Genomic DNA, 72089 nt, shown 5'->3' on the forward strand with positions numbered 1-72089 from the left:
CACGGCCCCATGGACTGCAGCCTACCAGGCTCCTCCGTCCATGGGATTTTCCAGGCAAGAGTACTGGAGTGGGGTGAGCACCAAGGAATTGATGCTTTCAAGTTGTGGTGCTGGAGAAGACTCTTGAGAGTCCCTTGGACTGCAAGGAGCTCAAACCGGTGCATCCTACAGGAAATCAACCCCGAATATTCATCAGAAGAACTGATGCTGAAGCTGAAGCTCTAATACTCTGGCCATCTGATTCAAAGAACGGATTCATTGGAAAAGACCCTGATGCTGGGAAAGATTGAAGCAGGGAGGAGAAGGGGGCAGCAGAGGATGAGATGGTTAGACAGCATCACCAACTCGAAAGACATGAATTTGAGCCAACTCTATAGTGGAGGAAGTGGAAGATAGTGGAGGACAGAGATGGCACCCCACTCCAGTGCTGTTGCCCGGAAAATCCCATGGATGGAGGAGCCTGGTAGGCTGCAGTCCATGGGGTCGTACAGAGTCGTACACGACTGAGCAACTTCACTTTCACTTTCCACTTTCATGCACTGGAGAAGGAAATGGCAACCCACTCCAATGTTCTTGCCTGGAGAATCCCATGGACGGAGAAGCCTGGTGGGCTGCAGTCCATGGGGTCGCACAGAGTCGGACACGGCTGAAGCGACTTAGCAGCAGTAGCAGCAGCAGAGGAGCTTGGCCTTCTGCAGCGCATGGGGTCACAAGGAGTCCGACTCAACTTAGAGACTGAACAACAACATAGCTCTTGGTAAGACTGTCCTGGTCTGTGAAGCCTTCATTTAGCTGAGGGGTGGGATGTTTGTTTAGAAAAGGCCTTGAGAAGCGCAAAATGCTCCTGGACTCAGATCTATGGAACCTTTCTCAGTTGTCTTCTCTTCTCCCCGGCAGCAGTTTTCTTACTTTGCGTAGTGATTGAGAGCTGGTCGAGCCGCCAGTGCGACTTCCAGCCTCCAGGGGGCGCACCAGCCGCGGCGGAGTGAGGCCTCTCTGGCCAGCTAGGGCCAGCTCGTCTTAGTGGCCAGTCCGTTCCTCCTCTCGGTCCGCTGCCGTCGCCTCTGCCGCGGTCGCCGGGAGGAAGGTGGTGCCGCTGCCACCATTCCTCGACTGACTGGAAGGTACTTGGGTCTCGGCCCGCGGGCAGCCCCGGGATGAAAGCCACTGACACCTCCCCCCGATGGCCCCGAAACACCGGAGGGCCCAGCTTGGGGCCTGGTCTAGGGACCTGAGAGGCTAGGCCGCCCGCGGGGAACCAGACCCGTGGTGACCGGTCTCGGGTCTGTGCTGCCCGGGGGAGCTGGGAGGGCCGGCGCGGGCTCTGGGGGCTGGTTTGAGGGTAACGGCCGCGCGGCGGGCGTGCCGGGGCGGGCGGCCTGGCGGGGCCTCGCGAGGTCGACGGTCCGAGCCGGAGCCCCCACGGCCGGCGTCTCGTCACTCCGCCAGAAAAGGTGCACTGTCTCGGCCTCGGCACGGACAGCATGCGGCCAGTTGCTCGGAACCCGCAGTTCAGGCGTGAAGAGAAGCTGCGGAGATGTGAGCGAACTGTCCCGATATTACATGGCCCCGGGTACCCGGGTTCAAAGACAGGACTGCTCCGTATTAAATGTGCAATGCAGGAGGCAGATCATCTTGCAGTACAGGGCTCTGCCTCGAGAAAATGACATTTATTCTTTAAAACGGCCCACGGTGTTTGGAGTTGGCTACCTAATATAACGAAAGGGGAAAAAAAATACGTCATTTAATAGTATCACTTCTCATTCTAAAGAATGGTACCTAGGAGCTTAAAGAGCTCTGCTAGTGGGGCGGGAATTATAGTAAGAGCAGTCTTCAGTGCTTACTATATGTCATTGTGCTGGATGCTTTAAATCGTATTGTGTCTGTATTTAATCCTTGTAGCAACAGCAGGGGGTACCATTTCCATTTTACAGATAAGGAAACCGAGGCACAGAGTCTAAATTAACTTGTCCAAGGTCAAACAGTTAGTAAAGGATTTAAACCTCATCTCCTTATTACAGTGTCCCTGCTTGTTACCTGTACAAACCTATTCCATAAGACTTTTGTTTACTTATCAATTTGACTCGTATTAGGTTGGTACAAGAGTAATTGCGATTTTGGCCCGTGAATTTTCAATCATTGTAACTAGGCGCCAACACATGGTTATTAATCAAAATAGAAACCATTACAATCAACATGTTTTTATCAATGAGAAATAAGTTTGTTTATTCCTATAGTGTAAAAATAACGTACTTTGGGATTCCACAAACTCTTGGGAAGCATTTTCTACCTTCTGCTGGTCGTGGAAGCGTTTGCCTGCAACACGTTGTCAAGATGCTTAAAGAAGGGGTAGTCAGTTGGTGAGAGGTCAGGTGAATATGGCAGATGAGGCAAAACGTAGCCCATTTCGTTCAGCTTTTGAAGTGCTGGTTGTGTGGCGTGCGGTGGGGTGTTGTCATGGAGAATGGGGCCCTTTCTGTTGACCGGTGCCAGCCGCGGGTGTTGCAGGTTTCCGTGCATCTCATCGGTTTGTTGAGCATACTTCTGAAGTGTAATGGTTTCACCGGGATTCAGAAAGCTGTATGAATCAGACGTGCAGCAGAACACCAGACAGTGACTATGACCTTTTTTGGTGCAAGTTTGGTTTTGGGAAGTGCTTTGGAGCTTCTTCTCAGTCCATCCACAGAGCTGGTTGTCACTGGTTGTCGTACACAGTCGACTTTTCCTTGCATGTCACAGTCCAATGGAGAAATAGTTCATTGTTGTTGAATAAGGGCAAATGACACTTCAGAACAATGATTTTTTTGATTTGTGGTCAGCTTGTGAGGCACCCACTAACGGAGCTTTTTCACCTTTCCAGTTTGCATCAAATGCCACACAACTGTAAAATGGTCAACGTTGAGTCCTTTGACAACTTCTCGTGTGGTTGTAAGATCAGCTTTGATAGTGACTCTCAGTTGGTCTTTGCCCACTTCCGATGGCCAACCAGTATGCTCCTCATCTTCAAGGCTCTCATTTCCTTTGCAGAACTTCTTGAACAACCACTGCACGTTTGTAGTTAGAAGTTCCAGGTCTAAATGCCTTGTTGATGTTGCGACTTGTCTCCCTGCCTCTTTACAACCCATTTTGAACTTGAATAAAAAAAAAAAATCGCTCAAATTTGCATATTGTCTAATGTCATTTACATAGTCTAAAATAAATACAAACAACAAGTAATAAGTCATTAGCAAAAAACATAAAGCAATAAGTGCACGTTAAAATGATGTATAACATAACCACATTTATTTAAGAATGTATTCCAGTGTCATATGGCCAATTTCTAGTGTAAAATTGCAATTACTTTCACACCAACCTAATAGCTTGAACTGATTTCCCTGAGGTTTAATTTTCATGGGTAAATGCAAGTATCCTGTATCAACTCCTTTTTAGCTAAAAAGGGAATTTAATTAGAAAAATGTTTGCTTATTAAGGAGTATAGTGATAATAAAGTTAAGCATAGACTAGGGCCCTCACACTCTGATACGTGTGATTTGATTTGAAGTACGGTTGGGTTTATTTGGTTGTTAATGAGCTTCATTACTTTTCATCATTATTTGCATTTTGATAGCATTTTTAGTGAATTCACTTTGGCTTTGCAATATTATGACAGTAATGCTAAAGGGGAATGAAAGATTTGTCCATGTGATGAAGAACCCACTTGTCAGTGCAGGAGACATAAGAGACACGAGTTCAATCCCTGGGTCGGGAAGATCCTCTGGAGTAGGACATGGCAACCCACTCCAGTAATTTTGCCAGAAGAATCCCATGGACAAAGGAGCGTGGCAGGTTCCATAGGGCCCATAGGGTTGCAAAGAGTCAGACATGACTGAAGCAACTTAGCACGCAAGTTAATATTTTAGAGGATGTACATCGGAAAGACATTTGAAAGACTGTAGAAAAGAGGAATTAAGAAATTTGGGGCGTGCTATTTAGAGCAAATTGTATTACTATATGGAAGAGAAAGGCATTTCCAGTTCCTGTAAAGTGGTATTTCCCATTGTGGAGAGAAGTTGGATACTATAGTGTGCTAAATCCCTTAGCCTTATCAGCATTTAAGAGTTTGCATATTCAGCACTCCTGTAGCAAACGTATACGGAGTGCCTCCCAGAGCCAAGCATGGTTCTCATCCCTGGAGATGCAAGAGGAACGAAACAAAACAGAATTTTTGTCCTCCTGGAGCTAACATTCCACTGGGAAAAGGTGGGGATGGGGATGATAAATAAAATACTTTTTTAAAATTAAAAATTAAAATCTATCCAGTCAGGTGGTAATAATTGCTTAGAAGAAAAATGAAGCAGTGAAGGGGGATAGGGAGATCCAGGGAAGGAGCAGAAGCAGTTTTGAAATAAGGAACAGCTTCATAGAGAAGGCTCCTGAGTACAACCTGAAGGGGTCAGAGACAGCCCTGCAGCTGTGTAGGGGTTGGGTGCACCAGGCAAGGGCCCAGGCCCAGAGGCCGCCAGGCTTTTTGGCCAGCAAGGAGGCCAGTGGGTTTGAGCAGAGGCAGGAAGAGTGAGGTAAGCTCTAGAGCTCATCTGTCCTGGTGAAGACCATGGCGTTTCCCCTGAGTGAGGAGGGAGGTGGTTGAGAGGGGAGTGGGGGGACCTGACTTAACAGGTGTAAAAGATCACTCTGACTCCTGTATTCAGAATGGACAGTAGGAGCAAGGATGGAAGCAGGGAGCCCAGTTAGGTTGGGTCAGTATTCGAATGAGAGATGAAGGAGTTTAGACCAAGTGGTAGCAATAATGTAGTAAGAAGCTGCTGTTTTCTAGGTATGGCTGACAGGATTTGCTAATGGATTGGGTGTGGAGTATGAGAGTAAAAGAAGGAAGGATGATGCGAGGCCTTTGGCCTAAGCTAGTGGAGGGATAGAGTTGTCCTTACTGACATGGGGAAGACTTGAGGATGAGAGAGATGGGGAGGTTGGTGGAGCAGCAATCAAGAGTTCAGCTTTAGACGAGTCAGGTTTGAGATGCCTGTTGAGGTGATGTTGTATCAGACTGGAGTTGAGTGGAAAGGTCCCAACTCAAAATAGAAATTTAGGAATCATTAGCAAATAGGTAGTATTTCACGCCTTGAGATTATATGAGATCTGGTCTAAAGAAGTAAGGATTGAGCTCTGGGATTTTCTTTCCGTGTTCAGAGGTTGGAACCACAGAGGAGACTGAGAAGGAGAAGTCTTTGATTCGACACATTGTAAGATGAGGACTTTGAAATGAATGTGGTACTTAGCAATGTAGCGGTCACTGGTGTTGATGCAAGAGGACTCTAAGAAGAGTGGGAAGAAAATCTGGTGTGGTTTGAAGAGAGAATCAAGGGAAAGGGATTGGAGTCACCAAGTATGGACAGCTTTTTAGAGGAGGTTAGCTGTAAACTCTTATTTGAAAGCACTGCAGTTGCCCTCACAGTAAATAATTTTATTTCTAGCTCCACCTATTTAGCAGTCAGACTTGGATCACTTTATCAATGATTGGTGGAAGTAAAATAACTGTACTACTATACTGAAAATGATAATGTGTTGTTAACCTCCAAAACCCATACACAGAAAAGCTTGTCCTTTTTTACATAATTCATTTCAGGGCTCAAAAAAGCCCTTTGGTGGAAGATGTTCCTTTGTCACTTATTTTTGTTCTTACCTCAGATTAAAATTAACTTAGAGGTGCTACAAACTGTGCATTTAAAACAAAATACATACTCAAGAAAGTTGAAAACCAGGATTTATTTTGAAATATGTTGTCTTTTTATCTCAACATGAGTTTAGGTCCTTGTTTCTGCCCTCAGTAAATTAATGCCCAAATATAAAATAATCTACAAGGTATATACTGTATACTAGATTTATACCATCTTTACTGTGGATATAAACTCTTTCCATGGTCTTGTTTTGTGCCTTTTCCATAACAAGTTCAGCTCACAGTTGGATTGTAAAGGTTAAAGGTGCTTAAATAAATTATTTTGAAGTTTAGGATTGTATCTACTGATTGTTTTAATCCATTAGTTTTATCTGGAAGATGATGTGTCCTTCAGTCTACAGATGGAAATCTTTTTAATTTGAGGGAGGTACTTTCTTAAGTTTGTCTTTTGTTGTTTTCTCATTTTTCCCCCTTTGGCAGTTTTTCATGGGTTGGCTCTGTTCTTTAGTTGTCATAATCATTTCACACGTCCTTGTTAACTTTTCTTTTGCAGAGTTTCTTAAGTTAGGCCTTTCCATCACCGATTTGTTTTTTGTAACATTTGTTATGTTCTTTACTGCTTACAGGGACATCCCTGGTGGCTCAAACAGTAAAGAATCTGCCTGCAATGTGGGAGACCAGGGTTCAGTCCCTGGCTTGGGAAGTTTCCCCTGGAGAAGGGAATGGCAGCCCACTCCTATATTCTTGCCTGGAGAATCCCACGGACGGAGGAGCCTGGCAGACTGCAGTCCATGGGGTTGCAAAGAGTCATACACAACTGAGTGACTAACACTTTCTCTGCTTACAATTTGAATTTTAAATTTTCTTTAATGTTTTTATCTAATTCATAGTCTTTTTTATAATCCCAGTTTCCATATGGTACTTTTTTTTCCCCATAACCTGAGTTCTTAATTTTTTTTTTTTTTGGTATATTCCTAAGCCAGACTTTTTCTTTTTTTTTTTTCATTTCTTGTACACAATTTTCAGTGGTATATTTTTCTATGTAGAACTAATGAACCTCTTCTCTTATGCTGCAGGGTTTTTCATTAACTCTATTCATCCTTTAAAAATGGAAGAACTTTTGAGATTGTCACTATAGAAATATCGTACCAAATTTGTTCCATACCATTCTACTAAAGACTTTTTCTAGATTTCTTACAAGGAAAATTAATGAGAATTATATTTTATAAAGGATTGTATTGTGGTGTTTGAAAAAGATTTACCTATTTAAAATTATTTTCGGTATTATTAGAACTTAAATTTATGGTTTATATCTTTGTAATGAAATCCCATTTTCCAAACCAGCATACAGACATAAGAATGATCAACTTATATCTTATGCATAAAGTATATGTAATATATAAATAAAATCAGTGACAAAGGAATAGCTAATTTCCAAATATGGATGCTTGTTCCTTTTTCCTTTTTTCCAGCTTCAGTTCAGTTCAGTCACTCAGTCATGCCGACTCTTTGCAGCCCCATGAACCGCAGCACGCCAGGCCTCTCTGTCCATCACCAGCTCTTGGAGTCTACCCAAACCCATGTCCATTGAGTTGGTGATGCCGTCCAGCCATCTCATCCTCTATCATCCTCTTCTCCTTCTGCCCTCAATCTTTCCCAGCATCAGGGTCTTTTCAAATGAGTCAGCTCTTCACATCAGGTGGCCAAAGTATTGGAGTTTCAGCTTCAACATCAGTCCTTCCAGTGAACACCCAGGACTGATCTCCTTTAGGATGGAGTGGTTGGACCTCCTTGTAGTCCAAGGGACTCTCAAGAGTCTTCTCTAACAACACAGTTCAAAAGCATCAATTCTTCAGTGCTCAACTTTCTTTATGGTCCAACTCTTACATCCATACATGACCACTGGAAAAACCATAGCCTTGACTAGACAGACCTCTGTTGACAAAATAATGTCTCTGCTTTTGAATATGCTGTCTAGGTTGGTCATAACTTTCCTTCCAAGGAGTAAGCGTCTTTTAATTTCATGGCTGCAGTCACCATCTGCAGTGATTTTGGAGCCCCAAAAATGAAGTCTGACACTGTTTCCCCATCTATTTGCCGTGAAGTGATGGGCCCAGATGCCATGATCTTCGTTTTCTGAATGTTGAGCTTTAAACCAACTTTTTCACTCTCCTCTTTCACTTTCATCAAGAGGCTCTTGAGTTCTTCTTCACCTTCTGCCATAAGGGTGGTGTCATCTGCATATCTGAGGATATTGATATTTCTCCCGGCAATCTTGATTCCAGCTTGTGCTTCATCCAGCCCAGCATTTCTCATGATGTACTCTACATATAAGTTAAATAAGCAGGGTGACAATATACAGCCTTGACGTACTCCTTTTTCTATTTGGAACCAGTCTGTTGTTCTATGTCCAGTTCTAACTGTTGCTTCCTGACCTGCATACAGGTTTCTCAAGAGGCAGGTCAGGTGGTCTGGTATTCCCATCTCTTTCAGAATTTTCCACAGTTTATTGTGATCCACACAGTCAAAGGCTTTGGCATAGACAGTAAAGCAGAAATAGATGTTTTTCTGGAACTCTCTTGCTTTTTCCATGATCCAGCGGACGTTGGCAATTTGATCTCTGGTTCCTCTGCCTTCTCTAAAACCAGCTTGAACATTTGGAAGTTCACGGTTCACGTATTGCTGAAGCCTGGCTTGGAGAATTTTGAGCATTATTTTACTGGCATGTGAGATGAGTGCAATTGTGCGGTAGTTTGAGCATTCTGTGGCATTGCCTTTCTTTGGGATTGGAATGAAAACTGACCTTTTCCAGTCCTGTGGCCACTGCTGAGCTTTCCAAATGTGCTGGCTTATTGAGTGCAGCACTTTCACAGTGTCATCTTTCAGGATCTTTCCAGATTCATTGAAATATTATTGACAAATAAAAATTGGACATAATGTTTGTGCAGTCTGATTTTTTAAAAGGCATACAGTGTGATGATTTAATATTTTCATAAATTTGAAATGATTGCCCCCAGGCAAGTTACAGTTAATACATCCATCACCTCACATAAGTACCTTTGTGTGCATATGTAATGAGAACACAAGATCTGCTCAGCAAATTTCAAGTACACAATACATACTATTACCTGTAATCAACCTGCTGAACATTAGCTCCATGTCATGAGTGATAGTTTGTACCCTTTGACCAACGCCTTCCCATTTCCCTGTCCCTCAGCCCCTGGCAACTACCCTTCTGCTCTCTGGTTCTGTGAGTTTGACTTTTTAGATTCCATATCACATGTAAGTGAGATCATTCCATATTTGTCTTTCTGTGTCTAACTTCTCTTTGTGTGGTATCATCCAGGTTCATTCGTGTTGTCACAAACGGCAGAATTTCCTCCTTTTTATGGCTGAATAATGTTCGTCGTGTATATTCAGCATCTTTCTTACCCACTCTAATCCACTCACTCAACCTCAGCATCAGTGGACGCTTAGGTTGTTTCCATACCTTGGTTATTGTGAATAATGCTGCAGTGAACATGCAGGTGTCTCTTGGAGATAAGATTTCACTTCCTTTGTTTATATACCCAGAATTCTAGAACTTGAAGAAGTGTAGAACTTGAAGAAGAACTTGTTAGTGCTGTTCAGTTTTTCTAGACCTCTTTGTTCACTGCAGTATTTATAAACCTTATATAATTTAAATTTTGATTTGCCAGTAGTTATTAGAGAAACAAAACAATTCTAGACTAAACTATGTTCAATAAAGATAGGCATACACCCATCTGATTAAAAAAAGTTTGATGATTTTTTTGTTCCCAGCTCTTGGTCACGTGGCCATAAACACACATATGCCAAAGAAATACTGATGCTTCTGTGTATTCACGGAACTATCCAATAAGAAGTAGTACTTTTGACAGATTTATCCAATTGAATACAATCAATTAAAAGATATGTGCACATTGTTATTTAGGGATGGTGCCAAGTCATACAGAAGCAAATGCAAGAACACACATGGTTTATTTAGCTATTTTTTCGACATTGGTTCTTCATGAAATTCCTCTGTTGTATTTTACTTTAAAAAAAAAAGTCTTACTTGTGGTATGCAAGATCTTTAGTTGTGACATGTAAGCTCTAGCTCCCCAAGCAGGGATCGAACCTAGGCCTCCTGCATTGGGAGCACAGAGGCCTAACCTCTGGACCACTTGGGGAGTCTCTGTTTTACTTTGTAACCTAAGTATATTAAAACTAGCTAAGAAACCTGTATTTTCTCTTATGGTGTCTTTTTTTCTTTAGTCTAAGTTAAAAATTTTTTAATGTCCTGGGTGTGACATTGTCAGAACGGTTTAGGCATTCTAACTTTGGTGGCATTTTTAGCCCAAATATGTCTTTTTCCAAGAGCCAGATGGCACTGATTCTTTCATTTAAATCTCTTTCTGCCGCTTCCCCATTTGGGGTTGTGTTTGCCTCTTGGTTGTTTTTCTTAAAAATAGAACAAAAACTGGTATTGTCTGTGTTTTCCCCACAGTGAGCTTATTTTTATCTCATCTATTCAGATGATCTGTTCAACTTGTACTTCAAGTTATCTCCTTGGTGAGCGCTTAGAATTTACCCAGCTTTCAGTCTGCTTCCTGCCTGCTGTGCTATTTATTCCATTTTCAAATGAGATTTCTTGGACCTTAGTTAATTCAGCTTCTTGAAGAGAGTTAGATATCATTGCTCCCACCCTTCATTTGATCTTTGTCTTTCGCTGAAACATGTAACACAAGCAGTATTTTTTCCTTCGTAGAAAGCAGTGGCAGAAGCACACAGCAGTAGGAATCAAGTGGTAATGACTACTTTAGATTCAAGGACAGTGTAAAGGAAGTGTTAGTCATTCAGTTGTGTCTGACTCTTTGTGATCCCCTGGACTGTAGCCTCTGTCCATGGAATTCTCCAGGCAAGAATACTGGAGTGGGTTGCCATTCCCTTCTCCAGGAATCTTCCCAACCCAGGGATTGAACCCCAGTCTCCTGCATTGCAGGTGGATTCTTCTCCCTCTGATCCACCAAGGAAGTAAGACTTTAGGTTCTGTATCATTTAAATATTTGGTTGTAACAGAAAACCTAATTCAAACTGTCAGTAAAAAAAGGAATTTATTGATGCCTGTATTTGAAAAGTCCGTAGTTAGTATGAGCTTCATGTGAGGTTTAATCAAGGTCTGGCTCTGTTTCCCTGTGTGCTTCTCATCTCCAGCACCCCTACCTTTCTCTTTATCTGTTTCTCTCTCTCCCTCTGTCCCTTCTGAAATACATGTCAAAATGACTAAAGCAATTTTAGATATTCTGTTTACACATTATTATCAGAAAAAAAAGAATATATCACTTTATATGGTTTTTCCAGTGGTCATGTATGAATGTGAGAGTTGGACTGTGAAGAAAGCTGAGCACCGAAGAATTGATGCTTTGGAACTGTGGTGTCAGAGAAGACTCTTGAGAGTCCCTTGGACTGCAAGGAGATCCAACCAGTCCATTCTGAAGGAGATTAGTCCTGTGTGTTCATTGGAAGGATTGATGCTAAAGCTGAAACTCCAGTACTTTGGCCACCTCATATGAAGGGTTGACTCATTGGAAAAGACCCTGATGCTGGGAGGGATTGGGGGTGGGAAGAGAAGGGGACAACAGAGGATAAGATGGCTGGATGGCATCACTGACTCGATGCACATGAGTTTGAGTAAATTCCGGGAGTTGGTGATGGACAGGGAGGCCTGGCGTGCTACTATTCATGGGGTCGCAAAGAGTCAGACACAAATGAACGACTGAACTGAACTGAATATATATCACAGTAAGTAAAGGGTCTTATTGGACTGAAGTATGTCTGCTGCTGCTGCTAAGTCACTTCAGTCGTGTCCAACTCTGTGTTACCCCATAGACGGCAGCCCACCAGGCTCCCCCATCCCTGGGATTCTCCAGGCAAGAACACTGGAATGGGTTGCCATTTCCTTCTCCAACGCATGAAAGTGAAAAGTGAAAGTGAAGTCGCTCAGTCATGTCCGACTCTTAGTGACCCCATGGACTGCAGCCTACCAGGCTCCCCCGTTCATGGGATTTTCCAGGCAAGAGTACTGGAGTTGGTTGCCATTGCCTTACTTCTAAATAAAACCACTGCATAAGAACCTACTGTAGAGGACAGGGAACTCTACTTAACACTCTGTAATGACCTATATGGGAAAAGAGTCTAAAAAAGAGTGGATATATGTATAACTGATTAACTTTGCTGTACAGCAGAAACTAAGATAACAGTGTATTAATAAATCAACTGCGCTTCAATAAAAATTAATTAAAAAACAATAAACCACTGCAGCTAGAAGAATGTACTATGTTACATGTTACATGGCTTGGAATTAGAGCTTATTTCCTCAAAACATACTTAGGGACAGCCAGGAGTGATAGTGCTGGTACCATGGGACAGGAAAAGGCATGAATGGTAGGCAGCCAGTTGTGTCCACTGCGGTGGCACTGGGCCTCCAAGGGAATGAAAAGCACGGTTAGTTTTGGCCAGTATATAAGATCTTCAGCTTTTATAAGACCTGGTTCTGAACTCATTGTCAGGTGGCAAGTCGGAGGCAACCATGTGGAGGAATAAGCATGTGGTAGGAGGAATGGAGAACAAAAACAAACCCTTCTCCCAAAATAAGCTTACAGCAGAGATTCCAAAATGAATGAAAAAGATCCAGTGTCAAGAAAAATCCATCCAGCAATGTTGCATTGGAACACAAACTCAGTCCTAGTGTAAGTAATTTTAGGAAACTATCCAACAAAGTTTTTTTTCCCCTTTTTTTATTGAAGTGTGGTTGCTTTAAATGTTTTAAGGGGTACAGCATAGCAATTCAGTATTTTTACAAAGTATATTCCATTATAGGTTGTTATAATGGCTATAGTTCCCTCTTCATACAGTATATACTTGTTGCTCCAACAAAGACTTTCAATGTCCTATGCTCAAGTAGAGAAAGCACTTGCATTTATTCAAAGTGGTAAATTATGAAACAAAAAGTAACAAGAGCAGATGGAGATGAAGACAAAATTAGAACTCTCAGAAGTGAAAAAGTACAGTAGTTGAGGGTTGTTTTTTTTTTGGATGTGTGATAAACTTAGACTCAATCCAGCCAGCGATAATAAATCAATTAGAAGATAGTGCTGAGAACTGTACCTAGAAGCTACAGTGTAGAAAAGTTTTTTTTTTTTTTAAGAAAAGCATAAATTGAGTTTCCAACATATATCTAATAGGAAGATATGATTGAAAAGCAGTAGTTGGAAGAGGTAAGTGAGAATTCCCCAGAATTCAAGAGGCTATGGTCCTTAGATTATAAATTATAAAAACTCAGAATTCCAAGCAGGATATATAAATCCTCCTAAATAGATCCCAGCAAAACTGTTAACATTAAGGATAAAGTGAAAATTTTTAAACCAAAGAAAAGACTTATGCAACAATTAGAATAAAGCAGATGTCTTCTAGCAATAATAGAGCCAAGAAGCAGTGGAACGATAGCCTCAGAATGCTAAGGGAAAGTAACTGGCAGCTACAGCCTTGTAATCACATGGACTATTATTCAAGAATAAAGTAAAAATAAAGCCACTGTCAGAAGACTGGAAGACTGTACTGCTTACAGATCCTCACTAAAAGAATTGAAGGATGAACTTCAACCAGAAGAGTGAGGCATGGAATTTTTTTTAAAAAGAGTGGTCTGATTGATAAAATGTTGATAATTGAGTTAACCATTCTTTAAAAAAAATTTTTAAAGATAAAATCTATAGACAACAATCATGAAATGGAATGGTCTTGAGACCTTAGTCACTGACCACTCTTTCCCCTGTTGGTCACAATGGCCTGGTAGGTCTTTGGGCAGTCTATAAAAATAGTTCCACAGGAAAGTGATACAGAGTTTTGCCAGCCTCTATTCCTGTTTCTGAAAGATACCATAGACTCTGAGTACACAGATGTAAACTGAGCCAACTCACAGATCTGCCATTTTACTAGGAGAGGCTGCATGGGGGCCAGGTCTCAGGCAGAAAGGGGATTGCTATGATTCATTGTCCATTTGGAATTACTGTCCCACTAAAGAAGCTACCAGGACTGCTGACTCCATCCTGCTTTATAGTATTGGCATTTCCTACTTCTTGGCCCACATCTTAGATTCCTAAGTGGCAGCACAAAGAAAGCTCCAGCTGAAAAATAAAACTTCTGCTTGAAATCCTATACTTATTTTTATCCTCCTAACTGGGGTTAAAAAAAAAAAAAAAGTGGGCAAAAATCCATATTTCTCTTTCTTGAACCTAGAGCCATTTCTAAGCATGTAATTCACTACTTTCTTTGGGTATCAAAGATGCTTCCCCAAAATAGGTTACCCACAGTCCAAAGGAGAGACAGCAGGAAAGGAATCAAAGGCTCCCTTTAAAGCCTTACACACTCAACTCTCAGTTACTAAAACTCTGCACTTTCTTCCTACCAAAGATTTCACCCTTAACTGTTTCCAGTGGGCAGAAATACCTGTTACCCCATGTGGTTTCTATGTATAAGCATGCCGCTTTTATTTTTTTAATATTTATTGATTTATTGGTCGTACTCTGCAGCATGTAGGATCTTAATTCCCCCACTAGGGATCACACCCACGGCCCCTTCATTCCAAGAGTGGAATCTTAGCCACTAGACCAAAATATAAAAAAAAAGTCCAAACATGCCATTTTTAAAGATTTGGCTAAGTTAGCCCCTTCAACCTGTTGTCAGTCATTTTCTTCATGGCGTATGCTTATTTACCAAGGTCCCTAAAGGTTGGAACAAGTAGGGTAAGAGGTAGGTCTAATAATGATATGTGAGGAGTTCCTGAATTTTAAGGGTCTACCTGGGCCATAAGTGTAAACATCCTGGCACTCTAAATGTGATTTAGACTGGAGTGGTTCACGTGGCCTCACTGTTACCGAAGCACAAGTCTGTGTGCCCAATGCACAGTGAGGCCAGTCAGTACTAAAACAGAGTTTGGAACAGAGAAAGGTTTGTTACAGGTTCATACAAGGAGATGGGTGGCTCGTGCCCTAAGAACTCCAAAGGTACCGAAAGCTTTCAGCAAGCCCCTTTAAAAGCAAAAGGTGACGGATGGGTGTGGTGAGTTGTTGCATATTTCACAGTGTCAGCTCCTTGGTTCTTAAGGTCTGGTAATAGTCAGGTAATGATGATGCTGTAAATCTCTACTAGATGAATGTTATTCTCTGTCCTGATCAAAAAGGGCAAGATCCCAAAGCACAACTCACCCTCCAAGGTCCCAGTCCTGGCTAAGAGGAGGCGGATCTCAGTTGGCAGCTCCTTCAGGGCCAGGTTCCCACATTATTCCCAGCTCATCCCTGAGGGAGCCAGACATCCAGCCCAACTGGTCCTCAGTCTCCTCAGGTCGCCCAAACGAGGAGACCAGGCCTCATAGGTCAGGCAGACGGCACTGCTATCAGGTCACAGAGTAGGGATGGGGGAGAGGTTCACTGCTGCTCGAGGCCTGGGCCATGGCTAGTGGGGGGCCTTACTGAGGGCTCTGGAGCCCTCAGAATGTAGTTCCCGGTCTGTTCCCTGGGCCCTCCAGTTCACCTGCAGGCCCAAGCCTGGGTGAGCTGGAGGGTCTCCAGGAGAAGGCTTGAATCTGCCTCGTACTCACTCTACCTGACGACCACCACACCATTGACCCTTGGCTGAATTGCTTCCCTAATGGTCCCTCTTTGACAGTTACTTGTGAGCAGGGTCCACTGTGGTGCTGACCAGTCCTCTCGAGTTGTGTAGACTAGGGAGTGTCCTATTCCACCCTTTGTCACTAGAATGGGTGTTTTATATTAAGGGTGCCACACACACTAGCTTCCATCTAGCACGTAATTCAGAGCATGAATGGGAGCAGGTTATAGAATTGTGAAAACCTGTTACGTTGAAGATGATGTACCTTGTATTTCTACCATAGATCATGAATAAGGCTAGAACCCTGGAGGTGAGGGTTGACATGAAAAGTTACAGCCTCTCTGGTTCTCAGTATCGTCTATAAGCCTAGGAGCTTGGGTTAGATAATCTGTTAGGTGATCCTAGATCACCCTTCAGCTGTAAAAATTTCATAGAAATACTCCTAAGAACAGTCTTTTGCTTTCAGATGATTTGAGGTGAAGTCTGGTTAAATTTTGTGTCCTATTTAGAAAATAAGGACTAATTTACAAAAGATTGTAATTCCTATATTTTAAAATAACACTGAATAAATGAATAAGTGAGAAGGTCATTTTTGTAGCACTTTAACAATTCTGTGTATATGAAGTCTGATATCAAAGGTGGGCTTAATGAGGTTTAGATTTAAAAGGCCTGGAATCATATTTATGCTATTTATTTGCCTAGTAAGCTCTTCTCCCCTCTCCTACCCTGGCTGCTTTGCCTGGTTTATGGGATTTTAGTTCCTCCACCAGACCAGGGACTGAACCCAGGCCCTTGGCAGTGAAAACACCAAGACCGAACCACTGGACCGCCAGGGAATTCCCCTTCCTTCCTCCCTCCTCCCTTTCCTTTCTTTTCTTCCTTCCCTTTCTTTCTTTTCTTTCTTCTTTGAGGTATAATTGACACACATTATATTAGGTAAGCTTTTCTTTTCTAAGGAAAATTGAAGTTCAGACCAGTTCTGAATAATTTCAAAATTAGTAAGAATGACAAGTGACTGAAATGAGACAAAGGAAAACTTCAGAGGCCCTCGTTTTGGCTTTATACCAGTACTGCTGCTGCTACTGCTGCTAAGTTGCTTCAGTCGTATCCGACTCTGTGCGACCCCATAGACGGCAGCCCACCAGGCTCCTCCGTCCCTGGGATTCTCCGGGCAGAAACACTGGAGTGGGTTGCCATTTCCTTCTCCAACGCTAGATGCTCACATTGCTCTTAAAGTCCAGGTGGGCCACAAGGTGGCACCATTAGGTCACGTAAGTGAAATACTGAGGTAGCTAGGAAAAAACTTTTTAAAAAATCAAATAACTTTATTGCAAAAGTAATATGCTTCACATTGACCTCCCAGTACTAATTTGATGTCTATATTTTATTATTACAGATTAAAAATTGGAAATTTCAGTGGGAAGAAGTCCCTTGCTAAGAATTTTTAACATGGTGAACACAGTAAAAATTTATAGAAAATACTAAAAGGCATCAGAATAAAATATCTAAGATAATATTCCCTTTGTAAAAAATTAATTTTTATCTATCTTAAGCCAATATTTTTCTGAAATTTGAATTGTAACTAAAAAAATTTTTTTTTGGCTGCACCAGGCAGCATGTGAGCTCTCAGTTCTGGAGCCAGGGATTAAACCTGTGTCCCCTGCACTGGAAGCACCGAGTCTTAACCACTGAGATGCCAGGAAAGTCCCACTAAAGTTTAATAATTTTAAAATAATGGTTAAGTAATATAAATACTTCAGGATATATATTTTAGAAATTCTTGTTTGGTTTGTTGTGATTTCCTGATGGAGAAATAAAATTTTAGGCAAGTATTTTCTCACTATCCCAACAAGTAAGAAATGCTTGGGAATACTGAGTCCAGGAACATGGTCACTTCCTGTAAGTGGAAAACACTTCCAAATACTTTATTTTTATTTTTCTTACTCTTAAAAAAGTCTAATTTGTGTGAAATGATTGCATAGAGTTTATCAGAATGATATGTGCTAGATTGACACTTCTTGTAAAGTAAGAAACATTTCCAGATGTTTATTGTTTTGCCACAGTTTAAATAAAGTTTACTTTTAGTGAAATGATTCTAAGAGTTAATTCAAAGTGTGTAGGCTAGACTAATGTTTCCCTTTATATAACCTTTGATGAAAAGATTTGCTAAAAACTAATTCATTATATTAAAAAGAATCTTACGAAAACAAACTTAGGGACATAGTTTTTTCACCTATAAAAGTGAGAATAATGATATCAATAGTACTCACAGTATAGGTCTTTTTCATGAGGACTCGGTTATTACTAGAAAAATACTTAAACAGTGCCTGGCGTATAATAACTTGATAAATGTTACACATGTTGCTAAGCAGTTGTTTGCAGAGTAATAGCAAACATGCAAATCATTTTGCCCTTTCCATCATAAATAATAATCATAACATAATAAATATTTATAAACATAAATTCTTTGTTCCCTAAGAATATCACCTAAGTAATACTCGATTAGCCCACTTTTAATTAATATCAATATATGAGCTTAAGCACAATGTACTGGCCTTTCTTAAAGTAGCATTCTCTAATTCACACATTTGAAATTAACCTCCCCTTTACTGCAATAAAAGATTTTTAATAATGAAGTAATTGATAACTTGGTGTTGAAATCACACAATTAAAAAATTTTAGTTAAATTCGACTTGGGAATACCATAAAATGTGTATGCTTCACAAATTTAAATATAAACTAAAATTATATCTTGTGAGTCCAGCTCTATCTAAAACATACTCTTTTGAACTTCTGTTAATTGTTTTTGAGCCTTGGAAGTAAAATTCAGAAGGTTCTACTTTTAAACTTCCTACTTTAAGTATTCTTCATGGTACTGAAATAGCCTGAAATGATGTGTGTATGTTAAGTTGCTTCATTCTGACTCTTTGTGACGCTATGGACTGTAGCCTACCAGGCTCCTCTGTCTGTGGGATTCTCCAGGCAAGAATACTGGAGTTGGTTGCCATGCCCTCTTCCAGGGGATCTTTCCAACCCAAGAAAGGGATCAAACCCGAGTCTCCTGCATTGCAGGCAGACTAAAAAGCAGAGACATCACTTTGCCAACAAAGGTCTGCATAGTCAAAGCTATGGTTTTTCCAGTAGTCCTGTACAGGTGTGAGAGTTGGACCATAAAGAAGGCTGTGCACCGAAGAATTGATGTTTTTGATTTGTGGTGCTGGAGAGGACTCTTGAGAGTCCCTTGGACTGCAAGGAGATTAAACCAGTCAATCCTAAACGAAATAAACCTTGAATATTCATTGGAAGGACTGATGCTGAGGCTGAAGCTCCAGTACTGTGGCCACCTGATGGGAAGAGCTGACTTATTGGAAAAGACCCTGATGCTAGGAAAGACTGAGGGCAGGAGAAGTAGGCAGCATAGGATGAGATGGTTAGAGCATCACTGACTCAATGGACATGAATTTGAGTAGACTCCAAGAGAGAGTAAAGGATGGGGGGCCTGGCAGGCTATAGCCCATGTGGTCACAAAGAATCGTACCTGACTTAGCGACTGAACAACAACAGCAAAAGGATCCTAAATCTAACTTAGTTTAAGATGAACCGTAAATAAGAATCTTGGAAGTTTTATAGTGAGCAAAGCAAGCATTGCATTAAGATTGCTATCACAGTAACACCGTTTGCCAGTAAGAAATGAAGCTGGTTCAACAGCCTTTCATTATAGTCAGGTTCATCTGTGTCACATTTTAAATACATTGCCTAAAAGCTTACTGTGGTAGTCAAATTTTGTCCAAAAATATTATTTAAAAATTCTCTTAGACTATCTTCAGTGTCAGTGAATTTGAATCTGGGTAATAATTGGAAGACTATAGGGCGGATTCTTTTTTAATATGCTAGGAAATTCAATAATAAAATTATGGTACATGCAAACAATAGAATATAACCACTAAAAATAATTTAGAAGACTGATAACTTGGAAGCATGTTCACAATATAATAAAAAAGTTTAACATTAGTATGTATAGTATGAATTAAACATTCATATAGAGAAAAAAGCTGTGAGACTGTAACGTCAAAATATTAATGATAGTTACTTCTAGTTGTTAGGATTATGATAACGTACTTTCTTCTCTTTGTTCATGTTTATTTTCATAAGAATTTTACAATGAACTATAGAACTAGTCATAAGAAAAATGTTACTTCAAAATCCTGTTATAGTGAACTTAATTGAGTGTACATTCAGCAAAGAATTATTGGAACCCCCCATGTCTAGGTTTTAAGAAACAATGTGCCAGGCACTGTGTAATCTGCCAGGATACACAGACAGGTCAGACCCGTTTTTTGTCTTCTTAGAGGCATGGTCTGTCAGGAATTTAAAAAACAGTTATAAACAAGCAACAAAGCTTTGTATAAACCATTTTCTCCTGATCATCTTGTTAATTGTATAGAAGCTGCATGGCATTTTGGAAATCTTATAGACTAAATTTGAAATCCACTCTGACAATAATAAACTTAGACCCATTAAATTTTCTAAGTCTTGAAAATTATCAAGACCACTCTATTACAGAAATACAGAGCTTCCAGGGAGGACTCAGTGATAAAGGATCCCCCTGCAATGCAGGAGATGCAGGTTTAATCCCTGAGTCAGGAAGAGCCCCTGGAGAAGGAAATGGCAACCCACTCCAGTATTCTTGCCTGAGAAATCCCACAGACAGAGGAGCCTGCTGGGCTATAGTCCATTGGGTTGCAAAAGAGTTGGACGTGACTTAGCGACTAAACAACAACATTAGAGAAATATAACTGCTAAAGATAAATAGACGGAGAAATATATTATGTGTGTTTTGGGAAAGGGTTTAAAGACTGTTAAAATTTTTACTTGCTCACAGCTAAATTTCTTTTATATAGGGCTTTTTATCCCCTTGTCTAATATCTGTGGATCCGTGCATTACTTAGGTTTTACGAAAGGTAATTTTAAACTGCAAGCAGTTAGGATTTAATAAATTCACTGGACATTCTTGTTTTATGGCTCTTTGAGATCATTTTATGTTTTAAAAACAACTGTATCCTTCTAATAGGGTAAGAATAATCAGGTGAGTGAATCCAGATTCGGGGGTTCCATTTACTAATGTCATTCTCAGTTTTAGTACTTTCCCTTGACATTGGAAAATGCAGGTGATAAGATCTGATAGCATATCTCTTCAGGTATGCCATTTTTCCTTGAATTTTGTTGAGTGTTTGGTACTTTGATCTCTGATCAAAGTTGTTTGTGTAGGCATAAGGCTGTCAGTCCATTTGAACCAAGAATGTAGCATTTGGTCTTGCCTTTGCCAGTGACTTTTCAGAATGAAAAATAAATCAACACATTATGTATGGTTGGTGACATTGGATATAGAATACCAATTTAAAGTTATGGTATAGTAAGTATATGTTAAAATAGAACATGTTTTCTTCACTATTTCTTAACCATCAAGAATACTTAAAGCTGTTGAGATTGGCCTAAAATTAATGTAAAATAAAACTATAAAATAGAAAAGAGTGTTAACTAGAACTTTATTATCAAGTTGGCGACTCACAAGTTTTCACTGAAACCTCCTTACTCTTTGTTATGTGGGTTTATACAAGCGCTGTTTGGCTTTAGGAGCTCTTGTTACTGAGATCTGGGTGACTGCCTTGTCCCAGAGAATGAGTGACTCCATCCTCATGATTCCTGTGCAGTATAACAGAGCGTGAAGTTGGAAGTTTTAAAGCTAATACCAGCCCTCTTAAGACCTGACCCCCAAAGTCCTGCTTCTAACAATCCCAGGGAGTTGGCCTCTGAACCAGTCGTTGAACACTGTCCCTTAGGAATCAAAACTAGGCCATGGTGAACAACCTGAGGGCTTTCTGGGGCTTGACTATTCCCAGTATTGGCTGTTTTTGTGGGTTTTCCTCTGTGAGGAGGAACCAGTTCTTTTTCTTTCTTCGAGGTCTTTATTCCCCACTAGAGGTCACCCAGTTGTTAGAAACTGCTGTGTTAACAGGGGATCAGTGCTCTATGCAAGCTAGAGTACAGTTGAGGACTGGTCTCAGAGCTGTGCCCAGCCTCTGGAGGGTGGTAACTTACATTCTGGGTACTTGAGTCATATAGCTATTATGTAACTGAAGTGGGGCTTAAACCTAGGTGTTCCCAGTTCCAGATACATTCTGGGTGGAGCAGCCAAGCCCTCTGAACATCTGACTGTAGAGAAACTGCCTCTAGAGTCCTGTACACTCCTGAAAGCAGCCCCTGGCAGGAGAGTCTGACTGCATCGCACCCCTCTCCCTCCTGCATTCCCCACCTCTAAGGCCGCCTCCAGTGTGCCCACATCCTTTCACAAGGTGACAGACTCAGCCTTCTGTGAGTCTTGAAAGATATCACACATTAATGCTTGTGAAATGGTTCTTATGACGCCTTCCCTTTGGTAAATACCAGGGCTTCCACCTGAGCCCTTCCACGTGGTGAGTTCTACAAATTCTTCCATAAATAACCTCTTACTCTTCTAGCACCCAGAGAAATGACCTCAAAGAAGACCTTTCTTTCTTCCTTTTTTTTCTTTTCCCTTACATGGGGAAAATAAATACCTTCAGACTCAACAATATTTTCATCAAAATCTTTAGGCTTCCATATGACTCAGAAATTGCACTCCTGGCCATTTATCCCAGAAAAATGAAGATTTATATTCCCATAAAAAACATGCACCTGAATGTTTTAGAAGCTTTAGCATAACACCCCAAACTAGACATAATCAGATGTCCTTCAGTAAGTAGACAGTTTAACTGTGGTACGTCCATACCATGGAATACTACTCAGCAGTTAAAAAGAAAGAACCTGTTGATACAGACAACAATCCAGGTAAATCTCCAGAGAATTATGTTGAGTGGGAAAAAAAAAAAAACAATCCTCAAAGGTGGCATACTGTATGGTTCCATTTATGTATCATTCTTAAAATGACAGAATTCTAGAAATGGAAGATGGTAGTGGTTTCCAGGGGTTAAGGGAAGGTGGGGGCAGGAGGGGAATAGGTGTGTCTGTGAGTGGGCAAAGACCCTGGTGGGGATGGAGAGGTTCTGGGCCCGTGTCCTGACTTTATCAGTGTAAGTTAATATCCTGACTGATGTTGTACTACAATTTTACTCTATGTTATCATGAGGGAAACTGACTGGATGCCACACAGGATCTCTCTGTATTATTTCTTACAGCTGAAGCTGAATGTACGATTATCTCAAAAAATTTAACTGAAAAAATCTTGAGTCCTCTTCACCCTTCAGACTACAGTTAATATATATCCTGATTTTTATTCATTCCTATTATTTTGGGTGGGAGCTATTAATAGCTTTCTAGTGATTTATTTAGGGTCTTTGACATTTTCTTGGCAGGTTTCTAGTAAGTCTAATGCATTTATAAAATATTTAGTTTGAAATTGTAAATTTGTAATTTGATCAAGTTTATTTTCTTATTGGGCCTTGTCATATCAAAAGAAACTGGCAGAAAATAGTCTTTCTTGTAAATTTAAGGAAACATTTGGATTACTTTGGGGGTGCATAACTATATAATCTATAATTCTGTCTCCAATCACAAAGCAGCAATTGTCCTTTTCATAATATTGGGTTGACCAAAAAGTTCATTCAGGTTTTCTTATTAAGGTTGTACAGAAAAACCCAAGTGAACTTTTTGGCTAACCCAATATAAATGTTACAAACTTCAAAATAACCCCTGTACCATTTTAACATTGAAAAAGGAAGATTTTATATTAATATATTAGAGGCTTTAGTCATGAACACTCAGCTCCAGTGGGCAGGACAAGAGAGGAAAATAGTAAGCTTTGGGTAAACACAGATTATTTGTTCAAGGAAATCAATTGAGTGATTTGATAAATCAGTGATAAATGAAGTTTGTCTAAACTAGTATTACAGACCAACAGAAAACTAGGGAACAGTCGAGAAGTGTGGAAGTTTTGAGTATTACTGTGTCATCAGGGTATTTGCTGAACTATTATGGGACTGGTCCTCTCATGCAGCTTGTCAGCCCTTGTCTTCACTTGCAGCCTCACACTGTTGGCCTTTATGATACAACCTAACTTACATTGGTAAATGGAGCTTCATAAAATGCCACTAATTACTTTCCTATATAAGTTTACTTAAGGGGACTTGATAACAGCATGAATGACTAGTAAAAGTCATGAATTTCAGCTGGAGCTATAAATTTGGAATTTAGACTTTACTTTCCAACTTTACCACTTTGCATGGTATCTAGAACATTTTTGGCACACAGAAATGTTTACCTAGCAAATTACTATGGATTTTTTGTGGTCCATACTTCCTGTCCATGACCTCCCTCCCTTCCATGTTTCCTTCAAGAGGAGAGAGTGGTCAAAAAGAAGTCTCTGGAAATGTCTCTCAGTGCCCTGAGGGGAAACCTGAGGGGCTCCCAGTGAAAGCGCAGAGATGGGGCACCACCAAGGTGCAAGACGGGTGAGGTCAGGTAGGTGGAAAAAACTGCAGTTAGAGCTGAGCCAGTTTTCTTTCACACTGAAGAGAAAAGATGGGGGAACAATCTCAGAGATTTAAGTATACCAGCATTCAAATTAGAAATTTTTTTTTTCCTTAAACGTACCTATTTCAGTTCAGTTCAGTTCAGTCACTCAGTCGTGTCCGACTCTTTGCTACCCCATGAATCGCAGCACGCCAGGCCTCCCTGTCTGTCACCAACTCCTGGAGTCTACCCAAACCGATGTCCATCGAGTCGGTGATGCCATCCAGCCATCTCATCCTCTGTCATCCCCTTCTCCTCCTGCCCCCAGTCCCTCCCAGTATTGGTCTTTTCCAATGAGTCAACTCTTCGCAAGGTGGCCAAAGTATTGGAGTTTCAGTTTTAGCATCAGTCCTTCCAATGAACACCCTGGACTGATCTCCTTTAGGATGGACTGGTTGGATCTCCTTGCAGTCCAAGGGACTCTCGAGTCTTCTCCAACACCACAGTTCAAAAGCATCAGTTCTTCGGCACTCAGCTTTCTTCACCGTCCAACTCTCCCATCCATACATAACTACTGGAAAAACCATAGCCTTGATTAGGCAGACCTTTGTTGGCACAGTAATGTCTCTGCCTTTAAATATGCTACCTAGGTTGGTCATAACTTTCCTTCCAAGGAATAAGCGTCTTTTAATTTCATGGCTGCAGTCACCATCTGCAGTGATTTTGGAGCCCCCCAAAATAAAGACTGACACTGTTTCCACTGTTTCCCCATCTATTTCCCATGAAGTGATGGGACCAAATGCCATGATCTTCATTTTCTGAATGTTGAGCTTTAAGCCAACTTTTTCATTCTCCTTCACTTTCATCAAGAGGCTTTTGAGTTCCTCTTCACTTTCTGCCATAAGGGTGGTGTCATCTGCATATCTGAGATTATTGATATTTCTCCTGGCAATCTTGATTCCAGCTTGTGCTTCTTCCAGCCCCACGTTTCTCATGATGTACTCTGCATATAAGTTAAATAAGCAGGGTGACAATATACAGCCTTGATGTACTCCTTTTCCTATTTGGAACCAGTCTGTTGTTCCATGTCCAGTTCTAACTGTTGCTTCCTGACCTGCATACAGGTTTCTCAAGAGGCAGGTCAGGTGCTCTGGTATTCCCATCTCTTTCAGAATTTTCCACAGTTCAATGTGATCCACACAGTCAAAGGCTTTGGCATAATCAATAAAGCAGAAATAGATGTTTTTCTGGAACTCTCTTGCTTTTTCCATGATCCAGCAGATGTTGGCAATTTGATCTCTGGTTCCTCTGCCTTTTATAAAACCAGCTTGAACATTTGGAAGTTCACAGTTCACGTATTGCTGAAGCCTGGCTTGGAGAATTTTGAGCATTACTTTACTAGCGTGTGAGATGAGTGCAATTGTGCAGTAGTTTGAATATCATTTGGCATTGCCTTTCTTTGAGATTGGAATGAAAACTGTCCTGTGGCCACTGCTGAGTTTTCCAAATTTGCTGCCATATTGAGTGCAGCACTTTCATAGCATCATCTTTCAGGATTTAAGATGACTCAACTGGAATTCCATCACTTCCACTAGCTTTGTTTGTAGTGATGCTTTCTAAGGCCCACTTGACTTCTCATTCCAGGATGTCTGGCTCTAGGTGAGTGATCACACCATTGTGATTATCTTGGTCATGAAGATCTTTTTTGTACAGTTCTTCTGTGTATTCTTGCCACCTCTTCTTAATATCTTCTGCTTCTGTTAGGTCCATACCATTTCTGTCCTTTATCGAGCCCATCTTTGCATGAAATGTTCCCTTGGTATCTCTGATTTTCTTGAAGAGATGTCTAGTCTTTCCCATTCTGTTGTTTTCCTCTATTTCCTTGCATTGATTGCTGAGGAAGGCTTTTTTATCTCTTCTTGCTATTCTTTGGAACTCTGCATTCAGATGCTTATATCTTTCCTTTTCTCCTTTGCTTTTTACTTCTCTCCTTTTCACAGCTATTTGTAAGGCCTCCCCAGACAGCCATTTTGCTTTTTTGCATCTCTTTTTCTTGGGGATGGTCATGATCCCTGTCTCCTGTACAGTGTCATGAACTTCTGTCCATAGTTCATCAGGCACTCTATCAGATCTAGTCCCTTAAATCTATTTCTCACTTCCACTGTATAATCATAAGGAATTTGATTTAGGTCATACCTGAATGGTCTAGTGGTTTTCCCTACTTTGTTCAGTTTAAGTTTGAATTTGGCAATAAGGAGTTCCTGATCTGAGCCACAGGCAGCTCCTGGTCTTGTTTTTGCTGACTGTATAGAGCTTCTCCATTTTTGGCTGCAAAGAATATAATCAATCTGCTTTCGGTGTTGACCATCTGGTGATGTCCATGTGTAGAGTCTTCTCTTGTGTTGTTGGAAGAGGGTGTTTGCTATGATCGGTGCGTTCTCTTGGCAAAACTCTATTAGCCTTTACCCTGCTTCATTCTGTACTCCAAGGCCAAATTTGCCTGTTACTCCAGATGTTTCCTGACTACCTACTTTTGCACTCCAGTCCCCTATAATGAAAAGGACATCTTTTTTGGGTGTTAGTTCTAAAAGGTCTTGTAGGTCTTCATAGAACCATTCAATTTCAGCTTCTTCAGTGTTACTGGTTGGGGCATAGACTTGGATTACTGTGATATTGAATGGTTTGCCTTGGAAACAAACAGAGATCATTCTGTCATTTTTGAGGTTGCATCCAAGTACTGCATTTCAGACTCTTTTGTTGACCGTGATGGCTACTCCATTTCTTCTAAGGGATTCCTGCCCACTGTAGTAGATATAATGGTCATCTGAGTTAAATTCACCCATTCCAGTCCATCGTAGTTCGCTGATTCCTAGAATGTCGACGTTCACTCTTGCCATCTCCTGTTTGACCACTTCCAATTTGCCTTGATTCATGGACCTGATATTCCAGGTTCCTATGCAGTATTGCTCTTTACAGCGTCAGACCTTGCTTCTATCACCAGTCACATCCACAACTGGGTATTGTTTTTGCTTTGGCTCCATCCCTTCATTCTTTCTGGAGTTATTTCTCCACTGATCTCCAATAGCATATTGGGCACCTACTGACCTGGGGAGTTCCTCTTTCAGTGTCCTATCATTTTGCCTTTTCATACTGTTCATGGGGTTCTCAAGGCAAGAATACTGAATTGGTTTGCCATTCCCTTCTCCAGTGGACCACATTCTGTCTGACCTCTCCACCATGACCTGCCTGGTGGCCCCACAGGGCATGGCTTAGTTTCATTGAGTTAGACAAGGCTGTGGTCCTAGTGTGATTAGATTGACTAGTTTTCTGTGAGTATAGTTTCAGTGTGTCTGCCCTCTGATGCCCTCTTGCAACATCTACCGTTTTACTTGGGTTTCTCTTACCTTGGACATGGGGTATCTCTTCACGGCTGCTCCAGCAAAGCACAGCCGCTGCTCCTTACCTTGGACAAGGGGTACCTCCTCACAGCCACCCCTCCTGACCTTGAATGTAGAGTAGCTCCTCTTGGCCCTCCTGCGCCCGCGCAGCCCTACCTATTTGGTTTAACATAAATATTGGATGGTTTTTACTTTTCCCCCCACTGCAAATAGCATTTTATTTCTGAAATTGCTTTGGTGGGCTAACCTGAGATGCAGCCACCATTTCTAATGTGAAAAATATGCATTTCAAATTCTGGTACGTTAGAGCGAATTTTCACAGTCCAGTGAATTTTCTTCACTGCTGGTGGCACATTATCTGACTCTTCCGTCTTTCTGACCGTGTTTGTGGGCTCCTTTTGCCACTTTATTACTCCTCAGTGGCTTTACCAACTTCATAAGTTGATGCCTTACCCATTGATTGTCTAGAAAGTATTTACAGGTCCCTCTACATTGTCTGGGTTTAGTAGAACAGCAGGTCCTTTGTTATAACTGAATTTTCTCTTTACTGTAGATCCTTGCTGGCACATTTCTGGATTATCTGGTGAACCTTGTTAAGAATTCAGAGAAACTGTCACGTGATAAAGAAAGATCCAATCTTAAGGCTTACGTGAGTATTTTCTACTGTGGACTTCTTCACAATATGCAAAAACTTCAGTGAACTGTGGTCTTGAATTTGGGTATATTCAGTTCTGTAATCAAGATGAAAAATATGATCTATCGTTAGACTTTAGGCTTATTCAATTTGGAGGTTAGTAGTTTCTTAAGGACACAGAGAAACTCACATAATATACCATGCTTATTCTCACTCAAAAAATAGACAAGAAAGTCTTGCCCTTTTTACTGAGCCAATATTCAAAAGAATCCCAGTCTGAAAACCACAAGAATTCTTACTGTGTTTGAACCAAAAAACACTATGTTTTTTGGTTCAAAAACACCAAGTAGATTGTTTTTCATTATCTATTCTTAGAGAATTTAACCGAAGCACATTACCTCTTGAAAAATTCTTGATACATGGTATTTTAATTTTTAAGACATTTGTGATACCTCTGTCTTTTTTTATGATCCAGTTAAAAATACTATAGGGGAAAATAGGGAGATTACCTTGAAAGAGAATTTTTGACTGTTTTTTGAGTAACATCTTCCCACTGGGTTAGTTTCTTTTAAAAGTATTATATAATATAATAATCTGAAGTTTATCTTATCTTGATTTCTGTAATTCTTAATCATAAGCAGATTTCCCCCTTATTTAGAATTACCCTTAACAGTTCCTTCTCACCCTACATTTCTGTGTTAATTCTATCTAGGATATCCCTCCAGTATGCCCCCTTCTCTCTGCCACTGTATTAGATCAGGTTATCCTCATTTATAGCCTGGATTTCTACAATGACTTATTGATTGATCTCCCTGTCTCCAGTCTTGAGCCCCTCCAATCCAACCTCTTTATATTGCCAACAAAATCATCTTTTTGAAAGAATGATATACTAAGACTTTGCCATTTCCTTGACTTAGAATGCTTCAATGACCCCTACTAAAATCAAGTATAGTAAATCTTACCATGGGCTTATTCAATTCAGTCACTCAGTCGTGTCTGACTCCCATGAATCGCAGCACACCAGGCCTCCCTGTCCATCACCAACTCCCAGAGTTTACCCAAACTCATGTCCATCGAGTCAGTGATGCCATCCAGCCATCTCATCCTCTGTCGTCCCCTTCTCCTCCCGCCCCCAATCCCTCCCAGCATCAGGGTCTTTTCCAGTGAGTCAGCTCTTCACATGAGGTGGCCAAAGTATTGGAGTTTCAGCTTCAACATCAGTCCTTCCAATGAACACCCAGAACTGATCTCCTTTAGGATGGACTGGTTGGATCTCCTTGCAGTCCAAGAGACTCTCCAGTCTTCTCCAACACCACAGTTCAAAAGCATCAATTCTTCAGCGCTCAGCTTTCTACACAGTCCAACTCTCACATCCATACATGACCACTAGAAAAACCATAGCCTTGACTAGATGGACCTTTGTTGGCAAAGTAATGTCTCTGATTTTTAATATGCTGTCTAGGTTGGTCATAACCTTCCTTCCAAGGAATAAGCGTCTTTTAATTTCATGGCCGCAATCACCATCTGCAGTGATTTTGGAGAAGAGAGATCTCTTCAAGAAAATTAGAGATACCAAGGGAACATTTCATGCAAAGATGGGCTCGATAAAGGACAGAAATGGTATGGACCTAAAACGGAAGCAGAAGATATTAAGAAGAGGTGGCAATACACAGAAGAACTGTACAAAAAAGATCTTTACAACCTAGATAATCACGATGGTGTGATCACTCACCTAGAGCCAGACATCCTGGAATGTGAAGTCAAGTGGGCCTTAGAAAGCATCACTACGAACAAAGCTAGTGGAGATGATGGAATTCCAGTGGAGCTATTTCAAATCCTGAAAGATGATGCTGTGAAAGTGCTGCCCTCAATATGCCAGGAAATTTGGAAAACTCAGCAGTGGCCACAGGACTGGAAAAGGTCAGTTTTCATTCCAATCCCAAAGAAAGGCAATGCCAAATGATGTTCAAACTACTGCACAATTGCACTCATCTCACACGCTAGTAAAGTAATGCTCAAAATTCTCCAAGCCAGGCTTCAGCAATACGTGAACCGTGAACTTCCAGATGTTCAAGCTGGTTTTAGAAAAGGCAGAGGAACCAGAGATCAAATTGCCAACATCCGCTGGATCATGGAAAAAGCAAGAGAGTTCCAGAAAAACATCTATTTCTGCTTTATTGACTATGCCAAAGCCTTTGAGTGTGTGGATCACAATAAACTGTGGAAAATTCCGAAAGAGATGGGAATACCAGAGCACCTGACCTGCCTCTTGAGAAACCTGTATGCAGGTCAGGAAGCAACAGTTAGAACTGGACATGGAACAACAGACTGGTTCCAAAAAGGAAAAGGAGTACGTCAAGGCTGTATATTGTCACCCTGTTTATTTAACTTATATGCAGAGTACATCATGAGAAACGCGTGGCTGGATGAAGCACAAGCTGGAATCAAGATTGCCAGGAGAAATATCAATAATCTCAGATATGCAGATGACACCACCCTTATGGCAGAAAGTGAAGAGGAACTAAAAAGCCTCTTGATGAAAGTGAAGAGGAGAATGAAAAAGTTGGCTTAAAGCTCAACATTCAAAAAACTAAGATCATGGCATCTGGTCCCATCACTTCATGGGAAATAGATGGGGAAACAGTGGAAACAGTGTCAGACTTTATTTTGGGGGGCTCCAAAACCACTGCAGATGGACTTATTGGGAAGATTAAATAAAATTCATTAAAAGCCCTTAATGCGGTGCCTGGCTCAGAACAGGCCCTCAGTCTGTCTTACCGTTTCCCCTTTGCCCTCATGGCAGCAGCAGAGCTTAACATGGCCCAGGACCAGAGGGGCAGTGACTCTGTGGGAAACCAGGCTAAAAGGGGTACCGGCCAAGAATCTCACTAGACTCCAGAGCCAGGCTTTCTGAATCCCTGTGAGGTTAGGCACAATAGATTGATCTAGCATCCAATTCCATCTGTGTTCCAGAAAGACTTTGCCTGGTAAATTACAAGCCAGCTCATTTGTGACTAAGCTTTTGTAACCTTAGGAGCCATCTTTACAAACACATTAGTCTCTGCCTTTGTTTTCTTCTTTCGGTTTGTTTTCTCTTTAACTCCTTAGTAAAGTTTCTTGTGTCAGGCTTTAACTTTTTCTTAAATGGATCAAGGAAGAGATGGTTGCAGGTGGGGTGGAGATGCACATGCATGCATGCACACTGAGAGACCCAAGAGATTTCTAGGGGCAGGGAGTGTCAGTGAAAGAGGTGTGGACAAACCCGTTGGTGAAGTGAGTCTACTCGGATGGGTGCAATATTAGCATGGACACAGCTATTCCCATGGAGACCTCATCTCTCCATCTTCAGACAGTGGGCGTTTGGCAAAATCAGGTAGCTAGATGACCATAGAACAAAGCAGAATAGGATCAATACTGTAAAAAAGATGGACATTCTTAATTTCATAATAGGTCTGGTTTTTAAATTTAGTTTTCTGCTTTCCTTAGCTTTTCTCTTTCTATTAAAATTTGACCTTTGTGCTCTAAACAGCATTTGAAAGTGAAACTGATAGTCGCTCAGTCGTGTCCAACTCTTTGAAACCCCCTGGACTGTGGCCCGCCAGGCTCCTCTGTCCGTGGGATTTCCCAGGCAAGAATACTGAAGTGGGCTGCCCTGCTTTCCACTAGGGGACCTTCCCAACCCAGGGATCGAACCCACATCTACTGCATCTCCTGCAGTGGCAGGCAGACTTTTTACCCACTGAGCCATCCGGGAAGCCCCAAACAGGATCGAGCAGGTGCTTACTGAGTGTGAATTAAGTTCATTTTTTTTTTTTTATTCTGATTCAGTTAACTTTTGAGCACATGATTCTGTTTTACCGTATAGAATATCTCAAGTACAATAAGAAACAAATATATGAAAGAGAACTGCTGTGTGTGTATGTGTGTGTGTGTAAGGAACTTACTGTCTGTGTCTTCCGACAATGTAATAAAGCTAAATCTAAGCACTTATGTCTTGCTTTACTTTAAAAATATCTCAGTCTTTTTATATGATGAAAAAGGGCTTTATGATAATTTAATTGCAATTTTGATCCAGCAGATATGGTAAAACTTAGACATTTTAATGGAAAATAAGATATAATTGATAACTCTGATGTTTCTGTTTGGTTAAGTAACTTATTAGAGGCAGGAGACCAAGAAGGATGAGAAATAGTACTTTTCTAAATGACTTCACTCTCTTGATTTAGTTTGGCTTCTCTGAATCTCAACTCACCTCATGTTTCTTTACAGGCACATTCCATCCACCACATCCGAACAATGTCCTACGTTTTTGTAAATGATTCTTCTCAGACTAATGTACCCTTGCTACAGGCCTGTATTGATGGAGACTTTAACTACTCCAAGAGGCTTTTGGAAAGTGGCTTTGACCCAAATATTCGTGACAGCAGGGGCAGAACAGGCCTTCACCTCGCAGCAGCCAGAGGGAATGTAGACATCTGCCAGTTGTTACATAAATTTGGTGCTGATCTCCTGGCCACTGATTATCAGGGAAACACGGCTCTTCATCTCTGTGGCCATGTGGATACTATTCAATTCTTGGTTTCCAATGGACTCAAAATTGATATTTGGTAAGTTCTGTGGTTTTTGAAGTCTCGTCACTTCCTCCCATTAGCCTCTCAGCCAGTGGTCTAATCTTGGAATCTATTGATTTTGTTTCCTCATTGATCAAGTGTAGTGACAAGCTCAGAAAGGTATGAGGACAACGAGTGAGGGAACAAGAGCCTGACTTCTAGATTTGTGCTGAAGCAGTGTAAAGTTTTCTATGAAAATAGTGGCTAAGTTCTGCTACTAAATAATTATGTATTATAAGACGGAAAAAGAAGAACTAACATTTGTTGAAAATCTGTTATGACCTGGGCACTGCGTTTACTGTGTTAGCTCATTTAATCTTCAGAATGAATAGCTCTTAAGTATTTGTTTTATAGATGAAATAGTTGAGACAAGAATTCTGGGTTAAATGACTTAACACAGTTGGAATTTAAAACTAGTTCCACCTGGTTCCAAAGCTTGTTTACCTTCTATCGTGTAATATACCAGACTAGCTTCATTATCTCTCTGGACTCATGAAGTATAAGAGTCCTTCTTATACTGAACAATTTGAAGAAGTAGTGTTTTTTGTTTTGTTTTAGTGATACCTTGTCTCTTGAGTGGGAACAATATCAGGTCACTTTAAAAATAAACCTTGACCTTTAAGATACATTTTTTATACCTAATTTATTGGTGTTATAATGTCCCTAAATCCGAATAAGACAGTAAATGATTCTGCTACTATAGGACAAAATGTCTAGGAATTAACTATAGGATTCAGTGTTAGTCAGGCTTTCTCCTGTTGTTAAATGGTTAGGTGAACCAACGCAGATTATTTGATTGCTTTTGAGCTTAGTTTTTTTTTGTTTTTTTCTTTTAGCTCTTAGACATTTCAAAAAATAGACACTGTTCTCATGAAATATATAAATGTCAGATAAGAATGAATCTAGAATCTAGACTTTTCCAATTAGTTTCTAGGAAGATGCCCTTTTTTCTTTATTCTCATTTATCTACTCTTGACTATGTATATTTTTTCCTTTTTCCTAAAAGAAAAAAAAAGGTTAACTCAAAATTCAGGCTCCATCTCAACCACTGGTTCTGTTCTGGTTTTAATTTTGAGTTAATGGGGCCCGTGCCTTCCTCACTGAGATCCCCACAAATGGCTACTAACAGTATAGTGTAACAGCTATTTTTATTTTTATGAACTTTTTAGCAACCATCAAGGTGCTACACCCCTAGTTCTGGCAAAGCGCAGGGGAGTGAATAAAGATGTCATCCGATTGCTGGAATCGTTGGAAGAACAGGAGGTAAAAGGATTTAACAGAGGAACTCACTCAAAGCTAGAGACCATGCAGACAGCTGAGAGTGAAAGGTACTTAAGATTTCATTTTTTTAAGAGGCAAGTCACTTCAGGTGAATCTTTTTTGTGGTTTGTTTCTTTTGTCTTTTTAAATTTATTTGTTTTTAATTGGAGGATAATTGCTTTACAGTATTGTGCTGGTTTCTGCCATACATCCACATGAATCAGCCATAGGCATACGTATGTCCCCTCCCTCTTGAGCCTCCCCCGCACTACCGCCCCACCATGTCACCCCCTAGGTTGTCACAGAGCACCGATTTGAGCTCCCTGAGACAAATTTCAAATTCCCGCTGGCTCTCTGTTTTCTGTATGATAATATATACGTTTCAGTGCTCCTCTCAGTTTGTCCCGCCCTCACCTCCCCCTCTGGCCACAGGCCTGTTCTCTGTCTCCGTCTCCATCGCTCCCCTGTGAGTAGGTTCATCAGTACCATCTTTCTAGAGTCCATTTACGTGGGTTAATATACACAGTATTTTTCACTTTCTGACTTAGACTTCACTCTGTTTAATGGGCTCTAGGTTCATCTGCCTCATTAGAATTGACTCAAATGCATTCCTTTTTGTAGCTGAGTAATATTCCCTTTTGTGTATCTTCTATAGCTTCTTTATCCATTCATCTGTCCATGGACATCTAGATTGCTTCCACGACCTAGCTATTATAAATAGTGCTGCAATGAACATTGGGGTGCATATGTCTTTTTAAATTATGGTTTTCTCAGGGTACGTGTCCATTAGTGGGATTGTTGGGTCATATGGTAGTTTTATTTCTAGGTTCTTTTTTTTTGGAATCTGCATACTCTTCTCCATAGTAGCTGCATCAATTTACATTCCCACCAGCAGTGCAATAGGGTTCCCTTCTCTCCACACCCTCTCCAACATTCATTGTTTGTGGATTTTTTGATGATGGCCATTCTGATCAGTGTGAGGTGATACCTCACTATAGTTTTGATTTGCATTTCTCTAATAATGAGGGACGTTGAGCATCTTTTCATGTGTTTATTAGCCATCTGTACGTCGTCTTTGGAGAAATGTCAGTTTAGGTTTTCTGCCCACTTTTGATTGGGTGTTGTTTTTCTGACATTGAGCTCCATGAGCTGCTTGTATATTTTGAAGATTAATCCTTTGTCATTTGTCTCATTTGCTATTATTTTCTCCCTTTCTGAGACTTGTCTTTTCACCTTGTTAATATTTTCCTTTCCTGTGCAAAAGCTTTTAAGTTTAATCAGGTCCCCCTTGTTTATTTTTGTTTTTATTTCTATTGCTCTAGAAGGTGGTCATAGACAATCTTGCTGTGATTTATACCAAAGAGTGTTCTGCCTATGTTTTCCTCTAAGAGTTTTATAGTTTCTGGTCTTACATTGAGTGAATCTTTTTTGACAACTTTTTGTCAGCTTTATATTTATTTGCTTTCAAGTAAAGTGCTTGACACTTTGTTTGAACTCTCTATTGGTCCTTATGGCTCCAGATTACGATTGAAAAGCCATTAACAGAAAACACTGTGTGCCCACATGCACAGAATGCTCTGTTGGCCACTGTGGAGGGCAGCCTGCTGTGTTGGCAGGACAAGAGAAGAGCCGAATAGGAGAGAAGGAAACAGGATTTTGAGAATTTAGGTACAGGTCACAAAAAGAATGGGATTTCAAAAAAGGCAGAGAAAGATAGAAGAACTTGGACAATGTTACGAAAGGTAGTTCCAGAGATAGGGAATTAAAGTGCTAAGGGAAAAGTAAAACAGGAGGAGAGTAAGACAAGATTTAACACATACACAATTCAGTGATGTGAAAGTGACTTTAACATGAGTTGGAACAAATTAAATTTGGGCTCCTGTATGTAACTGAAGCTAAGATGGAGTGACTGACAGGGTCTCACGTATCTCCTCATTCCTCATCTAAAGGCAGTTTAGAACATAGTTCAGGAAGCCTGACAAGGTGATCAGTCATCTTTTCTCTTGGCGTCACGGCTCAACAGGTAAAGCCTCTAGGCCAGATTTAGTTGTACCAGCTTATAGTTTGGTTGACCACCATGTCATTTCAGGCTTCCAGATAATGCAAGGTAAGAAGTATAGTGAATTTACATAATCTCCTCCTAGATTTTTCAGGGGACTGGGGCCCTCATTAGCTACTGACTCAGTAGCAGATTGACCAGGACTTAGAATTAGGAGCATATGGTCCACTCAGACTTTGGGATCATTGTTTCTGTGAGTTCCAGATGAAATCCTCTCTGACTTTCATACTTCACCCTTAATTTGATTCCTGTGTGCGCATGATTCCTTTCCTCCTTCTTCATAGACTTGCTCATGTACTTCTTCGGGACCACTAATTCCACTCTCAAGTTTAGGATTATTTTGCTTGTGGTAAACACTTATTATTGTCCAAAGAAATTAAAGTGTTTTACTTCTAAAACGGTGCATGCTCCTCATGACTTATCACTGAAGGCTGGCAAGTACATAAAATAAGAAGTCAGCAGTGCACTGGCAAGCCCTTCTCTCACCTGTGTGCTCTGGATTGGCACACAGATTGCTGTAAGAAACTTAATAACATTGAGTTATCTGTTTTTTTTAAAGATCATATGCTTCCAAAATAACTTGAAATGTATTTTCATAATGACTTTGGGCTTCTTTACCATGAAAAATGTCCTAGATGTGCTCTTCCTGGTCTATTTTCAGGATCTTGCTTGGTATATTGTGTTACTAGCCAGTTTCTTGGCATCTCTGTATTAGAAATGTGTTTTATTTTGCCTCAGTTGTGATTCCTTATTAACTCAGAAGTGATTAGTCATTTGAGCAGTGCAGTGTAAAATATTTATTCCTGCTTCTTTCACATACATGCCATTGCACTTCAATATGAGGATTCATATTATTTACAGCATTAGGTAAAGCTTGTTCTTTAAAAATTAAATTATTAATACTTGTACTACCTAGTTGCCTGGTCTTACTCCTGCCCTTCAGTGTCATGATAGGAAGGTGTGGTTGAAGCTTAAACTAGAAAGCTTAAAAGCAGCATCATTGGTCATTAGGGAAAATGCAAATTGAAACCAGAGTGAAATACCGCTTCGTACCCAACAGAACGGCTGCAGTCAAAAAGATGGACAATAACAAGTACTGGCAATGATATAGGAAAATTTGAACCACCCTACATTGCTGGTGGGAATGTAAAGTAGCTGCTGTGGAAGATAGTCTGGCAACTCCTCAAAAAGTTACACAGAGTCACCATATGACCCAACAATTCCACTTTTTGGTATATACCCAAGAAAATTGAAAACACATGTTTACACAAAAACTTGTATGCAAATTTCACAGAAGCTTTACTTATAATAGCCAAAAGGTAAAAACCACCCAAAAGTCCATCATTGATGAATGGATAAGCAAAATGTCATCTATCCATTCAGTGAAGTATTATCCCACTATAAAAAGTAATGAAATACTGACATGTGCTGCAACACCAATGAGCTTTGAAAACATGCTCCATGAGAGAAGCCAGGCACAGAAGGCAGGAGTGGTTGCCAGGAGCAGGGGAAGGGACAAGGGCCGGTGGCTGCTGAAGGGCACAGGGTTCATTTATAGAGGCAAGATGACATTAGATAGTGGAGGTGGTTCTGCAGCTTTGTGAATTTTCTAAATAACACTAAATCATGTACTTTAGAAAGATGAATTTTATGGTATATGAATTACGTCAACTTAAAGTGAGGGGGAAGCTTAAAGGTGTTGGCTAGTACATGGCATTGTGGCATAGCTATGTGATGATTAGCCTTTTCTAGAACAGGAGATAAAGCAAGACTTTGAATGTATTTAGTATTTTCCTGTTCCCTTATAATTCCCTAAAACATAGCATAACTTCTTAAGGGCCTATAAATCAAGTTGATGAAAAATATTTCCCTACACCATTTAACCTAAGTTTAATTTAGTTCCTTTTTATGTTAGGTATGGGCTGACAGAGACGGTGTAGACGCAGTGTACAAAAAAATTAAACATTGTACACACAGACCATCATACTAGAATCACACATTTCCTAGATAGTGGAAAATATTTCATTGGATCAAGTCACAATAGACAGTTCTGAGTGTCAGAACTTCATGAGCTCTTAGAGAAGGCGTGACTGAAGTCTCATTTTATAGGTCCCCACCCCACCCCCACTATCCAAAAGTAGAATGTTCCTAGGGAACTTTTCCTTAAGTCGAGATGGCATAAAGTGAAGAACCTTAGGACTCATCTTACTAACAGACGCACAAAAGAAACTGAGATAAAACACAGGTGCTCCAAGCACCGTTCAGGGCTGGGCAGCTGGACACCGAGATGCTGTGAGGTTCCTGGGGAAGGAGCTGGGCGGGGCCAGTCTTGCTGCAAGACAAATGCTGAACACTGTTTTGCTTTATGCCTTTCTTCCTATAAAAGCAAAAATCCTCTTGGGATTTCTTTTAATTAGCAAATACAGGTAGTATAGTAGATGTTTCTTAAAAGTGAGGTGGCATAAAGTGAACTTTCAAAAAGTGGGGGATACCTGTATATCTAACACCTTTAAGTATGAGAGCATTTTGAATCAGGTGTAGTCAGTAAATTTCATGTAAGTCAAAATGAAGACATTATTAGAGCAGGAAGTACAAGCATTTAAAAATATGTAGTTCAGGGTCTCTGTGTATCAAGCTAACTCAGATGTTTTAAAAGCCTTTTTTTTAAACAGAGTAAGTGAAATATCTGTGGCTAAGAAGTTTGGGATTTGTGATAACTTTGTAGTCATATAAAACTTAAGTGCTTTGTGCCTCTCCACATGTGGTTATTTAATAAATAGAGAAGTGAGCCAAAAAAAAAAAAAAATTAACCTCTCCTGAACTTCTCAGAGTTCTAATCTTATCTTTGAACTTGCTAGAGTTTTCTTCAAATTTTTGTATTGTTATAAATTCCCATTGAAAATGTCTTCTCCTATTCAGAAGATAAACATTTTTTATCATATAAAAAAAGTTTGGATGGCAAACAGACTGGCCCTTTACAAAGTCATTTTCCTAGGATTGGAAAAGACACTAATGCCAGGAAAGGCTGAAAGGTCTGTGGTTAACAGTGTCGGTGAATAAAGTAAAATTGTAACTTACCAAAAAAACCTGTCAACTGTGCATGATGAACCAGACTCTTAAGATCTTGTTTTGTGCTGTTTCCATTGTTCTGTCCCAAGATGATCAGAAGAATATGAAAAGAAGTTTAGAAAGAAGAATAACAGCAATCACTAGTTGATACCTATGATGATGGTCATTGTGGCTTTAATCTAAATGATACCCTGTTATTGGTCCTGCATGTTGTGACATAATTGTGGGTGCTAATCTCTTGGAGCTTCGAACTCATCACAGTGCAGCCTCTCGAATACCAGTGTCAGATATACTCTATTTGTAGCAGTCATGTTCTCACTTACATAGTTTTTATGGTACTTGTACTACCTTATTTTCAACTAGACTCAGCCTTTATACAGAAGAGAAGTAAACTTATTTTGTGTTATTGTACAAGATAAAGCTAAAACTAGTGGGAGGAAGCTATTAAGAGGAATCACTAATGGCTAGCCCTGTCCAAGTGTACAACAGAGTAAGCATCCTTATTAGAGTATTTCAGTTTAAAGAAGGAATTCCTTCATTGGTCAGATTATTGAACTAAATTGATAAAAATCCACCTTTAAGATTCACACACTGTTCAAGACTTCTTCCCTGGTGGCTCAGAGGTTAAAGCATCTGCCTGCGATACAGGAGACCCGGATTTGATCCCTGGGTCTGGAAGATCCCCTGGAGAAGGAAATGGCAACCCACTCCAGTATTCTTGCCTTGAGAATCCCATGGAGGGACGAGCCTGGCAGACTACATCCACGGGGTCGCAGAGAGTCAGACTCGACTGAGCTACTTCACTTTCACTTTTAAGACTTCTGCTTCACTGTTGGGATGTTTTTGTTGTTGTTCAGTTGTGTCCAACTCTGCAACCCCATGGACTGTGGCATGCCAGCTTCCCTGTCCTTCACCATCTCCTGGAGTTTGCTCAGACTCATGTCCGTTGAGTTGATGATGCCATCTAACCATCTCATCCTCTGTTGCCCCCTTTTCCTGCAGCCCTCAATCTTGCTAGCATAAAGGTCTTTCCCAATGAATCAGCTCTTTGTATCAGATAGCCAAAGTATTGGAGCTTCTAACTTTGACTCTTCTAGATACTTAAACAAGGAACATAATCATTATTGTTTAGCAATTTATGGTTCAAGGTAAATTGTCCAAATACTTGAAGATATTTAAATTGGTACATAAATGGGTATTTAAATCGGTACATAAATGGGTTAGAATATATATGTCAGTTTTCTTCTTGTCAATGTATATTTTAAGGTTGGTCTTCTTAAACAATGCAGTTTCTGTGGTTTTTTGTTTTTGAAATGGGTGATGTGTTGTTTCATGCCCTTCTTTCTCTTTGCTTCTCTCACAGTGCCATGGAAAGCCATTCCCTCCTCAATCCCAACCTGCAGCAGGGTGAGGGGGTCCTGTCCAGCTTCCGCACCACATGGCAGGAGTTTGTAGAGGATCTGGGCTTCTGGAGGGTGCTGCTCTTGATCTTTGTCATCGCTCTGCTGTCTCTTGGCATCGCCTACTATGTAAGTGGGGTGCTGCCTTTTGTGGAAAACCAGCCTGAACTGGTTCATTAGAGGAGCTCACGGGAGAGGAGACAGATGCCAGTGTCCTGGCTTCCAGTGTTCGTTCTGTTTATCAAAATCTCTTAGTGCAGAGCAGTGAGGGCTGTACTTTTATTTCTTTTTGCATTTTTACACACTGTAATCCTTTTAGAAGAACAACCTGTCTGTTTGAACTAACTATATACTGTAGTCAAGGATGCTGTCCTAAAGCTACCTCCAGCTCAGCCTGACTTCTTAGGAAAGGCTCTGCATAGCCTTGTTTGATAACAATGTGGCATTGACTAATGAATGCGAGATAGAGGATGAGACTAGGAAATCCTTGCTACAGAAACCTTAGCCAACATAAGACCAACTAGAGTGAAATGTTTAAAGTTTGTTTCATATGATTAGTTGTGGTTGGTATTTTTGTTTTGTTTTTGTGTATTTTTTGCAAGAGCTGCTTTTTGCTATTTACTTTCTCTGGGGAATAGTAGGGTATGGGGAAATGAAACCTTCAGCTTAAAACCTGAAGCGCTTTTTTCAGATCTTGTAGCGCAAATCAGTATTGTTGGGATCTGTTTGGTTTATTTTCATATTTTCAAGGGATCTCTTTGGTTTATTTTAATATTTTCAAGTCTAGTCACAAACCAAACAGAACTTTTGAAAAGGAGCTATATTTTCCTCAAAAAAGATTGATTTGATCTTATATTTATTTGTTTTTAAGGTAAGTTTGATTTTTTTTTTGTAAGCTGCTTTGCTTGTTGTTAATATCTGTGAAAAATGAACTTGAGAATTTTCAATTGAGGAACTTTTAATTTCCCCCTAGTGTTTATTTCAAAGATATCCTATTCATCAAAAATACAGTTGGAAGACTTTTTCTACTCAGTAGTTAGCAGGAATAAATATTTCTGATGTTTAATGTCACTGTAATTCTGTAGTACCATTATTATGGTGAAAAATTCAGTTCTATAAGCTAGCTGTGTTGTCATGATTATATCATAGTTCATAATTTTTTCATTTTATGTGCAATCCTCTTTAGAGGCCCTGTTAGAATTGTCATAACAATCCCATCCATGTCAGTTGTTCCCTGATGGAAAGAATGGATGGAGCATTTCTGAGTTAACAGTGCTGAACAGTATTGTACCAGGTGTCTTTATCAATGGTAATATTATGTAAATTGAAATCTGGCCCCCAAACTGTATTTCAGCTTTCTGCAGTGTGTTTGAAGGCCTCTTGTTAATGATTCTGCTATGTTTATATCATATTATTGGGTTATTAAAAAAAAGATATGAAGACTTGATAATTATTCATTAGGTGTAGTCAGAAAATTGTGGTGAAAGAACTATTGGTTTTATTTTTTAGAACATAGTCCTCTAAGCTACTGCTAATTGAATTGTTGCTAGAATTAGAAATTATAATTTAGAATAGAATTGGTATTTCTGTGATTCCTTTTGCTTCTTAGTATTTTCTCTTCTGCGTTTTATATATCTAGGATTGAGGCATCTTCTTTCATGTGACTTTATCCTGTCTTAAAGAGCTGTTCTGAAGTTCCTGATTTACCTGACTGCCTCAGGGTCAGCTCATAGCCTCTTGCTTTTAGATTAGCTGCAAACAAAATTAATCATACTTGGTGTAAATACAGCAAAAAGCAGTGGACGTTAAAATGGAGAACACTTCAGATTAAAAGCTTTGGAATTAGCTTTGTATTTGTTTGTAACTCTAAACAGATGTGCAAAATTGGTTAACATATATGTAAATATATTGCATTTTTAAAGATTAATGTTTCCCTTTAAGTGATGATTTCTTTGTATTCTGTTCTCTGCATTCAGTATTCAATAATATTACCAATAAATATATTTATAATCTCTTAATCACAATCTATTTTCTTATTTATCATTGTTTTTCTTTTAATTTAAGATTTTTAAAAAATAGGTTCCAGTTGGCTGTTCAAAAAAGCAAAGAGCTTTTTTTGAAACCCCATGTAATATGTGTATCAAGTTTTATTTGTGTTTGCCTTATAAATGTTCTGACACTAATTTGGGTGAATTGCTTAGGGATTTAAGAGTGATAATGCTACTGTTGCTAAGTCACTTCAGTCATGTTCAACTCTGCAACTCCATGGACTGTAGCCCACCAGGCTCCTCTGTCAGTGGGATTCTCCAGGCAAGAATACTGGAGTGGGTTGCCACGCCCTTCCCAAGGGATCTTCCTGACCCAGGGAGCGAACCCACATCTCTTAGGTCTCCTGCATTGACAGGTGGGTTCTTTACCACTAGTGCCACCTGGGAAGCCCAAGAGTGATAATAACTACTATGATTAAGCACCTCCCAACTGTATAGGTCACTTTAAAGCCTCATCTCATTTAATCCTGAGACTTCCCTGGTGACTCAGATGATAAAGCATCTGCCTACAATGCTGGAGACCTGGGTTCAGTCCCTGGGTTGGGAAGATCCCCTGGAGAAGGAAATGGCAACCCACTCCAGTATTCTTGCCTGGAGAATCCCATGGACACAGTCCACAGGGTCACAAAGAGTTGGACCCAACTGAGCAACTTCACTATCATTTAATCCTTATGATCATCCTTATGTTCCATGTAAGATGAGGACACTGACACTGTGAGGGTTGAGTAATTGGTCAGTTACTTAAGGTCAGACAGGCAAAGAGCCTGGTGGGCTGCAGTCCATGGGGTCAAAAAGAGTCAGACACGACTGAGTGACTAAGCACAGCACTCTTTATTTTGTTCAAAACTTGACCAGGAACTTTACCTCTTCCTAAAAATCTTATTCTTGACAGCAGTGCTAGTGATGATAGTTGAGTCCCCCACATAACCCCTGTCAGTGGGCACTGATGACTTCATTGTTTCTTCTAGTATGCCTGTGCCTGGGCACTCACGTACTGAAATACGCACTTTGTTATCAATTACTTTCCCTTTATATTACATGATTTATACTAAGTCATTCTATTAATTTCAGCAATTGTTACTCACTTTTATCGGGGATGCCTACTACAGCTTCTTTTATCATCTCCGTTTACCTTTTCCTAGTAGTTTATTTTGGAGGGTATACCAGGAAGTAGCATTTCTCAAAGTTAATGGAACACTGGGGAGAAGAAAAGAGGCCAGCACTGGCTAAAGCACCCTTTAAAATTGTTCAAACTGAGACAATCCCAGCTGTGCTAGATGAAGTGGAACTTTGGGATCAAGCCCATTCCTCTGGGCTCTGAAGTTGATTCAAAACAGTTTTCTAGGGAGGATCTCAGCCTTGCTGTGGATACTTCCTTGGCGTCCTTCAAAGTGCTGGTAGCTGGCATTTTGTCCAATCCTTCATGCGTTTGTTCTCTTCACTTTACATCATGAACAGACAGCTCCACGTCAGGCATTAGGGGTCTCCACTCACTGGGCAACAGAGGTTTGGTCATGTTCTAGTTAGATGTCAGGGAATACAGTCTGGAGTTCCTTGTTGTCTAACAGTCATCAGAAAACTTAGCTGATAACCATATTCACAGTGTTGCTTGGAAGCTGTTTTAGATTGGCACTGTCCAAACTTTCTGCCACAATGGAGATTTTCTGTGTATGTGTCTAGTGTCGTAGCCACTCATCATTGTGGCTGCTCAAATTCATTTAAATTAAAGTAGAAATCCAGTCCTTCATTAGCACAGTTATCCGAGCCTGAAACTCAAATGCACTGTACGTTTAAAAACAAAACTAGCCACATTTCTAGTGCTCATTAGCCACAAGAGGCTGTTATGGACAGCACTTTTTTCCCACTGTGCCAGGTCTCAGCTATGGCACATGAGATCTTTAGTTTTGCCTGTGGGCTCTAGTTCCCTGACCAGGGCTTGACCTGGGCAGCCTGCACTGGGAGTGCAGAGTCCTAGCCACTGGACCTTGGAAAGTCACTAGCCACAGGGAAGTCCTTGGATGGCAGTGTTTGCAGAAACCTCTCTTGGACAGCAGTACTCTCAAATCTCCCTAGGGCTCTTTGGGTTGGATAGAACTAGCTATGGAATGGAATGAAGGCAGTTTCCACCACAACTGCTTTTACTGAGCTCTTTGTTAACAAATAGTAACACAATGCAGTGCTGCTTAACTCAATTCTCGGCAGATTGCTCTTGTAGCTGCATCTCACAGTTAGGGCAGCTGAGTCACCTGAGGCAGGTTGGAACAATGTCCCAGGTCCCACAGCTATTAACTGGCAGAGCTGGGGTTTGAAGTCAGACAGTATAGGACTGGGGTCTCTTCTAACCATTGTGCCGTCATGCCGCCCTCTCCTCAATCATGGTGCCATCATCTTGGGGTTTGAATTGTCTCTAGGACTAGCACTGTATTAACCACTGCATCTATTCTAAAGAAAGTTATTGAGGATGCTGTTGGTACAGTTCTTCTGTATGATGATCTGTGAGTGCTTTTTACAGCCACAAAAAACTGCATTTCTGCCGAACTTTGCTTCCATCTTATGTTCTCTATGAATTATGTAGTTGATCAAGTAGAATTCCTCTTCCACATTGGACGCTGTCAAGTTTAATGCCAGATGGGAGTTCCATCAGAAATGATTCTAATATTAGTCATTATGGTGATTTATTAGGACCACATTCCTGATTCATTTTATAGCCTCATCTTTAGTTTTATTTCCTATTCTAAATGTTCACTTTGAATTTATGCTATTCTGTATTATTTAAGCCCTCCGTCACTTTTGGATCATAATAGGGGATGGTTGTTAATTAGGCAGTTATTAGTTTGGATTGATAGAACTACCACAAAATTACCTGTCATTTTCCGGAAACTAATGGCATTAAATGTATTGACCTTTTGCAATTGGAAGAATAGTTTGTTGCCTCCTATTCAGAATGCAATTATGGTTTTTGGCATTGCTGCATTGTGTTTACCTTCTTTACATGTCTCTGTTCCAAAAAGTATTTGAGTTCCGCTGAATAAGCAGGTAGTAAGTAGTCTAAACCCTGGAAGTCCAGTGTCCTAGTTCTATTCTAGCATTTTCATGAATCATTTGAATGAAGCCTGAAAAATAAACTTTAATAAATACTAAGAATTTTAGAGACAGTGTGCCATTAGAAGTCATCTAGGGAGGGTAAAAGATGAGGAAGGACTCAGTGACTGTGGTCCCTCAGGTGTGAAGGGCAGAACTGCTGTGCGAACCCACTTTACCACTCTTAGCTCAAGTACACCATCCCTTACTCTTGCGGTCTCCATCCCCACACCCGCCACAGACCATTCTAATGTTGTTTAAAAATACACGTTAGAGCATTCTCTGTCACCACACACGAAAATAACCTCAAAATGAATTAAAGACCTAAATGTAAGACCCGACACTACAGAACTCTTAAAGGAAAAGAGAGGCAGAATGCTCTGAAATAAATTACAGCAAGATCTTTTTTGATCCACCTCCTAGAGTAATCGGAGAAGGCAATGGCACCCCACTCCAGTACTCTTGCCTGGAAAACGCCAGGGACAGAGGAGCCTGGTGGGCTGCAGTCCATGGGGTCGCTAAAAGTTGGACACGACTGAGCGACTTCACTTTCACTTTTCACTTTCATGCATTGGAGAAGGAAATGGCAACCCACTCCAGTGTTCTTGCCTGGAGAATCCCAGGGGCGGGGGAGCCTGGTGGGCTGCTGTCTATGGGGTAGCACAGAGTTGGACACAACTGAAGCAACTTAGCAGCAGCAGCAGCCTAAAGTAATGAAAGTAAAAACAAAAATAAACAAATGGGACCTAATTAAACTTTGCACAGTGAAGGAAATCATAAATAAAATGGAAAGACAACCCACCAAGTGGGAGAAAGTACTTGCAAATGAAGTGATTGACAAGGGATTAATCTCCAAAATATACCAACAGCTCATGCATCTCACTATTAAACAACCCAATCAAAAAATGAGCAGAAGATCTAAACAGACATTTCTCCAAAGAAGACATACAAATGGCCAAGAGGCATATGAAAAGATGCTCAACATCTGTAATTATCAAATAAATGCAAATAAAAATTACAATGAGGTATCACCTCACATTGGTCAGAATGGCCATCATCAAAAAATCTACAAACAATAAATGCTGGAGAGAGTATGGGGGAAAGGGAACCCTCCTACACGTTGGTGGGGATGGAAATTGGTACAGCCACTATGGAGAACAGTATGGAGGTTCTTTAAAGAACTAGAAACAGACCTAGCGTATGATCCAGCAATTTCACTCCTGAATATGTATCCAGAGAAAACCATAATTCGAAAAGACACATGTACTTCAATGTTCATTGCAGTACTATTTACAATAGCCAGGATGTGGAAGCAACCTAAATGTCCATGGACAGAGGAGTGGATAAAAAAGAAAATGTATATATGTGTGTGTGCGTGCATGCGTGTGCATGCGTGCGTGTGCGTACTCAGTCATGTCAACTTTTTGTGACCCCATGGACTGCAGCCCGCCAAGCCCCTCTGTCCATGGAATTCTCTAGGCAAGAACACCGGAGTGGGTTACCTTTCTTTCTCCAGGGAGTCTTCCTGACCCAGGGATTGAACCCATGTCTCCTGTGTCTCCTGCATTGGCAAGCGGATTCTTTACCACTGTGCCAACCACATATATATACACATATACATGCATACACACAATGGAATAGCACTCAGCCATAAAAAGAATGAAATAATGCCATTTGCAGCAACATGTGCATGGACCCAGAGATTATCATACTGAGTAAAATAAGTTGGACAGAGAAAGACATATATGGTATCAATTATATGTGGAATCTTAAAAATGGTATGAATGAAGCTATTTATAAAACAGAAATAGAGTCACAGATGTAGAAGCGAACTTATGGTTACCAAGGGGGAGGGTGAAGGGAGGGATAAACTGGGAGATTGTGATTGACGTATACACCCTACTATATCCATTAATAACATAGATAGCTAATAAGAACCGACTGTATAGCACAGGGAGCTCTACTCAGTACTCTGTAATGATCTATGACCTAAATTCCATTCTGTTTAGAATCTAAAAAAGAGTGGACAGATAATATGTATAACTGATTAACTTTGCCATACAGCAGAAACTAACGCATCATAAATCAACTATACTTCAATAAAAGTTGATTTTAAAAAAGTATTTGATGCTAGATGCATAAAGATAAGCTTCACATTGTGTTCTGTGTATTTTAATAATTAACCAAAACAATATTAACCAATATATTGACCTGCTCTTGTAGGCTGATACTGTCATAAGCCCAGGGTGTTACTTTTATTTTTGGCTGCGCATGGGCTTTCTCTGGTTGCAGCAAGTGGTGGGGGGGCTACTCTCTAGTTACAGTGAGGACTTCTCGTTGCAGGCTTCTTGTGGTAGAGCGTGGGCTCTAGAGTGCAGGCTCAGTATTTGTGGCACACGGGCTTAGCTGCCCCATAGAATGTGAAATCTTCCCAGACCAGGGATCAAACCCACGTCCTCTGCACTGGCAGGCAGATTCTTTTTTTTTTTTTTTAATTGGAGGATACTTGCTTTGTGGAATCTTAACCACTGGACCACCAGGGAAGTCCAACTATCATCTTCCCCTGACAAACATTTTAAGTGAGAAATCTTTTTACTTCTAAAAACAAACAAACCAAAAAAAGATCCACATCAAATGATGGACTTTATCTATAAAGTGTTTTGTGTGTGTGCTAAGTCCCTTCAGTTATGTCTGACTCTTTGCAACGTTATGGAGTGTAGCCTGCCAGGCTCCTCTGCCCATGGGATCCTCTAGGCAAGAATACTGGAGTGGGTTGCTATGCCCTCCTTCAGGGGTCAAACCTGGAGGGATGAAACCCACATCTCATACGTATCCTGCATTGGCAGACGGGTTCCTTACCACTTGCACCACCTGGGAAGCCTATGAAGTGTTTTACACTGTGGAGATGCTGTGAGAAAGGTGAACAGAAGTTTCCAAAATACCACTTTATCACTGGTAATCCACGGTTTCTTATTGGAACAACGATGTCTTCAATGCTGCTATCTGCTGCATGCTTTTCATTCAAGTTAGGAGATCAGTGGTTGCAGGACCATTTGTAAACTCAAGCCCTGGAGCTGTAAAATGCCCTGCTTGATGGTGTTCGACAAGGCTCTTCAGTACCTGGTTCCCTAGTGTGTCAGAGATGTCTTGCAGGTGTTAACTGAGCTCTTCAACGTGTGTTCCTTTGTGTCCTTTCCCCCATCTTTGGAAGCATTTCTAAAATGAAAAATGTGTGAAGATAGAAGAACTCACACCGGGATTACGCTGTCACTGTATCTGCTTAGGAATCACTCTTTTTAGGGATATTGCCTAGATTCTTCTCCCCTTTTCTTTTCCCTAAAGGTTTGGTTTGGTTTTCTGAAAGTGTTAGTCACACAGTCATGTCAACTCTTTGTGACCCCATGGACTGTAGCCCGCCAGGCTCTTCAGTCCATGGGATTCTCCAGGCAAGAATACTGGAGTGGGTTGCCATACCCTTCTCCAGATCTTCCCAACCCAGGGATCAAACTTGGGTCTCCTGCACTGCAGACAGATTCTTTACCATCTAAGTCACTAGGGAAGCCCTTTGTTTTGTTTTAATTCTGAGTTATATTTTCATGTTCAATTAGTCTAAGGATCAACTTAATAGTAAGCACTGACTGACCAAGGATAATTCCAGCCTGAAATGTGCAATAGTAAGTATACTCCTGAGATTTAAAAAACATAAGTGAGTAATTTTCTTATTTGCCAGAATCATTGCAAATTAATGTATACATATATTTGTTTTATGAGTAAATATATTTCAGCAAATTTCAACTGTTTTCTTTTTCTCTTTTTAAAGTTGTATCCCTTGAAAAATGACATGGTATGCAATATTAGTGTTGCAGAATGCTTACTCCGTATGTGTGTCCATAGCCAAATTCCTCTTTGGAGGTTCAAGGATAATTGCTAGCCTAATTCTCTTGCATCTTCATGCTATAAATTGCAAGTATTTGAAAGTGTGGCATTGCAGAGTTAGTTATTTCTTCTTATAATTGGGCTATCAGAAGGTTATTCTTTGTCACAATAAAAATTAATATTCCCTTTCTTTGGAGATTAACTTCTAAATTTGAAGACTCTGGGTCACAGTTAGCTGGACTGTTTTACTGAAATTTCAGCCCCTAAGAAACAAAAATAGGTTTTGAAATAGTTTCTAGGTCACTGGCACAGAAAACTGTCCAAAAGCTGTAACTTACTGTAGATAGTCCTAGTTAGTACAATTCCATCAGCACATGCTGTTCTTTTAGACTCTGACTCAAATTTAGAAGAAAATAAAATATATGGATCCCTAAATTCTTACTCTGTAAGTTTAGTTCTAGATGATTCTCCCTTCAATAGAGCCCCTGATTTGGGGAAGGGAGACATTTAATCAGATTATCAGTTCTGCATTTCACCAACTTCATTTGTTAGTCTAAGTTCCAGTTTGGATCAGATGGTGCAGGCTATGGTTATATTGGAAAACATGCAGACTTGGAGTTACAAGATCCCAGCTCTACCTAGGGCTCCCTTGGTGGCTCAGACAGTAAAGAATCCACCTGCAATGCCGGAGAACCCAGGTTTGATCCTAGGTGGGGAAGATCCCCTGGAGAAGGGAATGGCAACCCACTCCAGTGTTCTTGCCTGGAGAATTTCTTGGACAAAACTGCTTAATATGGACTGAACTTGCTCAAATAACTTGGGTTTTTTGCGTCTCTGTCTTTCTTTATCTGTAAGAAATAATACCCTCCCCAAGATACTTAAAATTAAAGGAATAATAAAACTGTCTTATTTGAGTACTGTGTGTTTGCATGTATACTAGACCCTACAAGTGTTGATACTGTTGTTATCCCCATTAAAGAAAACAAGGCTTAATAAAAAGTGAAGTATGTCTCCTAAGGTCATAGAGTAAACCAAAGCAAGAATCTAATTCCAGTGATTTTGCGTGTAGCCATTAGAACATTTTGCTTCTCCTATTGAGTTACCACATCTGAAAGTACCTAGTACTTTATAGGGACTCAATACAAGTTACTTCTTCTTTTCTCTCAGCAGAATAAATTCTGTGATTTATTGACTGACTTTTTATGAGGAAATGATCTATATAGTATTATGCAGTTTCTGACTTGGTGAGGCAGCTTTAACAACTGCTTTATTAAGTGCAACCCCCATCCATTATTTTTCATATCAGTGGCCTTATAGAACCTTCCATGCATCATCTCATTGCTCTGGTAGCTCCTCCTTGGTGAAAGAGCCTTTCAGCTGTCGGTTGAATCCAGAGACCTCTCCACTGAGAGGGAGAAGGGAAATATCTCAGCTCATAACCTCTGAACTGTCCCATCTCAGTATACACTGGGAAAGGAAGTACCTTTATAACCAACTGTGACATTTTAAAATTTCAAATGCACACCCTGTAAGACTCAAGAGGGTGATTTCCACTGAGTTCTGTGAGAAAAGATCCAGATGTTGGTGACCACATTTGCTAAATTCTTTATAAGGGATTCCTCTGTTAGAAGTACTCTTGAAAAAAAAAAAAAAAAAAGAAGTACTCTTGATTGTAACTTGGAAATGAGAATGTCGAAGCTTATGTTTTCATTCTAATTGAGCTTGGTTTCTGTTTAGGAAGCAGAAGACTTTTCTCTCCTGGTTTTTGTATCTGTGATGACATTGGCGCTGTCAAGACATCATCTTGCCTAATTACAAACATGTTTTAATGGCTGAGCCTAGAAACCCTATACTTCTATACTGTACTTCCTATACTTCTTAGGATCTTCAAAATACATGTGTTAGTCTGAAATGGGAACACATTAGATGCTTCATTAACCTTCAGCCATTCTGAAATTCCCATTATAGAAAGTGGCAGCCCCAGCCTCCAACGCAAGGAAGCAATGCTCTTTTATTTCCCTTCTGATAAACCTTAGACTTTGCTAAGGACTGCCCTGCCCACATCTTGAGCTATAGTTGGAAGAGAGATTGAGACTCAGAAGGCAAGTAATGATCTTGTTCTCTGGCCCTCACTCAAAGAAAGCCATGAGTAGAAGGGACCTCCCACTCTCCAAAATCACGATTCTCTTGCTGCAAGCTAAACATCTGATCTTGCTCAAAACACAGCTTTTTTTTTTTTTTCCCTCCAGCTGTGCCACATGGCACACAGTATCTTAGTTCCCTGACCAGGGATCAAGCCTATGTCCCTTGCATCAGAAGGTGGAGCCTTAACCACTGGACTGCCAGGGAAGTCAACCTCTTGACTACAGGGAATACAACTTCTGTTAAATCAAGAGGATTATTCTTTTTAGAAAGAAACTATTCCTGTTCTAAAATTATGTGGCTGAACCTTTTTTCTCCTGCTAATTGAAATTCTTTATTATCTTAAATGGAGTCCTAATGACCCAGACAGTGGCCTGACACTGGTTCACTGGCTTTGTTGTTGTTCAGTCGCTAAGTCATGTTCAATTCTTTGAGACTCATGAACTGCAGCACACCAGGCTCCCCTGTCCTTCACCGTCTCCCTGAGTTTGCTCAAACTCATGTCTGTTCAGTCAGTGAGGCCATCCAACCATCTCATCTTCTCCTCCTGCCTTCAATCTTTCCCAGCATCAGGGTTTTTTCAGTGAGTCGGCTCTTCATATTATTAGGTGGTCAAAGTACTGGAGCTTCAGCTTCAGCTTCCATCCTTCCAATGAATATTCAGGTTGATTTCCTTTAGGATTGACTGGCTTCCAACTGCTCATGCATTCTCAGCAGTGGGATAAATATGGATTGTCAACTTATTTTTAATGTCAGCCTTTTAGAGCATGTGCAGACATTTCCTGATTTCTGGATAAATTAAGTTGTTATAGAAGGTCAACATGGTGCTTCTGAGGGGCAACGATGGATATGAAAGGAGGGAGGTGCCCCCACCCTCGGCACCCAAGGGAAACACACACACCCAACTTGGTCTCCCTGCCTGACCATTTCCCAGCTTCACATGAAAACAAAATAAAGCACCGCTTTCCACAGACAGCTTCTGTGTGTGACCAGGAGACAGAATGGTATGGTGGTTAAACACCTGGGCCTTGAAGTCAGACAGCCCTGGTTTGGATCCTAAGCCCACAATTAGCTTGGAGTGGCCTCGGACAGGTTACCATCCCCCTTTCCCTGCCCCATTCATCTGTTAGCTGAGAATAGTAACCCTAACCAGAGGCTGAAGGAGACAGTGCCTGTGAGCGGCTCAGCCCAGGGCCTGGTGGGCAATAACTCTTCAGTCGTTAGCATAATTATGTGATTGCTTCCCCTTTAGGCCAACTGCTACCTAGAACTGTGGCAGCCCGGAGCTATACTTTAAAAAGCTTTTGCGGGCGGAGAGACAGGACTACCTCTGTTCTCCGGTGACTGGTCAGGCCCTCAAGCGGTGAGTGACCGGGTGCCGGAGTGACCAAGCGACCGGTCAGCCTCCCGCTCTTCTTTGAGCTTTCATTAAATAGTACCTTCATTATCAGCTCAAGAGGACGTGGATCCGTGCCCCTGCCAATCCCCCCAGCTACAGCTCACCACCGTGTGAGTGTTGTGAGATCTGAGGGCAAGAACAGGGCAATATGCCTTCTGCTTTCCAGATTCATCCTCTCTCGTTTGGTCCAAGAGCATCCCTGTAGGGGAGCAGAACGGGGATTTTGTTTTTTTTTACCCTCCCCACCTTTTCAGAGGGGGGAAATAGGCTCAGAAACTCTGCAAGGCAAAACAGAAGCTGAATCCAGGTCAGTGTTCTCTGCGCCCAGCTGCCGTCCCCTGAGCATTGGACTCTGAAAGAGGAGGGACACGAGCTGGTGTCCCTGGCAGGTGGGGCGAATCCCGTGATGACTTCCCAAGGAGCATCTCTGCAGTTAGAGAGGAAGCAGGGCGATCTCTCTGCCAGGCCCTGCCTGTCCAGGCCCACCCTGCAGCCTGCCTTGTGCACCTGCCTCCCCCCTTCCTCCCGGCTCCTCAAGGCAAGCTCAGGGGACCATTTCTTCCTCTGGCAGGGCAGGATGCGAAGACCTCCCTAAGGCAAATCACATCCATCTGATGTTGAATAAGAAGCTGCTACTGCGTCTGAAGTGACCACTCCCTGGTGGGTGATGTCATGCTGTTTTGTTTGTCTCCATGGACAGTGGGGATCCGATTTCAGTTGAGAAGAAAACGGTCTGGAGAAAATAGTTACTTCATTCGGAAAATTCCAAGAAACCATAAATACAGTTTGCAGCTGATGAAAGTGCATTCACGGGCAGACAGTGATTTGAGGATGGAAGAAGAGCTCCAAGAGGGGGCCCTTCACCCTGGCCTTGGCCACCGGCAGTCCCTGCTCCTCTGGGCTTTGGGCAAGACCCCCAGCAACCCCTCTCCACTGAGGAGACCCCGTAACCCAGTGGGGGATTGGCTGGGGACATGGTTTCCCTGGTCCCACCCTAAATCGCCTCCTGCCAGTCCATCCCTGGAGTATCTCACACAAAGCAGCCCACTTCCCTCTCGTAAGTGGTTGACCTGCGTTTCTGAGTTGCTGTTAAAGCAAATTATAAACAACATCTCATTATCTTGTTTTCCTTTCTTACACACTTTCCAGCCTTACAATCTCTTGTGAATCCTTTTCTGCTCTTCATATCCTTTTCTCTTTTTTAGCCTACCGTTGGCACAGTGAGAAAGAGGGAATAAATAGAGGATGAAATCCTATTTTGCTTTTCATGAGAAACTGAAGAGGATAATTCCCAGTCCAGATCCCCAGCCCTGGGTCAGGGGGGAATGACCACAGCCAGGCAAGGCTGGGGGCAGATTGCTTATATACAAGGCCAAGTGTCCAAGAAACGTTGCCTTTCCTTGACCATCTTTCCTCACTCCTCTCTCTCCAATTATATAAAAACAATATGGCAAAATTACAGCCGGCAGGGGGGTGGGCCTTCCCAGGTGGCTCAGATGGTAAAGTGTCTGCCTGCAATGCAGAAGACCCGGGTTCAATCCCTGGGCCGGGAAGATCCCCTGGAGAAGAAAATGGCAACTCACTCTAGTATTCTTGCCTGGAAAATTCCACGAACGGAGGAGCCTAGTAGGCTCCAGTCCATGGGGTCACAAAGAGTCAGACACAACAGAGCAACTTCACTTTCTTTCACTTTCACAGATTTTTGGAAGACATGAGAAAGTCTCCCTAACCCAGCCCCTCCTTCCATCCTTGCGTCCACCTGGTGCCAGGTCCCCAGGACACTGAGCCCCTCATTCTGTCTTCCTTGTCACCCTGACCCCATTTTGGGGCACCCCTTTCTGGGGCCGGGCCTCCACAATGTCCCCAGGCTGTGGGAGCTGGTCTTTCCTGACCCTTGCTCACAGGCTCATATTTCCATCTCAGACTCAGTTCCCAGCAGCACCAGGTCCCTTGTATTCATGCTGATTACCCAGAGCCCTTTCTTTTGGCCTAAGACCTGGGCCGCAAGTACCTGCTGGCCTGGGTGCCCAAGCAGGTCAGCCCCCAGTGCCCACCATCCTGCAAGCATAAGTGGGGCCACCTTGGCCTCGACACTGCCCCGGGCACAGCGGTTTCCCGCCAAGCCACCTGGTCAGGGCAGGGGCTCTGGGACAGGACTGGGAGCCCGCCCTCTATCTTCCAGTGCTCTCCCATTCTGCCTGATTCCTGGACGTGTGGAAATTCAATAACCACCTGAGGAACCAAGGGGGAGGCCAAGTCCGTCTCTGGGAGGGCTTTTGGCCCCTCAGGCAAAGCATTGCCAGATGGTAGAAGAATGAAAACAAAGCCAAGCTTCTTCAAAAGTCCCCATTAACCCAAGTAGTCAAATCCTGAAGGGGCCTTTGTGTTAATGGAATCCTGCTGTATCTCTTGATGACTCGAAATAAAGGGACCATCAGCTTGCATTTAGGAAATGTGGATTTTCAAGCTCGTGGGATTTGACTTCTAGACATCAGCAGTTTTTCCTCACAGATCAGGCTCTCCCATAGAAACCCAGTGCAAGACACTGAAGGAATTTTAAATCTTCTAGTAACCATACTTTTGATAAGTAATAAGAAACAGGTGAACTTAATTTTTATAGTATATTTTATTTAATGCAGTATATCTCAAAAAGTAAGATGGAATCAATATTAAAAAATATTAATGAGCCATGTCACATTCTGTTTTGCCCTAAGTCTTTGAAATTTTACCCTTTCAACACCCATCTATCTGGACCGGCCACATTTCAAGTACTCAGTATCCACACTGGGCTACAGCGCTGGATTGTTCAGTACAGTTCAGTCGCTCAGTCGTGTCTGACTCTTTGCAACCCCATGGACTGCAGCATGCCAGGCTTCCCTGTCCATCACCAACTCCCAGAGTCTGCTCAAACTCATGTCCATCGAGTCAGTGATGCCATCCAACCATCTCATCCTCTGCCGTCCCCTTCTCCTCCAGCCCTATGCTGTTGTACACAAATGTCTCTGATCCTGGGAAGGTTCCCAGGAGATACGGTCCTAGGAAGTGGGCAGTGGCTCTGAGAACTCAGCAGCAGCCCCAACAAGGTGCTACTCGATCTGAGATCTTAGGGCACAACCGAAAACAGGAGGAGTCCGGAGCCTCCCTCAATTTTCTCAGTCCTAACATGGCCTGGGATCCCCCAGACCCATCTTTTCCTTGCAGTCTCTTGATTCAGCCTGGTCAGATCTGAGTGGATAAGTCTGGGGTAGGAGGTTTGCTTCCTCTGGAGAAACGTCATTAATTTACCCAACAAGCATTTATGGGGCGGCTTCTATGTGGCAGGCTCTGTTCCAGGACTTTGGGATACAGCAGTGAACAAAACAGATCCCTGCCCTTGAGTAGACAGGCAATAAGAAGGAAACAAAATAGGTGAACAAATTGAAGAGTATATTAGAAAGTCGTAAGTGCTGTGGAAACAAAGGAAAAAATAGAGCAAAGTAAGGAAATAAGTGCTGGGGATGGGGCGGGTTGCAGTATTAAATGTCATGGTCAGAGCAGGTCTCCTTGAGAAGGTGAGGTTTGAACAAATCCGTATGCAAAGATTTGAAGGAGACAAGGACGTTGGCCACTAGAGCATCCAGACAACACAGCTAGAGCAAAGACCCTGAGGTGGGCAGGGCGTGTTCAAGAAATAGCTAAACACACAAACAACGTGCCTGGAGAGGAATGGGCAAGAGGGAGCGTATTAGATGAAATCACAGGATAAGCTGGTGGGGCAGATCAGGCAAAGCCTTGCAGGTCATTTCCAAGGACACTGGCTTTTATTCTGAGACAATCATGATAGAATTTTGAATAGCATTAAGTTAAGCGAAAGTCACTCGGTCGTGTCCGACTCTTTGCAACCCCATGGACTATACAATCCATGGAATTCTCCAGGCCAGAATACTGGAGTGGGTAGCCTTTCCCTTCTCCAGGGGATCTTCCCAACCCAGGGACTGAACCCAGGTCTCCTGCATTGCAGGTGGATTCTTTACCAGCTGACCCATGAGGGAAGCCCAAGAATACTGGAGTGGGTAGCCTTTCCCTTCTCCAGTGGGTCTTCCCAACCCAGGAATCAAACCAGGGTCTCCTGCATTGCAGGCAGATTCTTTACCAACTGAGCTGTCAGGGAAGCCTTGAATAACATTGCTCTGACTTAAATTTCAACAGGGTCCCTCTGGTTGCTGCATTGAGAAGAGAGTAGAGGAAGCCAGGAGTGGAGGCAGGAGGGTTAGGAGTCTACTTCAGCAGTCCAGATGAAAGGTGATGGTGCTTGGACCAGGGTAGTAGCAACAAACTTGATGAAGAATAGACAGATTATGTTTTCAATGTAGAGTCAATGGGAGGAGGAAGAGTCAAGGGTGATTCCTGGGTTTTTTATTCAAGCAAAAGATTAGATGTCAAGGCCATCCACAAAGGTGGGAAAGGCTGTACATGGGCAGTTTTATGTGAGAAGACCCAGAGTTTAGTTTTGAAGATGTTGAATTTGACATGTCTGTTCAGCATCCGAATAGAAATATCAAGTAGGCAGTTAAAATGATGAGTCTAGAATTTGGAGAAAGATCAGGACTGCCGACACAGATTTGGATTTCTCAGCATATGGGTGGAGTTTAAAGCCTTGAGACTCAAGGAGACCATCTGAAGAGTGAGTACAGAGAAGAATATCCCAAGACACCTCAACGATAAAAGGTTCAGAAGATAAGGAGAAGCAGCAAAGGAGATTGAGGAGGAGTGAGGTAGGAGGAAAACGAAGAGACTGGCACGTCCTGGAATCCAGAGGGAAAAAGTGCTTCAAGGAAAAAGGTGTGAACTGTGTAGAATGCTCCTGACAGTCAAGTAAGATGTGACTGAGAAATGAGATTTGACCACTGGATTTAGCAACATGGAGGTCACTGCATTCATAGAGAGCAGTTTCCAGGGAGCAGAAGCATGACTGGTGTATAGACTTAAGAGAGACTACGTGGGACAGAATTGGAGACACTGAGTACAAACACCTTCAGAAGTCTTGCAGAAGGGTAGCTGGAAGGGTAAATGTAGTCAAGAGAAAGCTTCTTTTAAAAATCAACTTCAGGGAACTCGCTGATGGTCCAGTGGTTAGGACTGAGGGCCTTCAACACCAGGGGCAGGGTTCAGTCCCTGGTCAGGGAACTAAGATCCTATAAGATGTGTGGCACAGCCAAAAAAAAAAAAAAAAGTTTGTTGAGGCATAATTTACACTTAAGTATTTACATTTGAAGTATATGGTTCAATGAGTTTTGACAGATATATGTATCCATGTGACCACTGCAACAAAGAGGTCTAACACTTCCATCACCCCCTCAAAATTCCCTCGTGCCCCTTTATAATCCCTCTCACCATCACTGCCCCAATCCCCAGCACCACTGATCTGCCTCCTTTTTCTTTTTAGTAACTTTATTTGCTCATTTTTGGCTATGCTGGGTCTTTCTTGCCGCGTGGACTTTCCCCTAGTTTCAATAAGCGGAGGTTACTCTCCAGTGGTGGTGCAGGCTTCTCACTGTGGTGGCTTCTCTCATTGCAGAGCACAGGCTCTGGGGCGCACAGGCTTCAGTAGCTGCTGCGCACAGGCTCAGTAGTTTGTATCTCCCAGGCTCTAGAGCACAGGCTCAGTAGTTGTGGCGGACTCAGTAGTTGTGGCGGACGGGCTTAATTGTTCCACGGCATGTGAGATCTTCCCAGATTAGAAATCGAGCCCGTGTCTCCTGCACCGGCAGGGATCTTTACCACTGAGCCACCAGGGGAGCCACCACTGATCGGCTTTCTGTTACTGAGATTAGTTTTGCCCTTTCTAGAATTTCATACAAGTTAAATCATCCAGGGTGTACTCCTGAGTCTGGCTTCTTTTGTTCAGCATGTTTTTGAGACGTAACATCTTTTATAGCGTTAAGTGGCATTCCATTGTATGGATATATCACACTTGACTTTCCATTCACTTGCTGTTGGACATTTGTATTGTTTCCAGTTTTTGGCTATTGTGATTAAAGATATGATGAATATTTGCATGTAAGTCTTGGTTTGGACATGAATTTCACTTTTATTGGATAGAAATCTAGGAATAGAATTGCTGGGTCATATCATAATGTATGTTTAATTTAATTAAAAAATTACCAAAATGTCTTCCAAAATGACTATTTAGTTTTACATTCTAATCAGCGATGTGTAAGTTCCAGTTGCTCCACACAGTTACCAAACGCTTGATACTGCCAGGAAGATTTGTTTGTTTGTTTACAGAGTGCTCTGGTATACTGTTGGCCCAGCTTTCCCTAATGTTATCATCTTACAAAGCCATGGTATACTTGTCAAAACTAAGAAATTAACTTTGGTGTGGCATCAACAGGGTTTCCCAGGTGGTTCAGTGATAAAGAATCTGCCCACCAATGCAGGAGACACGGGTTCAATCCCTGGGTCAGGAAGATTCCCTGGAGGAGGAAATGGCAACCCACTCCTGTATTCTTGCCTGAGAAATCCCATGGACAAAAGAGCCTGGCGGGTTACAGTCCATGGGATCGCAAGGAGTTAGACACGAATGAGAGGCTAAGCACAGCACAGCAAGGTTTTCTACGATTCAACTGGGGTTACGGGTTTTAAGGAAGAACATTCCAGTGACAAAGCGCCCTTTTGATTAGATCGTTTGTGTGTATGATAGCAATGTGACTTATCATGTTGGCTTATCACGTGCTGTGACCATCATCACTCGGTGAAAATGGTGTCCAACAGGTTTCTTTCCTATAAAGTGACTCTTTTATAAAGTTACAGCTATAAATGTATAGCTTTTATAGAGAAAGCTTTCTCTATAAAAGATGAAGAAAAGAACAGTCTCATCTGTATGTTGATAGAAATGAACCTGTAGAAAGCGAAATATTGGGAGAATGTCTGGCTTCTTCTATAAGTGTTGAAAATCTTTTTAACTCTCAGAGTCTCCACCTTGTCTCATAAAAATTTCACTTACCCATAATTTAACGTCCTGAGGCTCTGTTGGAGGTCAAATGACCTGTTGACAAGATCAGGGCAATTTTCCCTGGTGACCCCATGCTGGCTAAGAACTCCACGGAACCAGGTGTCAAGTCTGGTCAACCCGCAAAACCCCTTGGTGCCAGGGGGAGGATTGGCCTTTCTCCTTCCTGCTCAGCTGCTCATCACGCAGGTGCTCAGTGTGGACGTGCAGTTCTGGGTCTGGGGAAGAGCCCATGTTTGAGCAGAGAAGAGCCAAACATCTGTCATGGGGCGCTGAAGCCTTCCGGGGGTGACTGTGGGGCCTGGTAACTGTGGGGGAGAAATCTCAGAGAAGGAAGCAGCACATAGAGCTCCATAATTCCATGGCACCTGTGTGGCTTCCATCCATCCCCTCACTGGGAGGATGAGGCTCCGGGAACAATGACCAGGGCTCTAAGCTCTGGCTGGGGGCTTAAGGGAAAGAGGAATCTGAGCACCCTGGGCACGAGATGAGATAGGCATGACCTTGGAGGCTCAGGTTAGAAACTCAGTGATGGAAGAGACAGCCCAGGAGAGAGAGGCCCAGGCCAGGCCCTTGGCCGCTGCCAAACAACTTATCACCCTCTCCCTCCCCCAGCCCCACCTCTGCAATCCCTGGGCTCAGAGATCTCTCATCTGGTTCTAACTGGGGAACTCCAGGCCCACAGGGTGCAGGGGTGGGGGGAGAGAGTGGTTATGACAAAGGTGACATATCCTGGCTGGCAGAAATGATCTCCAGGCATGTATTTTGCAGAGGCCAGCAGTATGGTGTCTACAGAGATGTATACATCTGCAGATGAATCAATCCACACCCAGCCCTGTCACCATCGAGAGGAAGGTGGTAAATTCCCTCTCGTTCAGAGAAGACCTCTCTTCTCAACCAGCGGCCCACGGGTTTCTCACCAAGATAGCAATTCATTGTACAGGGAAGGGAACTTACCATGTGGAAATTCCCACTTCCTCTGGAGAACAGTGCACGCAGGGTTAACCTTGGTGAGTAAGAACCCACCCCACCACCCCCATGCCTCTGAGGACAGCTTTGCTCTCTGGATGACTGCAGCCACCCAAGGTCTTATCCAAACTCTCAGCCCAAGTCTGAAAAATGCCTGGGACCTACCTAGGAGTCAGTCTCCGAGCACCAGTATCGATGGACTGAAGCAGTTATCCAAGATTTTTCCTGCCCTGCATCTCGTCCTTCTGACAGCAGCCTTTCGGCTTTCCTTAGGGGAGCACTCTTCGACCCTCTCTGTTGATGTGCTCCTGTAGGGGCACCTGGCCCAGGCCCTAGGACTGGACACAGAACCCAGGCTGGGGACTTCACTGGTGGCCCAGTGGTCAAGCATCCGCCTGCCAGTGCAGGGGACGTGGGTTAGATCCCTGCTCTGGGAAGATCCCACATGCCTGGGGAAAACTGAGCCTCTGTGCCATCACTACTGAAGCCACCACACTCTAGAATCCGTGCTCTTCAACAAGAGAAGCCACTGTGATGAGAAGCCCTGGAACCACAAGGAGTAGCCCCCACTCATTGCAACTAGAGAAAAGTCCGACCACAGCTCTGAAGACCCAGTGCAGCCAAAAATAAATAAATAAATAAATTTTTAAAAAAGAAAAAAAGAACCCAGGCTGGGCCAATCAGAGACAACTTCGGCAGACACTGCTAGTCTGGGAGTGGAGCTGATGCTGAGGAAAGGGGGGCTAAGAGGTGGGCAGAATCCTGAGAGCATCCCGGCTCCAGCTGGTATTTTAACTTACAGAATCAGGCAAATTCCTCTCCACCTTTCCCTCTCTCTCCTTCTTTCCTTCCCTCTCTCTGTCTTTCTCTTTCCTTCCCTCCCTTCCAGCCTACCTCCTCCTCCTCCTCCTCATTCTTCTTCTCTCTCTCTCTCTTTCTTATTTTGGCACAGTCCAGTTTGAGTTTGGTTTTTGTCTCTTGTACTAAAATTGTTCCCCCAAAATACCCTGATGGCATTTCCACTTCATGTGCCTGCCCATCCCCCCTCCCGCCTTCAACCCTGAGAAAGGCTGCTGCTCTGGTGCTGTGGAGGCTACCAAATCATCCCAACCTCCAGCCCCTTCTGTCCCTGATAGTCTGAAGTCAGAACCGAATTTCCAGTTGAATAAATACATCGTTCTGTTATTGGCTTCCCTGGTGGCCCATATGGTAAAGAATCCACCTGCAATGCAGGAGACCCGGATTCGCTCCCTGGGTTGGGAAGATCCCCTGGAGGAGGGCATGGCAACCTACTCCAGTATTCTTGTCTGGAGAATCCCATGGACAGAGGATTGTCAGGCTACAGTCCATGTGGTTGCAAAGAGTCAGACAGGACTCAGGCCACTTAGCACACTTGCTTGCATCTTTCTATTACATAAATAATACAAAAATTAATTTTTTTAAGTTAGAGAAGAGGGGGAGAATTACTCCTAAACCAGCTACTGTGAGCATTTTAGCTTATTGCCTTACAAAGTTTTCCCCAGACACAGTCATATAGTTACAGACCCCAGCGCACAGAGTGTACACCACTGTTGTCATCGTCACCATCACTATATAGGTATTGTCATTAGCATTTCTCTTTCTGTGGCTTTTAAAAGTCTATTTTCAACAGCTTCCCTTCAGCTGTTGTAAGATTGGAAAGTAAGGAATGTACAGCGTAAGCCCACTTGCTTAGATGGGAGCTATTACTATAGCTAACTGTTTTTTTGTTGTGTCTGGGAGCTGAGTTTGATCACCTGGAGATTTATACAGATGCCTGGATTGCGCCCCTAGAGATTCTGATTTGGTAGGATCCATGGGGGCGCAGGGAGCGGTTCCAAGAATTCCTGTTTCCAAGCAGCTGCCAGGTGATGCCAGTGCTCAGGTCAGCGCGTGGAACTCACCCTGGGGCTGAGACACATTTGCTTTTCAGCTGATTTATAAACATATTCAACATAGACGAATCCCAGCTTTCAGTTTAAGAGTCATTTACTAAACACTAATTCATATACCTGTGGTTTTTCAGAAGCCCACGTTTTTCTTGGGGGCCAAGTTTCCAGGGGGAAGTATGACCTAGAGCGTCACATCTAAACCCCGTGGGGTCCCCGGATTTCACACCTAAACCCCCTGGAGTCCCCCAATTTCACACAGGCTGAAAAGGAAAAACATTGTGAAGTGAAGGTTTCTTTCACTATTCCTTTCTAACCTTTGTCCAGTTGGAAAGACGTTAAGGGGCAAACCGTGGGGGCTGGAGCCTTCAGTTCAGTTTCGTATTTACTGAGTGTTGCAGACTACTCCTGGGAGGTGACGATGAACAGAACATGGTTCCTGCCCTGTAGGCGTTGACGATCAATGGACAGAGAGAGGAACACAAAATAAAGAAATGTTGGGTATCCTGAAAAAGAGTGAGGGTCGACGGAGGCCAGGTTCCCTAGGAGCACAAAGAAGACCCCTGGCAGCTTCAGTGGGTCAAGATGATGAGCTGAGGAAGACTTAGCCGTTGACTGGGAGGAGGGGAGGGAGCGGAAAGGGCGCCGTGGCTGAAGTAACAGCAAAGGCGCGGAGGTGCTCTTAGGTGAGGGTGGTGAGACAGGGCGAGGAGGGGCGAGCTCAAAATGTTGCCTCCAAGACAACATATTTTGGTCAACCATTCCCCGAGCTCAGTTTAGGCCTGCACACACTGGGTCACTACAAGGCCCTGTCAGCTGGGACCACAAGTCTGTCTAAGGACAGTGTACTGTATTAACTGCTGGTAACAGCAGTGACTTGCTGAAATACAGGTATGTTTTCTCTAGAAAGCAGTCCAAGGTTCATAGAGGGGCCCAGTGGTCAAAATCAAGTGCTTCTAGCATTGGAACCAACTATTCTTGACTGCCTTGCTACTCAACACGTGGCCGGATGCTCCACTGCTGGGTATGAGTTAGAGCAAGTGTTCTATCATGCAGAATCCCAGTCTGTCTTGTAACTAACCCCCATGTGATTTACTTGAATGCCTGTAGTTGAACAAGTTGGCCTAATCACTTACTGCAGCTAAGGAGAGGACTTGAACTTTGGTTAGGTGAATTTAGGGAGGGCCCAAGAAAGCAGGGCTTTGCTCTGGACTGACTTCTGTCAGGAAATTGGACGACTTTATGGTCTGGTACCTTGGAAGTCTTATCTGTAAGGAGGGTAGATTAGATCAAAGCTAAAGTCACAATTGATAAAGAAGCAGCTGTCATTCACATTAGCCAGGGGAGGGAGATATTCAGTATTTTGTGCTTGGTTTTGTCTGTGTTTAGATAAACTTATGAAGTGGTCCATTGGACTCACTTTATGGCCTCACAGGCACAGAATGGCCTTGCCTGATAGCGGTGTTATATGAGATTGTTTAGACTAAGGCCTGGCGAAGGTGGTGGTTGTTCAGTTACTAAGTCATCTCTGGCTCTTTGCAAGCCCACGTACTTTAGCACACCAGGTTTCCCTGTCCTTCACTATCTCCTGGGTTTGCTCAAACTCATGTCCATTGAGTTGATGATGTGATCCAACCATCTTATCCTCTGTAACCCCCTTCTCCTCCTTCCCTCAGTCTTTCCCAGCATCAGGATCTTTTCTAATGAGTTGGCTCTTCGCATCAGGTGGTCAAAGTATTAGAGCTTCAACTTGAGCATCAGTCCTTCCAATGAATATCCAGAGTTGATTTCCTTTAGGATTGACTGATTTGATCTTGTAGCCCAAGGAACTCTCAAGAGTCTTCTCCAACACCACAGTAGGGGAGACTGGGTATAGAGTTGGCACTGCAGTCTATCTCTCAGACAGGGAGGCCTGGGCTCAAGAATGGGGAAATTCCAGGCCTTGGAAGGTGATTTTTATCTTCTCCTGCTTGTCAATATTTAACATTCCTACTGCTAGTTGGGTGGGACCTTCACAAAAAAGAATAAGCCTGTCTCCAGGGTCTGCAAGAAATTCTCGTAAAGTAGAATTTTCTTCTCAAGTTTTCCATACCAGTGGCTGGAAGAGTGAGGGGTCTAAATGAGTTGAAACTGTCCCCTGCCACTGTGGGAGAGCTGTTGGAACAAGAAAGGACAGCTCAGAGAAGAGTGAAACGGCAGAACCAACACAACACTGTAAAGCAATTATCCTCCAATTAAAAAAAAAAGCCGATCACCAGTGGTGTCATAGTAATGCCCACCTCACAGTGATTCGCCCCACCCCCGCCACACACAGAACCACCCGCTCACATAGACCTCCACCCCCTTCAGAGTGTCCCAGGCATTTTCTGGAAACCCCCAAAGGGACTCCTCACATGTCCTCTTCATGGTGCCAGCTGCCAGATTTACTGCCTCATTTAACACAAGTTTACAAGTTTACTGAATACCTTCGAGACACCAAGCCCTGTGCTAACGATGTCATATGAATGATTCAGGTGTCAGAGAGATGCATCACTGATTGTAGACAGCTGACAGCTAATTGAGGGAAGACTCTAAGACATTGCTGCTGCTGCTAAGTCACTTCAGTTGTGTCCAACTCTGTGTGACCCCATAGACGGCAGCCCACCAGGCTCCCCCATCCCTGGGATTCTCCAGGCAAGAACACTGGAGTGGGTTGCCATTTCCTTCTCAAATGCATGAAAGTGAAAAGTGGATGTGAGGTCGCTCAGTTGTGTCTGACCCTCAGTGACCCCATGGACTGTAGCCTTCCAGGCTCCTCCGTCCATGGGATTTTCTAGGCAAGAGTACTGGAGTGGGTGCCTTTGCCTTCTCCGACATTTTATTGAGTATTGTCTAAAAAAATATATACAATCATAAATTGTGGAAGCACTATGATAAAAAATATCTGATAGTGACCAACAGTAGATAGGGTGTTCCTTAAAAATATGCCAAGCATCCTGGTGTGTTCCCACTTCAGGACACAACTGCTGTTTTTTCAGCAGGAAGGAGTTTCCCCCTGCCCATCCTCGTGACCCACTTCTCACTTCCTTCAGGTCTTCCTTCAAGGTCACCTTCTCGAGGCCGCCTTCCCCTGTGGCCCCCTCCCAACCCCCGACTCCCTAGCTCCTGTCCTTGTTCTCTATTCTCCCTGGTTTTACCATCTACCATCTTGTATATTGGTTTACTGATTGTCTCCCCTCCCTCCACCAAAAACTTCCTTCCAAGAGATCAGGGTTTTTTCCCTGTTTTGTCACTGCCCCCAGGGTCTAAAAAGAGTATGTGATAGTGCTTCAGTGAATGCGTGTTGGATAAATGAATGAGTGAGTGAGCGATGAGCACAGGAAGGGCCATCAGGGAGGACCCCTGGGACCGCGATGGTGAGTTTGTCTTTTCCCCCTCGGGAAGCAGATGAAGCAAGGGTGAAGGAGATTTGATTTGTGTTTTATCACTTACACATGGAAAAGGCCAAGGTGGAAATTGGGCCGGGGGGGGTATGGGGCACAAGGTGGGCGGCTGTGGCTGTGGCCGAGCCAGAGAAAATCGTGCTTGGATAAGATGGTGGAACGTGGGGGACAAAACTGGGCAGGTCGAGGGACAGGTTAGAGGTGGAGGGGACCAGATACCGGATCATGCTGAATGGGAGAGAAGTGGAACCTGGCCCCTAGAATTCTGGCCTCGACTCCTCAAGACAGGCAGAAGGGAGGAGGAAGAGGTGGGGGCCGGTCACAAGTCTCCCTTGGAGTGTGTTTTCCCTCTCCTGCTCTGCCCCAGCTGTCAACATCTGCAGCCTCCGTCAGAGCACAGCCAAGGGTCTCAGCATAGCCGCTAAGACCGTGCCCATCCAGGAGGGCTACGGCCGTGCAAGTGTGCATGAAAAAGGTTGCCTTTCCCTATTACTAAACAAGGAATGCTGCCTGGAGCCCAGCAAACCAGCAGCCACCCCTGACTGTGCACTCAGAGGGGATCAGGATGAAGAGTAAGGCTCCAGGCTCCAGACAGCCAAGGTGCCGAGCAAAGCAATGATTTCAGTGAGCCCAGACTCTTGCATCTTCCCATACTTGGAAAAGCGCTAAGTTCATTAACTTGAAATGTCTGGTTTTCTTTAATTAACAGTCATCTTTTGATGTTCTGACTGCCTGATTTTTTTATATATAATTCCTATATCCTGGCTCCTCCCTTACCCTCTGGGAGCTCTCTGTCCAAGAGGCTGTTTTCCAGACTTAAGTCCTCAGTGTGTCTGCCAAATAAAACATAACACCCAAGTTTTGGGTTGTGGCCTTGGCACCTACTGAGGCAACCATAATTGGTTCCATGCAGAAGGGGGCCATGCCTGCCCCCCACCTCTCAGGTCCTCACCCCTCTAAGGTCCCAGGGCCTCACTCCAATCCCTCTTTTCTCGGGGTGCCTGCTCCAACCCCACCTGCCCGCCTCCACTGATTCGCAAGACCTGCTTTACCGTGCCAATGTCCCGAGGGGAGACGCCAACCTCAACCAGCAGTGAGGCAAGCTCCCAGCCAGCAGAGCAGATGCCCAGCCCAACACCCGAGCTGGCGCTGGAGTCAGAGGGGCAGGGAGAACTCGCCGGAGCCCGGGACCCACAGGTGACACACTCTCCAAGGGCCCAGCCTCCTCCCAGGGCTCTGTCCCTAGCTCCAGGGGAATTGAAAGAGACCTCTGACGAGCCCCCAGGCCAACGGAGTCCAGTCTCAGGGTCTGCAGGTTCCCCCATTCTTCTCGCTTCCCTCCCTGGCCCCACCTTCCGTCCCCCAGAGGCACCCCCATCCCCTCCCCACCCCGCCTCCTCCATGAAGTCAGCCCTGCCTCCTCCTGCTCCTTTGATCGTGTTCTCCTCAGGGCTCTTGGGCCCCTATATCCTACTTGAGGGTTTGGGACCGTGTGTTTCAGTCCAGTTCAGTCACTCAGTCGTGTCCGACTCTTTGCGACCCCATGGACTGCAGCACGCCAGGCCTCCCTGTCCATCCCCACCTCCTGGAGCTTGTTTTCACCTCCTGCTTTTTAATTCCTCCAGGCCTGAGGCTGTGTGTGACATTCCTACAGAGGGGGATGGCAGGCACAGACTGCAGCTGACTGGACACGCATTCAAGGCCAGCCTGCTACTGTGTGACCCCGGCTAGGAGCTTAACATCTCTATGCCTCGCTGATGAATGAGGATACTCATGCCTACCCGAGAGGCTCCCGGGAACATTAAATGAAACTCCATTTGCAAAGAACCCAGGCCAGTATCTGACGTGCAACAGAGACATGGCTGTTATTCCCATGTGACAAGTCTCCCCGCTCCCCATACGCGACAGCATGCCAGGCATCTGGCAGGGGCCCAGGAAATGCTCGGTGGCCAGGTGGGCTGAATCTGGGTCTGTAGTTGGCTCACGTGGGTGAGGCACTACAGCATTTGTTCCCATTTCTCTCCGGACTTGTCTCCTATCTGTGGGTTTGAAGAACTACAGGCTGATGTCTCATTTCTTCAGAGCCTGAGCCGGCAAAGACACGTCAGGTCAAGTTCGTGGATAAGTGTAGAAATGGACACTGACCCCTCTCAAGGGGTGAAGAGAATCTTTCTCACAAAAATTTTCACCGTTCATCCTACCCTTTTCCTCCCTAAAAGCATTCCTAAAGCAGGAGCAGGTTTTGAGGCAAACTTATTTCTGAAAGATGGATTTTTAGAGACACTCTTTGGAGATCTTTCTGGTCCTATCTGACCTTTTGCCATGATTGAGGACCTAATGAAAATTGGTGAGCATCTCCAGAGCATGTGGTCATCATGATGCCTCCCTGATCCACAGGTCCCCAGCCAGCCCCAGGCATATTTTATACCCATATTCTCTGTCATACCCACAACAACCCCATCCTACAGGTGAGGAAACAGATTTGGCAAGCTCACACAGCTGGTAAGTAGCAGAACCAAGATGTCCACTCTGCTTGACCTGTCCCAGCCCACACTCCTGCCACGAGGCCACTCCCCTTGGTAATGGGGTGAGCACTGGCCTGGAATCTGAGAAGCCAGCTCTGAGCCAGTGATGGACGCTCTCCCTGGAACCTCAGCTTCATCCCTTTCTACACGGGGAGAGGAGAGGCCACCCTCCCACTGTCCAGGTGAGGGTTTGGGGTGGGGGCAGGAAGAGAGCAAAGAGTGAAAATAAATTTCTTTTTAACTGACAGCTAACCAGATTTTCTCTGGCAGCAATTTATATCTATTTCCCCCTCATTCAGGCAGCTGGGAATATGAGAAAAGCATTCAGCCGTTTGAAGAGTGCTATTTAACTCGTGACAAAGAGCAGTTCTTTTGAATCTCAGAATTTTCTGTAAGTCACATGTCATTTTCACTTTCCCCTATGAAACCGAAACTCATATTCACCTTTGTAAAAAAGCTTCCCAGGGGGGAGGGGCAGGGGGGTCGTGGAGAGGCGGCCAGCAGCAGGGACTGGGTCTCAGGCTTCCCTGGAAGCACAGACCGTCCCAGCAAGTTGCCGTCTTAGGCTCAGACCTGAACTTGTTTTGGAAGAAAGCCCTGAAAAAGGTCATGGTGAAGGTCTGTCTTTATCTCGACTCACTGTGGGCTTGGGCTCACTGCAGCAGCTCCCGGGAGTCCATGGGGAAAAGCCGGGCTGGGAGGAAATGGAGTTCCCCGGGCTGGAGAGGAGCCCAAAGGTTGGATAAGACCCTGTCCCACACCTGTTTCCCTCGTAAGGCATCCCCTAGCTCCCTTGTAAGGGACCCTGCCAGGTAGAAACCAGACCAGTGCTGGGCCAGGAGCCAGAGCAAGGGCTAACCTGGTAGGAACATCTGCTAAGCTCTTTGAACGAAATGAAAACCCTGCTATTTTAATGATCATAAATTCCTACAGCAGTTTCCCCCAGTACCTTGGCTTTCATGTTAATGGAATTGCACAGGGCCAGGTGTGTGTGTGTGTGTGTGTGTGTGTGTGTTGTGCATGCATGTGTGTGTGCGCATGCGTCTGTGTGTGTGTTTGTACACGCCTGCATTTTTCAGGAGTGAGGATATTTGCATAACACAGATATGGTGACAGATACCAGATAAACAGGAAGTTTCAGACCTGGGCCGTTTCCTTTCACTGTGAATCAGCAGCCTCTGTCTTCTCGTACAGAAATGGTGGAAGTCTCAGGGGATGGCTCGGGAATGCGCAGTACAGGAGAAAGCGCAACGGTTCCCAGTCCCCTCTTTGGTCGGGGGCTTCCATAGATGCCCACCCCTGCTGGCGCTCCTCAGGCCCCTGCTCTCCACCCACCTGGCTTCCAACAGCCCTCCAGATGCTTGGACACCAGCCCCAAACATATCAGCCAGTGTTGCCACACAACATTCATTCCACCAGCACTTGGAGAAGGCCTGGCTGGGGAGTTGGGGGCACCTTAGCTCCTGGTTCCCCAGGGCCCAGGTTTGTGTCCCAGAGAGGCGATGCAGGGTAACAAGCACACCCAGGACCTGCACCACAGTCCCTGGATTCAGACCCTCGGGCTAACCAGAGAGGCCTTGGGCCACCTGCTTTGAACTCTGAGCCCGGGCTTCCCTATTAGTTTTATGGGGCTTATAATGGCCTTCTGCGGGTTTGGAGCTGTGATGCAGTACATATGAAAAGCAGGGAATAGAAAACATCAGTTAAAAGCACAGGCTTTGGAATCAGATATCTGAATTCAAAACCCAGTTCCATTGTGTTCTGGATGTGGGACTTGGGGCCAATTACCAAACTTTTCCGAGTCTGTTTGCTCATCTGTGAAATGCAGATAATAAGTGTCGTCTAAGGGAACTCTCCCACACTGTTGGTGGGAATGCAAGTTGGTGCAGCCACTGTGGAGAACGGCATGGAGATGCCTTAAAAACTAAGAACCAAACTACCATATGATCCAGCAGTCACAGTTCTGAATATGTAAAAATGAAAACACCAGCTTGAAACGTTATATGCACCACCCCAATGTTCACAACAGCACCATTTACCATAGCCAGGACGTGGAAACAGCAACACAAGCATGCATCAGCAAATGATTGGATTAAGAAGAAGTGGGTGTGTGTGTGTATACACATGTATATATATGTGTGTGTGTGTGTATACATATGTATATATATACATATGTATGTATATATATATGTATACATATATATGCACACACAATGGAATAATACTTAGCTGAAAAGAAAAAAAGACATACTGCCATTTGCAGCAATGTGGATAAGCTAGAGATTATTATGCTCGGTGAAAGAAGTTAGAGAAAACAAATACTCTATGATATCACTTACAGGTGGAATCTAAAAATATATATAAATGAATATATATGAAAAGCAGAAATAGACTCACAGCTTAGAAAACAAACCTCTGGTTACCAAAGGGGAAAGGGAAGGGGAGAGGGACCACTTTGGGGTATGGGATTAACAGAACTACTATGTATAAAATAGATAAGAAATGAATATACACTGTGTAACACAAGGAACTATAGCCATTATCTTGTAATAACTTGTAAGGGAGTATAATCTGAAAAAATACTGAATCACTGCTGTACACCTAAAACTAACATAATCCTGTAAATCAACTATACTTCAATAAAAAAAAGAGTGACCCACCTGGCAGTCTGTGCAGAGGGTGAAATGGCATATTACTTGGCACCCAGAACAGTGTCTGGCTCACAGGAAACTCTCAGCTCTGTGAACCAACTTTCCTACTGCCTTCTCCCCTTCTCCCTTCCTCCGGCCTCACCCAACACAATAAGACCAGTGAGGCAGGGATGCTGCTGAGCTTCCCCAGTGAGCACCCAGCACCTGGCTGGGCACATAGTAAGACTTAACAAACCAATTGAATAAATGAATGGAAGTTCTTGGTTCCTCACAGGTGCTGAGGAAATACAGCTGTATAAAACAAATCAGTATGAAAACCACACGCTCTCTGTTGTTGAAATCCCTAAAAGGGGGCCAGTATAGAATAAAGATTATAAGCATCATGGGCTTACACAGCAGTCAGATCTGCTGTATCCTTTAACTTCTCTCAGCCTGTCTTTCCTGATCTGTAAAATGGGTACAGTAGTAACTCACCCACTACTGTGAATTGCTGGGTTGTTGTAGGGTTAAATGAGACAATGCAGGCAAAATACTTAACAGCACTCTGCACGTAACTAGCATGTGGAGGACTGTGTCCAAGAAATCCCAGCTTAATGACCCTTCAAGAAGTTGATTCCAAGACTTGACTTTTTTTCCCAAGAGGACAAGTCTTAGGCCTGGCATCCCTCCTGCTCATTTCTCTTGGTTCTCCCTTTCCCAGCAGTGTCCCTCTTCCTTCTTAGGCTGAGTGGTCTTTTCTTATTGAAGAGTTGGCACTTCTGAAGCCCAGCTCCCCTCATCACTGTGGGATTGCTGCACAGACAGCAAGCCATGCCCTACTGACC

General features: G+C 42.8%; 1 protein-coding gene and 1 non-coding gene across 2 annotated transcripts; both read left to right on the forward strand.

The window, feature by feature from the left end:
- Nucleotides 1-1006: 1006 nt before the first annotated feature.
- ANKRD46 (ankyrin repeat domain 46) lies at nt 1007-42278 on the forward strand. Its single transcript, XM_027561432.1, has 5 exons — nt 1007-1124; nt 27776-27871; nt 32126-32463; nt 33636-33794; nt 40218-42278. Exons 3-5 carry the CDS (start codon nt 32153-32155, stop codon nt 40432-40434), a joined length of 687 nt encoding a protein of 228 aa, XP_027417233.1. The 5' UTR covers nt 1007-1124; nt 27776-27871; nt 32126-32152; the 3' UTR covers nt 40435-42278.
- A 12003-nt stretch (nt 42279-54281) lies between these two features.
- Nucleotides 54282-54353, forward strand: TRNAC-GCA. The gene has a single exon. It is a non-coding gene; the product is annotated as a tRNA-Cys (tRNA).
- The last annotated feature ends 17736 nt before the right edge of the window (nt 54354-72089 follow it).

The sequence above is a fragment of the Bos indicus x Bos taurus genome, chromosome 14 (genome assembly GCF_003369695.1).
Source record: "Bos indicus x Bos taurus breed Angus x Brahman F1 hybrid chromosome 14, Bos_hybrid_MaternalHap_v2.0, whole genome shotgun sequence".
NCBI classification, from domain to species: domain Eukaryota; kingdom Metazoa; phylum Chordata; class Mammalia; order Artiodactyla; family Bovidae; genus Bos; species Bos indicus x Bos taurus.

Excerpts from the sequence above, each read along its gene's own strand:
- ANKRD46 (XM_027561432.1), top strand. The coding sequence starts at position 32,153 with ATGTCCTACGTTTTTGTAAATGATTCTTCTCAGACTAATGTACCCTTG. Across the intron at positions 32,464-33,635 it reads GGACTCAAAATTGATATTTG|CAACCATCAAGGTGCTACAC; the intron begins GTAAGTTCTGTG and ends TGAACTTTTTAG. Across the intron at positions 33,795-40,217 it reads CAGACAGCTGAGAGTGAAAG|TGCCATGGAAAGCCATTCCC; the intron begins GTACTTAAGATT and ends CTTCTCTCACAG.